A 72,089-nucleotide genomic window follows, 5' to 3' on the forward strand; every position below is an offset into this window, starting at 1 on the left:
AGAAAACTTGGCCCACAGCAGCGCCGGCATGTCTAACTTTGAGGAACTATGTGGCTGCTTTAGATAGCACCTTGCGGTGGTATGCGTTCTTGTGGGTCCAGGCTCGTTGCAGACAACCATGAGGTTGCAGGGGTGGCCATTGGATCAACGGCTGTGGGCAGGCAACGTAGCTCTGCCCCTGAGATTCGAATATGCAGGGCTTGTACATCATCTAATCCCAGAAGAAAGGACTCACTGCACGTGACAAAAAAGTGGTACGACGGCTAATGGGGCCTAGTGCGACAACCATGCTCAAACGGGCCAAGCACTGGAATCGTCTGGCGCGAAAAATCAAGAAGCGTTACCCTGGAGCTCCTAAGTTGTACCTTGTCTTGAAGAAGGCTTCGAAAGTGGCCTTCCCCGATGATTGACACAGCCGTGCCCGTGCCAACCAGAAGCGTAACTTTGCGCATGTAACTTCGAATCAATCGCCGTCACGTCGGTGTCAACATAAAGTAATCTGTGCCTGTTGGTACGGACAGTCGAATTGCTAACTGCGCTTGCAGTGTCATTGTCGTGGATGAGTTCAAGGACTAGGGTCAGCCTTCGTTGTTGGCCATCATGAGAGCTTCGACAAACTCGTAGGAAGCGTCCGCAACTAAAACAGGTGCGACAGAGCGTGGGGCAGCGCGATCATTCGCATCGTGTTGAGCTACAGTTATCGCATGTATCGGCACATACGGCATGCAGCGTGTCGGAAGCGGCAATTTTCGGCGACGAGCTGCGTTGGTGCTGACAAGGGGGACGGGACCTGTTGAAGCCAAAACGGCGACTATCTTGCCTAGCGAGGTTGCGTCCACGTAGTTGTTGCTGGGCATTTCGGGGAACCGGGTTCGAGAGAGCTTCAGATTCTTTACAGGTTTGCTTGCAAATTTGAGCTATTTCTACTGCATGGTCATATGTAAATGCGCCACCTTCGAGCAGAGGTCTTGCTTTCAATTGCGGTAGCACAGCTCCAGCGACGAACTGCTCACTCAAGTTATCATCGGCGGTACCGGCGAAGTTACAAGGGGCTGCCAGTTCACGGAGCGCCACAGCAAAGTTGGCAACTGACTCACCGGGTAGCCAACAAAGCTTACGGAAATATGGTAGACGTGAACGTTGGCGGTGGCAGTGAAGGGGCTTGCCAGTTTGTCAACCGCAATGTCGTACAAGTGCGAAGTGCTTGCGACCGCAGCGTCTGCTTCGGCCCTTGCGACCGCGTGATTTCGGTGGGTCCTGAACTCAGCGGCAGCTGCTGGGGAGGCGGTGCCGGCATGACATCAAAAATCCATCCATTCTCGGGGGCCAGACAGTGAAGATTGAGCGCGCGATGGTGAGTTGCTGACCACTCGTCGGTGACCGATGCGAGCAGGAAGTTTTGGAACAAGCGAAACTAGTGGTACCAAGGCTGGCGTGCCCGGAGTCTCGATGAACGGTGGTGCAAGCGACATTCCGAAGGCCATCCTGGTCGCCAATGTCGTGTCGCAGCGCGGATCGCCGGTAGACCGATAGTCACAAACTCGCGACACGTGAACGCCGCCGTGGGCTACCGACCACTGACTCTTCATTGCACAATGCTTTTATATACATGACGTCATAAGCTACAGATCACAGCGCCATCTCTGATGGCATCGCACCGCCAATACCAACATACAATGGTCACCAAAGACTTCATCGTTATTTTAAGACCTACCAAATAACAATTGTGATTCCTGCTTAAGCGCTAAGGATTGAGAGATATGGGACGCTGATGTGCATGGCGCACGCATCCACATCCTCTCAGCTTCCGTGATGGAATAACTAAATACCAGCGCGTGAAGCTGCCGTTACTGTGTGGAGTAACCTGTGCATGAGGCCGCCGTTGGGGAGGAAAGTGCAACCGTTACGGGGACAGATAAAAAAATAACAGAAATAAAAAAACAGGTGCATTGGGGGTCAGCTGAGACAAGAGTTGCGCCTACGAGGATGTGTCTGCAATTAGCAGCCGTAGTTTTATATGTATATATATATATATATATATATATATATATAAACTTAATGGTACTGGTCAGGAAAAGAGCAGAACAAAGGAACACAGGACTCTGCAGATAAAGCTCAACCAAAGGAGTGTTGTGATTGGCCAGTACATTGATCTCATGACTCATATTGGCCTTTCTGTGTCAATGCGGTTGCCAACGCTCTGTGAATATAATAATACAAACAAAAGGGCCTGGAATTTAAGAATCGTGCAACACGCTTATAAACCAAACAAATGAATTTGAACTCTCTAAGAAACACACATTGCACTTTACAAAAACGTCGGGTGCCACCAATATAAATATAAAAGAAAATTAAATTATGGGGTTTTAAGTGCCAAAATCACTTTCTGATTATGAGGCACGCCGTAGTGGAGAGGACTCCGGAAATTTTGACCACCTGGGTTTGCACCTTGAACATGCACCTAAATCTAAGTACATGGGTGTTTTCGCCCCCATCGAAATGCGGCCGCCGTGGCCGGGATTCGATACCGTGATCTCGTGCTCAGCAGCCCGACACTATAGCCACTGAGCAACCACGGCGGGTACCAATATAGAAATAGTATAGTAAGGTTTATGACTACGTCTACAAGTACACATTACAAACAGATCATGAGCCATTCCACTCTGTGAAGGTAGATGACCAGCGAAGATGTGCACAGAATGAACATATTTATTGTCTTGATTGGTGGCCATTGTCACCAATGGTGACCATTGTCACCATTGGCACGCACACTTGTTTATATACATCCCCGTTCATTCGTGTTATGCGTTCGTTATATACACTCTTGATTTAATTTCACAATATCTTGAGACAATGAACTTGAGACCAAAATCACCGCACCGACTAGAAGTGGGCCAGTGCCGCCAGCGCCTTCGCTTGGGGAGGGGCAGCATGGGAACGCTGGTATGATGGGCGGCAACGGATCGAGCTATGTAAGGAGGAGACGGCGACAAACGCGCGAGCAGGGGCACGAGCGCGTTCGCGTGGTTACGCCGAGAGGTGCCAACTAGCCAGTTGTGGTAGAAGACGACGACGAACGGGCGTGCAGTGGTATGAGCCATTACCAATGGCGATGGTTTTCGGTCACACATATTCATTTATTAAATTATGGGGTTTTACGTGCCAAAACCACTTTCTGATTATGAGGCACGCCGTAGTGGGGGACTCCGGAAATTTGGACCACCTGGGGTTCTTTAACGTGCACCTAAATCTAAGTACACGGGCGTTTTCACATTTCGCCCCCATCGAAATGCGGCCGCCGTAGCCGGGATTCGATCCCGCGACCTCGTGCTCAGCAGCCCAACACCATAGATATTAATTTATCGAAGGATACCAAATTGCACGGAACCTTGACATAAACAGCTTTACTGTAAAACTAGAGTTGTGTTGCATTCACGGCAACCTCGAAGTATTAGGCTTATTGCGGTTGCAAATGTGTGGACGTTACACGTACAACTAATTGACTGTGAACTAGCTAAACCTGTAATTTATTAGAGACATATATTAACGGCGCAGTGTCATGGGTGTCATGCTGAAAGACAAGCATCTTGGCTTGTATTCACAAAAAGTTTTTACGCTTGAGTTCTTCGTGAGCGAAAATTTCTGTAAAGCTTGATGCTCAACATACAATTAGCAAATATTAGTGGAGATAGATTATTAGCGAAGATTGCAAAAATTACTTATGAACGAAAAGCTTTCTTTATTTTGCCTCTTATTCCCTCACTGTCCCTAAAAGCATATTTAGTGAGAGTAACTTTGTATAGCATTATCAAACAACGCCGAGCCTAAGGCAGTCAAGCTGTCATCATCGCCATCATCATCAGCCTATTTCCATGTCCACTGCAAGAGAAAGGCCTCTCACAGTAATCTCTAATTACTCCAGTCTTATGCTAGCCAATTCCAACTTGCGTCTGCTGATTGGTGTTACGTCTCAAGACGGCAATGATCATTATTTGGGTGCTTCCCACGAAGTGACCTCATTACTGATGCCTGTCTTGACGATGAAGGACCCAAGCGTTGGTGATTGACCGACAAAGAAATTTTCTTTAAAATGACAGGAACCACCGCATTCAGTGCAAGCAGTAAGCACCGTCAAGACCAGGCTCCTCATCTGGCTACAAGCTGACCGTCACTGATAGTCCACGAATTGATGCAATGGGCCAACATCGATTATTTCCCTGGAACTAGGGTCGACTTCATATTACCAATTGCCTCGTAGATGCCTTGTGTGCGGGGCAATTGCGCAATATTACACGCGAAGCCGAGGGGTTGTTGCGACGTCCTGGGCATAATGCTGTAAACGCTTCAACCCGTCTGGTTGGCATGGACAGAACAATTGAATTTCCTCTTCTAGCGACCTAGGGTAAACGACTGCTTCATAAGTAGACCTCTGGTGCCGTCTAGATTGTGCTCAGACTTGTAAAGTGCTTCGTAATGGAGTGCGCACTCATATCCATGGAGCATGCTATGAGTTGTAAAAAAATGCAGAATAAACCAATTCGCTTCTTTCAACCTTCCGACGTCACCTCCTCACCAACAAGCACCTCTCAGTGATAGAGAGCGACGAATGCGCGTGTCCGCGACAGCCACCTGAGGAACACTCGGAACACAGACAGCGGAATGTGACACGTGCCACGGGAGACACAATACTCTAAAAACGATATCAACGGCAGTGCAAATAGATACAACTGTAACAGACAATAGAAAATCTACTACCCAAGTGTTCACACAAACACCCACGCGACCGCCTGCACACACACAGAGTCAAACGGAAACCGAGCTGCAATTAAGTGAGACATGCGGGACGAAACCTGCCAAACAAGAACACGCCTCACGCAGATACACCAGCAAAAAGACAACTAAACCATTGCCATCGCAAGTTATTAACTTGTCTCTGCCCCGAAGCACCAAAATCCTGCAGGCTAGAAAACTCGCCAAGAAAACGTGCCAGCTACACTCCCCGTCTGAAAACGTACACGTTCTGCACCTAGAACAATACAATCCCTAAAGAACTAACACTAAAGGCTATACAAGCTCTAGGAACACTCCCACCGCACCACCGTGCAAATTTACAAAAAACATTCAACAATGCCCCCCCCCCTCTCACTTTTGAATCCTGAAGGAACACTGCGAAGAACAACTGGAAATGTTTAGCCACAAACTTCAGGACATAGCTCTGACACCCGATGAAAAGAAAGACTTAGAGCGTTATCACGGAAAACTGTCTAGACAATAGGTTCATAAAGAAAGGAAAAGTAAACTTTAATTATAAAAACAACCTTCCAGGAAAACAGTCACCTCACGCCAACAAGAGGGACCTCGAATCTAGAAATACCAGGCTTGGCGGAAGCCTACACAAAATTAAGCAAGTCTAAAGTTGCACACATTTCATAAAAATTAACTAAGGAAGACATCGGCGAGCTCCTAAACTTTGTCCCACGAACAACATAATAAATGAATTCGACCTTCACAAGGACCTTTTAGAATTTTTCCGACGAATGCTTATCAGACACTTTATCCCAGCCAACGCTCCAGACATCGGGACGACACCCCTTTGAGCCCAATCCAATTGGACTCCCTAACCAGTACAAGCCATAGGCCTTTACACACGCTCGTATATCTTAACACTGTCAGTAAAGCAATTATACGCCAATACAAGACATCTGAGCCACCTAAAGACACAACTGCGTCAGAGATGTCGTATCATTTCAAATATTACTTGCCGGATTAGCATTGTTATTAAGGAAGCAGATAAGGGCGGAAGTATATTTATTTAGCTAGTAAAAAAAGTACAAGCACGAGACTTACAGACAACTAAACAACCCAGAACATTACCATAAGCTAGATCACGATTCTATTTTATCCTCCACACTGACAATTATCAGCACGCTGAAATCACTTCTGCCAGATGGATTCACAATACCGTCAGAATACAAATTTCTTAAACCAAGCAACGAAAGTGCCGGGGGCTTCTAGCTCCATCCAAAAATTCATAAAATTGCATTCAACTGAAATACACAACGCTAATATCCGAGGGCATCCTGATAGTATCAAACAACATACCCCGACAAAGAGTATCTCCCCATTCATTACCCATTTCCTTAGTGACTCTCCAAAATACTTTCGATTTCCCCAAACACCATTGTACAAAATGCGCAACATCTACGGAGAATTCTGGAGGGAATCAATACTAAAGGCACCCCCAAACATAATGCTCGCAAGACTAGACGCCAGGGCCCTGTACACCAACATTACAATCCCCGAAGGTTTATCTTCGATAAAACAAGCACTGTCTAAACACAATGCTCAACACTCTATTGAAGTCTACTTGCCTCTCCTTGAATTAGTTCCAACGTATCACTTCGAATCTGAGGAGTGCTACTACATACAAATACATCTTACAAGTATGGGTAGGCCTTTTGTACCAAGCTACGCGAGCGTACTTATGTGGACCCTAGAAACAGATTTCTAGAAATTCTCTAAAGCCCCACACATACCTATGATACACGGAGGACATATTCATAATATGGGGACATGGCCAAGACAGTCTAGATGAATATGTAGAATTTCTAAATTCTTTTCACGCAACAATAAAATTTACATCAGAATCTTCCACGGAGCGCATAAACTTTATAGACTCAAAATATGCATCGACAATGGGACACTAAAGACAACGCTGTATAGCAAACCTTTCTACAAACAACATTACCTAGAATATACGAGCCACCAACCCAGACATTGCAAACAAGGCATCTTCAAAGGCCAAGCCACACGACTACGTCGCATTTGCGTTGAAGACCAAGACTACATAGATAGACTCGATCACCTTAAAGAAACCCTATCAAACAGGAACAACCCAAACAGTGTCATTCAAAGAGCCTACACCTATGCAACCAAACTTGATCTAACCGAGGCCCTCAAGCGCCGCCCTAGGTTCACAAGGACAACAACGCCTCTGTTTACTACTAAACTCCCAACGCACTCCTAAACGTGAACAACATCCTCCGTAAATACTACTGAATTCTCACCAGCAACCGGAAACTTAAAAAGATTTTTCCCGACCCGCCCAGTGTAGCCTACAAACGCAGCACTAATTTTAAGGATATTCTAGTACACGCCAAACTAATGACAAAGACGAAGTTAGCATATTGTTTCTGTTGCCGCCTGTAGTGCTCTACCAGCAAACATATTCGATCTACTACTGCAGTAAAAAGCACAGCGCCGAATTACTCACACAAGCGAGTTGCACCTGCACGTCAAGCAACGTAGTCTATTGTCTAGAATGTGCCGCTTGTGTGGACAAGAAATTCATTAAAGACTCAACGGTAACAGCGCAGTTGGAAATCACACTTTACCTAAAGCAGTAGCCAGCTACTTTAATGAGCGGGGTCATATATTCGACAATGGAAGGCTCTACATACTAAAAATTTCTGTTCAGCTCGCGGAAGGAAATATACGGAATCATACCTCATAATGAAGTTTATTTATTTATTTATTTATTTATTTATTTATTTATTTATTCATTTATTTGTTTATTTATTTATTTATTTATTTATTTACTATACCCTCAGGGCCAAAGGCATTACAGAGGGTAGTGGGTAATATAGGTTACAAAGACAATCAATACAATACGGTGAATTTTCTGAGAACATCATTTCAACATTCTCTAAAATAAACAGAGGTTGTTATAGTGCATCGCGGAATTCTGAATTATCCTCAAAGGCTGCAATATCGGGAGGGAGGCGGTTCCATTCGACAGATGCCTGGGGAAGGTGTGAGTAAAAGAAAGCTTTAGTATTCCATTTTTTGATGCCAACCTTGTGCCGATGACCAATGCTATGGGAGATGTATTCCAGTGGTGAAATATACTCCTCGTGTAGCGTGAGGTGATGATATGTCTTGTGGAGTAGGGTGAGGCGACTGATTTTTGCCGACATTTTGAAGGTGTCAGAGAAAGCTTAGTTTTCATGGATGTGATACTTGCGGCACGGTTGTAATTTGAATGCATGAAGCGAACGGAGTTACTTTGGAGAAGTTCGAGAGATGAGACAAGACATTCATGCGCAGGGTCCCTAATAGATGACGCGTATTGAAGTTTAGTTCGTATTAGTGATTTATAAAGTAGGAGTTTTAAGGGTGACTAAGTTTTAAGGAAGTTGCAGAGAAGTTGCGACCTAAATACCGTAACATGCGATTAACGTTATTAGTAACGTACTCAGTATGGGCATTCCATGTTAGGTTTTGAGATATATGTATGGCTAGATATTTATGTGATGCGACGGAATCAAGAGGAATGCCATTAAGACAACCAGAAGGGGAAGTGAACGCGCATTAACTTACGTTTGTTAATAGTTAATTCCATTTTCCACGTTTTGCAGCACTTAGAGACCAAATTAACATCGGTCTGGAGAGTATTAATGTCGTTGAGGTTACGTATTTCTAGGAAAATTACACAGCCGTCAGCAAAAAGTTCTATGGTAGAAAATAGGGTGGACGGATGGTCATTATTATAAATTAAATATAGGAGTGGTCCGAGGACGGATCCTTGTGGTACACCAGATAGCACGTTAGTAAGCGGTGCGGTTGTGGCGTTAGTGACAACAAACTGCCAGCGGTTAAGAAAAAAAGATTAAATCCATCTAAAAACATGTGGATCAAGATTAAGGTGCCTAAATTTATAAAGCTACAATTGATGGCACACTTTATCAAAAGCTTTCGATAAGACTAAGAAGATGCAATCGGCGCAAGATGACTTGCCAAGAATGCAATGTAATTTATCGGTGAATGACAGTAACTGTGTTTCGCAGGAATATGTTTAATGGAAACCATGTTGTGCAGAGGAAAAAAAAAGTTATCATCAAAAAAGGTATCGACAATTTTAAAAACTGTATGTTCTATTAATTGGCAGCACGTGCTAGTGAGTGAAACGGGGTGATAATTTTTAGGCAAGTGGTTATTATCGGATTTGTGAAGTGGAACCACCTTCCCGATTTTACAGTCGCTAAGGAGGCTTGATGAATCGAGCGACTGCTGAAAAAGTTTTGTTAGTATAATTGAACTATAAGCCGAAGTACTTTTTAGGAACTTAGAACTAAGTTCATCAAAGCCCGGAGATTAATCGTGATTTAGCAACGCCAGGATCACCAATAGTTATTGATGACCCAATGGAAAATCCGTGGGGCGACATATCTGGAATATCAACTGTCGTGCTCGAGGAAAAGCTTTCAATGAATGTTCTATTCAGTATGGTAGCACAAAGATTATATGGGATTATGTTGCCGCAGGTATCTGGCATGTATATAAAGGATCGTGTGCAGGGTCTATATATAATGCGCCAGAACATTTCAACATTTGTTTCCAAAATAGCTGGTAAAGTAGAAGGAAAAAAGTTGTTCTTTGCAAGTTTCAGGTTTTTCGCGTATGTATCGGATGCAGTCTTGTATGTCGACCATCGCTCCATAGAAAGTGAAAGTTTGGCAAGACGGAACAAACGTTTCTTTTTGTTAGTCGCCTGATGTATGGATTCTACCAGGGTGCTTGAGGGTTAGAGGTGACGACGCGCTTAGAAATATATTTGTCTGATAGTTGGTGTACCTTCGTTTTGAACAGTAGCCAATTTTCTTCAACAGAGCGAGTATCGAAATTAACAAGAAAATGACCAATAAATGCAGATAGTTCATTATTATTAGCGGCAAAGTTAGCCCGTTTGCAATCTAAAATGTATTTTTTTTTACTTTATTCGCTTTAAGACGTGGCGTATTAATGACGAATTTGAGCACAAGATGATCACTGATACGTCGCAGATATGTTAGATCTCTAGCTAGCTCTGGGGTAGTGTTTAGGATTAAATCTAGCGCATTTGCAGTACTTGTTACAATCCTAGTGGTCCTTGCGTTACTGAGTTAGCGAAAACAATGTACATAGGCCTATGAATGCTATAGCTTATGACAAAGGCGGCGATGAATAAGGCGGTTGAGCAGTCCACAAGATACTTAGAAAGTTAGTCTCAGAGTATAAAAAGCGGTGACGAAGGATAGCGTGCGCGAGCCAAGTTTATAGCACCATGGAGTTCCCTAGTAAATGTGGACGAATAGGATGGACGGCAGTAGCAGACACCAATAATTATTTTCAGATGATCGATGACTACCGAAGCAAAAACTAGTTCCAACTCGCTGCAAATTTGAATGCATGGACAAGGAATATCTTTTGAAATGGCATACAGACATTTGATAGGTCTTGCCGACCTATCGCAACGATACACCGAGTAACGATGAGCGTCGTGAAAGATTTCAAACTCAGACACATGCGTCGGAGCCAGGTTTCTGTTAGCGGAACAATATGAGGTGTGCATGTATCAATGGCGGAAGAAAAGTTAGCATGTATATTAAGAACGCTTCTGACGTTGGTAAAAAGGACAGACATAGGAGTTAACTTCCCACTTCAAACAGGGGCTCCCCTATTTTATTATATGTAAATGTTCATTTATGTTGTCTTTGAACATTTCTTTTATTTTTGTCCCTCTTTAACGTATGCCTGCGCCCAACGGAAGATAATTTGGCAAGTGCCAAGCTAGAATCGCTAAAACCTTTAACTTAAACCTGAAATTCTAGTACCATCAACCAAGGTACAAAACACATTAGGCTGCCAGCTAACCTTAACTCTTAACTTCACCTGTTGCTACATTTACAATATTTCCCTGCCTACCACTCAATTTACCATACTCTTCCCCGTTTTTACGTATATGTCAACTGTACGACTCATTTTCCCATATACACCTGCACCCTCTCGCTTTTACTCATGTCACCGTCATTTCTATTTTTCCCGTTTCGGTCCCCAGTCCCCCTTTTTTTAGTCTTTCTATATAGTTTTTTCGTAGCGCACTCACTAACACAGACCGAACTCCAAGACGCCAGGGTACTTTATCGGGGCCTCAACCGCACAGGGTGTGCCCACTTCTGCATACCGCCGTGACGACAACTGGATTGCGCTATTAAGGCTCATGTGCCTTGAAAGACAAAGTCGCTGTCGTCCAGCTACCCCACGAATTGCATCCCAGACTCCTTGTGGCGATCTTAACTCCTTCAAAATTACCCGACGCAGTGCTGCTACGCTACTCAAGTCATTCTTTCAAGTGACGTCATTTTTGAACCTTTTTGTTACTCGCGCCACTTACCAGCTGACCGGCTCTTCTAAAGCCACAAAGGCACGCCGCCAACGACAGCCCTGCATACTCATTAACCTCTCTCTCCCCAAACACCCTCTGATGCGCCTTCTCTTTCTTTTGTTGAGTCTTTATTTTTCCCTTCTTGGTCTTTTTCTTTCTTTCCATCTTTTACTTTTTTTTCCCCGCCTTCCCACCCTCCCGCTTCTGTCCCCTCGTCTTAGAAACCACGCTTGGAGACGTCAGACGACACCGTTGATTTGATTTGCAGTCCCTCCCTTTACAACCAGCCGCCACAGACAGCAACTACACGTGATGTCACACTACTAACTTGTTAAAACTAACACCCCGAGGATGGCGAGACCCCTTTTGATGAATATAGGTCCTCCTATGGAAGCATTGGCCAGCCTTTCTGAGGCACACTTATCCCTGTTTACAACCTTTATGTGCTACAATGTGCTACTCCATCTGTCAGCCCCGTTATTAAGAAGGTAAAATAATGAGTCGTGACCGTCGTAGTATTACAGCAGGAAATTCGTGGCTTGGATTGAGGGCGCACTTCTGTCCCTGAGTCCTAGGAAAGATTTGTGTGTATGTCGTCGCATGACAAGTCGTTGCTGCTAAACCTAACAGCTAGAAAATATGAATTCAATCAATTCAAGTTTTTTTTCTGTTTGTGCACAAATAGGAACAAGTCGAAGACGTGTGTGTCAAACAGCAGCTGGTGACGCTATTTTTGGTAGTATCTTTCCACGCATACATTTATGAGCACCGCCAAAAAATGGAGTCTGTGTTCTTCCGACAGATTTCGAGCCAAGTACACACAGAGTAACTCCTGTTTATTGTAGTTTTTTATTCGTTCTGAACGACCTCCATAACGGACTTGTTATCCAATTACAAAGAACATTGTAATTTGCGGTGCCAGGGGTGGGCTGACGTGCAATTCTTTGTTTGCGGAAATGTCAGACAATAACGATAAGTCTAACAACAAGGAGGAAGCTGTGCTGCCATGCATCTAACAACAAGGAGGAAGCGGTACTGCCATGCAACGCTATTCGGGAACGTCAAGTGTTGTTTTCGATAGAAAGATAGGATAAACTCGTTTAGGAGTGGCAGAAGTCTTTTCTTAACAAAGCACATCTTCCAGTTCTCCCAGAATTACACTATAAGCCGTGAGTCCCAAAAATAAGAACAAATCTCCGTTGAGAAACCTTTGGGTGGGAAGGCTCAAGCCGAAATTTTTCGTTAGCCAGTGTTTATGGTGAGTACAAAATAAACATACACAATCAACCTGAAGCAAAGGTTTCGTGTTGTTGAGTAACGCCGCACCTGAAATTGAAGTTGCGCAGATGTCGGGAGCAGCAGTCGGTTTTATTAAGTGCAGTTCTTGGCTTGATAAGCGCTAAGCAACAGCTCGGGTACGCTCCTGCCAAACATCGAGGATACCGTCGCAATTTATATGCAAAGTGGCTGTCGGAAGAAACAAGCTTAATCTACGGGGTTTGTTTATCACTGTGAAAGATAAAGTTGCATTTATTCTGGTAATATATTCTCGGTGATAAATGTAGCAAAAATGCAATAGCGCTTTCCTGAATAAGCTTAGCGGTTTAATGACGTTTTCCATAGAAAGTGAAGGCGCGACTATAATTTTTTCAACGCGTCGCAGTACGACCATCGTAGCGTTTTCGACAAAAACTAGCCTCTCTTCAGTTTTGCGTACGTAGGCATAAGTTCAATATAAGCAGTGCTTTATGAAGGGTTATCCAGGAACGACTGGGAATAAATACCTATTTGAAATTATTCAAAGTCGTTGAATACATCTCGCATCCACCGCGAATCTACTTACAATACCTAAAAAAAAAGCAGCGCTATCTCTCAAACATAATTAGTAATGTGACTCCATAGGAGGCGCATAAATGATAGCGAGACAATAAAAACTGGCGGAAATCGCACTACAGTGCTTGGTAAGAGTTCAGCGAGTGGTATGAAAAGCATAAAACATTCTAGAATTGAGCTAAACCTTCATGCATAGCGACGGATACCTTTGTATGAAATAAGTAGAGCAGGAATAGCAGGCCTAGCGCTGAAAAAACCTGCGGGAAATTTGCGGACAGTCCTTTCCGCAATAACAATGACGGATTTAAGGTAATTTCACAGAAGCAATTTTAGCGCTCCCTGCTCCCGCATAGCGTCGTTATTTGTGCGGTGAATGGTGTGTGAAATCGGGCAACATGAGGTTGACCAGAAATTGACTGTAGTGACCGCTCCCCTTACTTTGAACGTCGGTTATAGGGGAAAAAACTGTAATTTTTAGCTTCACTTGGAGGAATGCAGAATACGCTTTTGTAGCACACAGCCTGCTTGACGACGGTCTTACAACGAGTGCTACAAATACTACAAAAAATTCGAATTAAAATGGTTGGAGTCCATATCCCAAAACCGTAGTCTGACTAGGATGCACGCAGTATTGGGCTACACCAAGTTTACGTTGACCACCTGGGTTTCTCTAATGTGCACCCCATGAACGGCACGCTAGTGTTTTTTTTTTATAGTCGTTTGGAATGCGACCACCGCATCCGCGAGAGGATCCGCGAGCTCGAGGCCAGCAGCACATCGCCGTAGCCACCGGGTTACAATGGGGTGGGGGGGGGGGGGGGGGGGTACAGCTACATATGGTTGCGCATGTTCGACACATAAGGAACTGACTTTGCAGCAGCTTTTGATATGACGTTGCAGCAGTGTTTTCGTTCTGCTACTGGCAGGAATATTCTAGCTGAAATTTTCGAACACTCGACGCCGCTGGGAGGTCACTAGATTTTCTGCAGCCGCCGATAAAGCCCCGTCACGACCGTCATATAGAACGCTGCTAGCAATTACGCGAAAGCATTACCCATGATCTGAGTTACTAAGACTACAGTGTCTTATGCACGTGTATTTGTTAGCGATGACGAAGACAAGACCGAAGAAATGCCGAAAATCAGGAAATATTCCTACGCCCACGTTGTGTCGGCAATGGCACATAAAATTAGATAAATATTTTTTGTAAGCTTTGAGATACCTTTAACACTTTAGAAATCTAAAATAATGGCGCTCATGGAAAGTCTTGTTTACGAAATTTTTTACCTCTGACTAAACTGAATGAGGCACAAAATTGCGCACTCAGTGTTTCGGGAATATGTCGGAACATAAATGTTGCTGCTGTCGCTTTTCTGCTAGCTCTTGTAAGTTAATCGTTCTAAAAATACCATACGTACGTAACTCTTCAGAAAACAAATTACGACGTAACTCAACTCACGATGACCCTCGACGGTAGTGCGACTGACATTCAAATAGTAGATGGAGGCATCATACTCCCGAAGTCACATTTTCCTAACTAGTACAGCAGCTATTATGAGAAATTCGTTGCTTCGGCTTTATTTTGCGTCCTCCGCTGCTGTTCCACTTTTCTGTGGCACTCGCTCGCCAAGGTCACCCATGAGCATGCCGACATGACGACGACTGTATATCTGCGACGCTTTGAGGACGATGGAATCACGCAGAAGGGATGACGCTGATCGAACCACAAACGCGGTTTAACGACGACGTCATGACGGTATTAAATGTCAATTGCTAAATGATGAACACGGTGTTACAAAGGCAGCTTGACGATGCCGTTCCCAGGATATTGAGCTCACAACGAGTACATAATGACGATGGCGTGGCAAGGACACTATGACGTCAATCGGATAACGAAGTTAGTATGAAGTCGCCGCCGTAAATGACGGCGACGTTATGACAACGGATGAATGATGGTGCCTGTGGTACGTGAACGCAATGGAGATTACGGCATGGCAATGATAGCAACAAACACGACTGAATGAAGACAGCATAATTCTGATAAAATGACGAACAGGAATCACGTCGACGTATTTACGCAGGCTGTCCGACGGCATGACGGCTATGGAAGGACGTTAGTGGAGTGATGGCGATAATAAAACGGCAGAGCTACAGCGTCGACATCACATCAATGCTGTGATAAGGACGGCTGACGACGCCGGCATGACGAGAATCGAACTTGAAATAACGTTGACGGAACGGCTGTGTGAGTATGTTATGGAAACGAATGCATGACGGCGACTGTATGATGGCGGAATGACGATGATGACATGACAACGATACGATGACAATAGGGTAAGGACGAATATATTATTAAACACGCATGATTACAATGACCTAACAACGACGATATGCCGGAAGTCGTATGACGAAGTTGGAGTGCCGACGGTGCCACGAGAACCCAGACATGTCGGTGATGGTCTGAACAAGTGCGTTTAACTAGTGGTTCAACAAATACTAAGTCGTTCAAATTAGTAGACAACTTAGGCCATTGGGTCGGTGTAAGAAGCGAGGGAGAGACAAGGACCGCTTGTCTAGAGTCCAATGACGAAGCAGGCATGAAGACAATGCATGGACCGATGCAGTATTACAGCGACGAGTGCATACCTAGTGACCCAAGCTAGTGGACAACTTCGGCCACTGGTTCGGCGTCTGACCCAAGTAGATAAATAAATAGGCCCAAAAGGTCTAGAATAGGCAACGAATCCTAGTAGCAATAACAATATAACGATGGTATTCGCTATCGAGGAATATAAGGCGCGCAGCTGGTATACAAGACAAAAACACGACGAGTTTTTTCTTCGCTAGCCACTGCTACGTTCCGTGTGTAGTAGGCGACTGCAGAGCTGCAAGACGTTATATTCTAAACTTGACTACCGCTGTCCGACCAATAATTTCAAGTTACTGACGGCTATTGCCCCCTTTGAGTGAATATTTCGGGCTAATATTGCATATAAGTGCAGCAGACTGATATATGTGTTGAATAATTTCAATAGGTGTTGAGCCCAGAGAGCTTCAGCGTCAGCATGAAACCTTGCCTGGTGAAATTGGCAATTATGAGAAATCTGTATTGAAGCTCTTATTTACTTTATTTCTGTGTTATTGAAACGTTCAAGAATTAATAAAACATACTCGCTATCCAGGGTGGGATGGCTTCCAATGGCGTTTTCCAATTTTTAGTCCAAGAATTGCTCTTAAATATAAATACCAATATATACTGCATGCACTGTCTATGCGAATGTTGCTTCTGTTCATTGTATGCGTAGTTGAATAGAAAATAAAACGAAGCGCTGGACAACAGAGAATGTAAGGCATTTCTGAAATAAGTAAATTTACGCATTTTAACTATAATGAGAAGAAAAGTAATGAGACGACAAGATTTCGTTCTGCTATGTGAGTAATCAGTGCTCATATGAAAATTACTTAGAACACCAACCTCCCAAGTGTACCTGAAACATCATCAATCGGCATCACTCTCCCGTCAGAATTCCATAGCCTGCTAGGCGCACGTAGAAATTTCCTCCGGCTGGACACGCCTGCTCTATATTCCTCAGTCCGTCTGATCCCTCCCTCATCATGTAACTAGCGCGTACGAAGTTATGCTTAGTAGGCTACCGTGGCCCCGTACACAGACCGCAGATGTACTTGGAAGTGGGCCTATATTATAATCGCTGTAACAGATCCACGCTGACTCATTCCAGTGCCGGAAGTACATGTGCGGCATTTAATCTGAACTTTACAGCCTTAGAACCCGAGAAGTCCCGTCTTCTATTACATGGCCTGTGTTCAGTCAAAGAAGTATGACACAATGCTGCTTTAAAGATTCAGACGCAGACATAATTGCACACAGATAATGCATATGACCGGCAATAATCAGTCGGAAATAAAGAATGTTAGATATAAATAAAGAGCAGGAGCAAACCTTCTGTAAGCTTCCTTGACGTGTGTCAGAGAGCTGCGTTAACTGATAGCGAGAAAAGACGAGACACATGCTTGACGTTCTAGCGTTAAACGTTGCCAGGTTCATATTCCAATGGTGGCCTGTCCGGAGGCTAGTGAGGCGAGCCTAGCAGTGCTATTGGAGGAATTAGAGGGCACAGTAAATGGGATATAATAGGGCTCACTGAAGTTAGGAGGCCAAAAGAAGCATATGCAGTGTTAAAAAGCGGGCACGTCCTGTGCTACCGGGACTTAGCGGAGAGATGAGATCTAGGAGTCGGGTTCCTGATTAATAACAATATAGCTGGTAACATACAGGAATTCTATAGCATTAACGAGAGGTACAATAAGAGGTACAAAATGAAAGTTGTACAGGTCTACGCCCCTACATCCACTCATGATGACCAGGAAGTCGAAAGCTACTATGAAGACGTGGAATCGGCGATGGGTAGAGTGAAAACAAAATACACTATACTGATGGGCGGCTTAAATGCCAAGCTAGGCAAGAAGCAGGCTGCAGACAAGGCAGTGGGGGAATATGGCATAGGCAATAGGAATAGCAGGGGAGAGTTATTGGTAGAGTTTGCGGATCAAAATAATATGCGGATAATGAATACCTTCTTCCGCAAGCGGGATAGCCGAAAGTGGACGTGGAGGAGCCCGAACGGCGAGACTAGAAATGAAATAGACCTCATACTCTGCGATAACCCTGGCATCATACAATATGTTGACGTGCTCAGCAGGGTGCGCTGCAGTGACCATAGGATGGTAAGAACTCGACTTAGCCTAGACCTAAGGAGGGAACGGAAGAAACTGGTACATAAGAAGCCGATCAATGAGTTAGCGGTAAGAGAGAACATGGAGGAATTCCAGATCAAGCTACAGAGCAGGTATTCGGCTTTAACGCAGGAGGAGGACCTTAGTGTTGAAGCGGTGAACGACAATCTTTTGGGCATCATTAAAGAGTGTGCAATAGAAGTCGGTGGTAACTCCTTTAGAAAGGATACCAGTAAGCTATCGCAGGAGACGAAAGATCTGATCAAGAAACGCCAATGTATGAAAGCCTCTAACCCTACAGCAAGAATAGAACTGGCCGAACTTTCTAAGTTAATCAACAAGCGTAAGACAGCTGACATAAGGAAGTATAATATGGATAGAATTGAACACGCTCTCAGGAACGGAGGAAGCCTAAAGTCAGTGAAGAAGAAACTAGGAATTGGCAAGAATCAGATGTATGCGTTAAGAGACAAAGCCGGCAATATCATTACTAATATAGATGAGATAGTTCGAATGGCTGAAGAGTTTCATAGAGATTTATACAGCACCAGTGGCACCCATGACGATAATGGAAGAGAGAATAGTCTAGAGGAATTCGAAATCACACAGGTAACGCCGGAAGAAGTAAAGAAAGCCTTGGGAGCTTTGCAAAGGGGGAAGGCAGCCGGGGTGGATCAGGTAACAGCAGATTTGTTGAAGGATGGTGGGCAGATTGTTCTAGAGAAACTGGCCACCCTGTATACGCAATGCCTCATGACCTCGAGCGTACCGGAATCTTGGAAGAACGCTAACATATTCCTAATCCATAGGAAAGGGGACGCCAAAGACTTGAAAAATTATACACCGATAAGCTTACTGTCAGTTGCCTACAAACTGTTTACTAAGGTAATCGCAAATAGAATCAGGAACACCTTAGACTTCTGTCAAGCAAAGGACCAGGCAGGATTCCGTAAAGGCTACTCAACAATAGACCATATTCACACTATCAATCAGGTGATAGAGAAATGTGCGGAATATAACCGACCCTTATATATAGCTTTCATTGATTACAAGAAAGCGTTTGAATCTATCGAAACCTCAGCAGTCATGGAGGCATTACGGAATCAGGGTGTAGATGAGCCATATGTAAAGATACTGGAAGCTATCTATAGCGGTTCCACAGCCACCGTAGTCCTCCATAAAGAAAGCAACAAAATCCCATTAAAGAAAGGCGTCAGGCAGGGAGATACGATCTCTCCAATGATATTCACAGTGTGTTTACAGGAGATATTCAGAGACCTGGATTGGGAAGAATTGGGGATAAATGTTAATGGAGAATACCTTAGTAACTTGCAATTCGCTGATGATATTGCTTTGCTTAGTAACTCAGGGGAAAAATTGCAATGCATGCTCACTGACCTGGAGAGGCAAAGCAGAAAAGTGTGTCTAAATATTAATCTGCAGAAAACTAATTAATCTTTAACAGTATCGGAGGAGAACAGCAATTTACAATAGGTAGCGAGGCACTGGAAGTGGTAAGGGAATACATCTACTTAGGGCAGGTAGTGACGGCGGATCCGGATCATAAGACGGAAATGATCAGGAGAATGAGAATGGGCTGGGGTGCGTATGACAGGCATCCTCAGATCATGAAGAGCAGGTTGCCATTATCCCTCAAGAGAAAAGTGTATAATAACTGTGTCTTACCAGTACTCACCTACGGGACAGAAACATGGAGGCTTACGAAAAGGGTCTACTTAAATTTAGGACGACGAAACTAGCTATGGAAAGAAGAATGATGGGTGTAACGTTAAGGGATAAGAAAAGAGCAGATTGTGTGAGGGAACAAACGCGAGTTAATGATATCTTGATTGAAATCAAGAAAAAGAAATGGGCATGGGCAGGACATGTAATTAGGAGGGAAGATAACCGATGGTCATTAAGGGCTACGGACTGGATTCCAAGCGAAGGGAAGCGTAGCAGGGGGCGGCAGAAAGTTAGGTGAGCGGATGACATTAAGTAGTTTGCAGGGACGACATGGCCACAATTAGTACATGACCGGGGTTGTTGAAGAAGTATGGGAGAGGCCTTTGCCCTGCAGCGGGCGTAACCAGGCTGATGATGATGATGACCTGCTTGACAGGAACATTAAGAAAGGAAACTGAGGGGTCCAATCTAAGTTAGTCACAACATTAGGAAGTCAACAGACAATTATGAAGCGCGGTATAAATTAGTTTTACATTTAACCTAAATGTGTAAATGGAAGCTTAAGTGAAATGAAAGAACGAAAACACGACTGGCCGCTCCTGGGAGCACGCACAACCACTGTACTATGCGTGCTTTGCACTACGAATTGTGCTAGGGAGGCAGCTGTCCTCACGTCTACTTTCTTGGGTATTTGTCTTACTGTAACTTTGGTAGTGCTCGCCAGTTCTATTGAGGACATCGCAGCAGAGGTGGAATACCATTTTGACCTTTGGAGCTAGACAATACGAGCACTTTTAGGATCAGGCAGCTGACTAATAAAACGTCGGATCCTATCTGAAGATACCACACTTGACGGCGTCGAGGCCCATGCTATGCAACGCACACGTAATTGGCAGGCTGTGTGTTTGGTCCCACTGCCACCAAGTCCAATTTACATTTTGCAGCTTTTTCATTCCTAAACTTCAGATAAACACTACAAATAACTTCCTGTATACTATCTTCTGCTTCGCTGTCTGTTTGCTGTCACATTTGATTGATAGGGAGTGACAAGGGTCTTAAAGGCACGACCTGACCCCTGAAGCACTCGAAAGGAACATTCAAGATTGCTGACAGAGAGTGGGACACTTAGCAAATTTCTAGGGGTATCCTTAAGATCGTCCATAATGTCTACTTCCCATGAGTTATGACGACCTTTCATGGTAGTGGAACAAAAAATGAACTACGCCTTAAGTGTAGATCGTGCTGAAATAACTGTTTTTGTCGACAGTCAGACAGAGAGAGAGAGAGAGTTACAACTTTCAGACAGCCTGCTGACAACAGTCACGTTAGGCCCTGTGTAAACTGTTATCGTATGTCCCATTTTTTGGCCCGTACAGATCTTCAACAACTCGTATGCTAGCGGTTCCGTCATAGTTGTGCATTGTTATCCCCTAAAAAGGACCAGCTCTATTTTCTTTTAATGAATCGAGCATTGAAAGTCTACCGTATGCACGGAAGTTGGATTGGTTTCGACATATCAAGGAAAAAAAAATTGTAAAACAAAGGTTAGAAACATCGGACGTATGAATGATGTCGTCACCTGCTATAATTTATGTTTTTATGGAGTCTTTCAACTGGGTGCAGACCATGATTAGTATAAAGTTGAAGAATCAGTGGGAGTCCCTCTTGTGGCGAAGATAGAAAGAAATGCGCGTAGTGAAATTCAGCCGCTGCTCCTATGAGCGCCGGATAAAACGAGCCTTCAGGTCGAGGACACGTATTGAATCTACGAGCTTCCGGTTTGCTCAACGAGAAGTTTCACGCAGCTCAAGAAGTGGGTGAGATTGTGTAGGCTCAGGGATCGTTGATCTGTGTTTGCTCAAAAGCAAACCCTCATTGATGCGTGCATCCGCGGTGGGCACACTGAGGTATGCTTCGGCACGGCATCGTCGCTCATCGACCATTCTGTGCTGCACGGCAAGCTACGAGTCACTATGTTTTACTGTTGTCTACGTGAGGAAATGCGACCAATTCATCTTTCTTGGATGTTTTTGCCAGTACCGAGGTCTGGGGCTGAAGTCAACGTGCTTAAACAAGTAATGCTGGTGTGTGTGTCATGCGAAAGAACGCGTAACTCATGCCTCAACATGTGGAGTTGGTATGTATGGAGCCTGTGCATTTGTCGTCTCAGCGGCCTTCTTCAGTGCGCTACGAAGAACAAAGTAGGGGTCTCAACGTAAGCCGCAGGCTGTATGTCAGCAGGCGGCTTAAGAATTTCCCAACTTAGCCTTATGTTTTGCAGCCTTTATTGATTTCCGGCAGTGCTGGTTAGTCCTCCAAGTCCTGCTTTTTTAGTTTAGCTTTATTTCTTCGCATTTATTTTTCTTTCACATAATGAAGAATACGGACTGGCGGGATATAACTAATATCTTCGTTCTACTCTTGCTTAACTCTTTCTCACGTTTGCCGGTCTACTGAAAGCAAAGTTGGTACGTCAATCGACAACGCTGTATAAGTTAAAAATCTCAAGATCGTTAGGTATTGTTTTTACTGTGGCTATGCGGGCATTAAATTATGCTTGTTGGCATGCTAAACTAAACTGGCTGCAGAAAGATAATAGACATATCACTTCCAATTGATGTTTGGGATGATGTGAGCTTTCGGACATTTATGCTTGGGGAGATGTTTCTGAGACAAAATTTCGTACAAATAATTCTACTATCGTATTTTCTTCAATGTGACGGTTTGCGAAACTACAAATAACTTCCTCTATGCTACCTTGAGCTTCACGGTCTCTTTTCTGTCACATATGCTTGATAGATACAGACGCGGGTTTCAAAGACACTACATGACCTCTAAAAGACTCGCTGAAGTACAAGTAATGGTTAATGTGATTTTGTCACGGCTCTTTGATATACCCTGTACAGAAAGAGTGCACTCAGAACAACGTACTTCAGCGACACATCTATAAAAGCAACGCCAATTTTACACATGCGCCTTGGAGGTATTCTAACATGCATTTATTGGGAGCGACGTGAGCACTACTCCTTATTCTAAATGGATTACCTGCAAATGTATTCTACGTTGTTGTTTATAACCAATGCACAATTTCTGGAAGAAGGAGGAAGGTAATGAAAGTAGCCCTACACAACAACTACTCACGAACTTTCCTACTCAGTGCGCCTTCAACGATAAAAAGAAGTTGGGCGTAGCTATAATAAGTAATTGTTCTATAGGTGTTCATTTCTATTTCATTCTTTTCTGTTTTGAAGTTTAGCAGCCACATGTATATTTTTGCCTTAGATGCAGAGTTTTCAGTCCAAGGCCTCTCTGTAAAATCAGGTGCAAGTCAGAGCTTGTCTAAAATTACTGCACGCGTTTCGGTCCTTCGCACGCTCTTTAGTTCTCTGCAAGAGACACCACCGCCATCTTTCTAAATTTCTACTGTTTTGTAGAATACAACGCGACATTTTTAATTTTGAATGTTCAGAGGCTTTGCTAGATTCTTCACAATGTGAACGCAAAATAATTTCAATTCATATCATTGCCCTACAGTGCCATTCTAGTCTCTAGAAAACAGCTGGAAATGTGTTGAGAGACACCGCCTAAAATAGCACACAGTGACTTGGAGAATATGAAAATCCGCTTTTGCCGGTATGACATCAACGCCTCGCAACAATGGGATGGCCATAAGTATCGACAAGAGCGCCTTCTGAAACTCGACGCTGGTTTGCTATTCTGGCTTCCACTTCGGCCGGGGAGAGGCCAGCAAATTTTACTCCATCGATTATGGCTCGGTGTGTCAGTCGCTGATGCCTTTATAGGATCAGTCGGTAACAGAACCCTCAGTGCAGCATCTGTCACACACCCGAAACAATACACCGCATACTTTGCGTGTGCGCATAATAATGGGTCGAGCGAAGGCCAGTGAAGTTTCTTGCTGAACATTTTACTTCTATCCCTTTTCAGAGGGGAAGCTGTTGGGCGCATTTACATGGTTTGACCACGGAAACGGCCCCATAAACTCCCTGGTGAACTTTCTATGTGAGACGGTCTTGCACGATCGTCTCTAAAATATGTCTAAAGGGAAGTCTGCAAAATTGGTTTCTGCGAAAACGCTTTATACAGACACATTACTCTTAAGCTTTGTGTGTCGATATGAACATTCGCGTACTGAGCAACGTGTATATAGCAGTTGCTAGTAATATAGCATAGTCCCGGCTATCCTCTTTCCTTGTATATTCGAATATCACTTATACCGGTGAAATGTAGCCGGCTAGAGACACGCTTCTCCAGGCTGCATTTTCATCCCCTGTCTTTGTTATACTCTCCCCCATCTCCTGTTACATACTCTTATTTTCTGTTTTTGCGGGCATTTTTAAAAACGAAGGCTGCTTTGTTTACAGATCCGCAAAAGTACACCGTCTACGCACATTATGACGTTTTACTGTCTCTAAAACTGCAATCATACGTAGTATATTGGTGACATATACACAGTGGTTCATCCGTGCCACGTAGGAAACTTGGAGGCTCCTTTGAGGCGATAAGCGTCGCTTTGTGTGTATCGCTTCATCGTCTATCACAGTTTGATCCTATTGTTTGCAACTCATACTTAAAGCGCAACAAACGAGGACACAAGAAGAAAAACCAGACAGGACGAGCGCTACTTCAAGCAAAAGTGTAGTTTCAGAAAAACACGCGCATTTGTCAGTTCAGACAGATAAAGGAGAAGTATATCATTTCGCAAGGATGTCCGAAACCTTCCTCCTAACCTCGCCGAAAGGTTAAGAAATTTCAAAATGTTAATCGTGACACGGCTATGAGCATAGAAACGCGCCCTAAACGAAAAGCTCTGAATGCGTAGGACATATAGAAACGAACTCCAAAGGAGACCTTTATTACGTGGGAACTGACAGTTATTCTGGCGAAAAAAACAAGCCCACAGCTCCCTCAAGGGTGACGATATTCCCCTCGTGCCTTAGAAGGCCGACAATGCGGATGCGAACCAGTTTTCCGTACCACATGGGTACTTTTCTACCACTGAGATAGGACCGCCATGAAGGTTATAGAGGCTTTCTACATAATAAAAATTGTATCCATTGTGTCAGCCAGCCCTCGCTAAACCTTTACACAAGTGAAATAGCATATCTCGACATGTCGTTTTTTCGATGGCAATCAAACGCTATCAATGCCCACATAATAATGGCCTGACTGCGAGCTGCTTTCTCTAAGTCTTACACTTTCGGAGCATGCGACTTTTTTCTTTGTCACGAGGTCGCGGCATCGAATCCCGGCTGAGGTGGCCGCATTGCGATGGGAGTGAAATACAAAAACGCCTTCGTGACGTCGATTGGGGGCACGTAAAAGCACCCCTGGTGGTCTAAAATATCCCGCAGTCCTTCTCTACGGCGTGCCTCACAATCACGTTGTGGTTTTGGCGCGTAAACTCCAGAATTCATTCATTCATTCATATGTTTTTTTTTATGGAGATAGCCATGTGATGATTAGCTTTTAGAACTTGCTTACGCTTGTTCGAGAGTTTAGGGGCACGCTAGCGCCATCATGTACTTTGCTTTTGATCTATGTCCACTTATATATAGGCGTATGTTTCCGAGAATAAACTTTAGTTTGAAGTTGCGCTCCTCGTGTCCTGTTTTTCATCTCTTGTCCTCGTTTTTTACACATTTAGTCACGTAGACGTTGGTGAAAATTATATTACCCAGGGTTGCTAGTGGTAATATCACAGTTACTATCACAGTTAGCCTGCATATGTACTTTGAAGTAGTTTTATTCAACGAACTCTATTGTGAACACGTGACCTGGCATTCGCAAAGCTATACATGAGCAGGGGCTATTTTCGTGAATGTAGCCCACTGCATGATCGCACTCCTCACAAATCAACAGTTTTCTAAATACTCGCTTGTTCGTTTAACAGATTCGTATCACTCCTAACACCTCATTGTAGAAATAAAAGACACAGCCATCCCTGTTTCTCGCACAAAGTGAAGGGCCAGTTTGACGCACCGAATGAGAGACTATTCTGCCGCATACGCTAAACCCCACAGATAAAGCCGAAAATCTCGGCCAGAAAAGCTGTTATTGTAACATAATCTCTTTAGTCAATGAAAGCTGTACTCTGGCCAGGTTCGGTGCCAGGCACGGCACAATGCAACAACAGCGCGAAAATTCTTTCCATTTTAGCGCGTCTTTAGCAGTTCGAGCAGCGGCCCTCGTACGTTTTCAGTGTAGGGTGGGCAGGTGACGACGCATAGGCCAAATTTCAGCAATGGAAATTTAAGAAAAGCACTGATTAAATTTAACCAGAAGAGCCCTTGATCGTTTAGGTGGGGAGCACCGCTGCCACCAAACTCTTACGGCAAATTCGTGGTACAAAAAAAAATTACCTATGCGCTCGTTTTTCAGCAATATGCACAATCTTTTGTACTGATGCTGCTTCGCATGTGCGGAATTCTACAAATCTCAGTTCATATTCACAAAGAAAGTTCCTGTTTCCGTAATCGAGACTAGATATAATGATGAAATGGCAACCGGCAAAGCAGAGTGGTTGGAGATGATAGTAGCCATAACCTTAAGATTGGTGTGGTCTATGTAGTCCATGTTTACAATGGCACACCTGCCACACCACTCCGCACCACACCATATTGTGCACTGGTCCATATGGACACTGTCTAGCTAGAAGAAGAAAAGCGGCTAAACGCGGCACTACAGTCAGCAAAACACACCAGGGAGACCAAGCGCACTGCCCATATAGACGAAGAAAAAAGCCTGAAGGAGGCTTCATGCGGCACGGCGCCATCTCTCAAGGCCATGCAAAACCCGCGTCGAGTAACTCACGGACCATTGGCGTTCAAACGAGCACAGCCAACACCGTCTCAGCGCCCAAAGTTGACAGCGAAGTGTATCGTGCCCTGCCTGCCTTTTGAACGTCGCTATTGTAAATGACAAATAATATTTCAGCGTAGTGGAAGTTACAGCTTGAAAGATATTGTGATCAAACATTACGAAGAACCCGGATGCACTTTATTTTGTAACTTGTTTGGGCAGTAACTAGCGAATGTAATGTGGTCTCGTACAAATGATTTTCTGAAGTTTTGGCTGGTTGCGCGGGTGAACTCGTTTTGTTCTCCCAACTTGCACGGATGCTCTCGTTTGAGGGCCCGGATAAGGGCTCTGGCTTTCGACTGACGGCCATTTGAGAGACACCGACAACGAGAGCTAACAACATTTTATGCTTAAAACACATGCCGGCTAATCCTGACAGGGCGAATCCCGTTGAAGGCACCAGGACAATGGCAGAGATCCCCTAAGACGAAGACCATGGCAAATTCGGTCCCGGAATCATTGTATGGCACCTGTGTAATGTTCTTTTTCTTGTGAAGTGACGCTTTCTTTGTCTCTTCCTTTGACTTTCTCACTGCTGCTGCTGCTCCCTGGCACACCGCGTTGGGATGGTTCAGACCATGTGTATGCATGACAGAACTCCAGCAGAGAGGAAAGGCGACGCGAGAAACTTGTTTAGTCCTTAGCGCCGTGTCGAATGTGCACAATCACCTTTGGAGCTTTCTGGGCATCGCCACATTAGCCTCTTGACAGCTGTAATTATCCGTGAGTGACGCCCCGCAAAAGCATGGAAAAAATCGCAGCGCTTACCTTTGTACTAAAGTTCAAGTCCAGACGGAACCTTGACGTAACGGTAAAAAGGAGGGGGGAGAAGAGGCACAAAATGGGTAGAACTGATGCAGTCACGAAATGAGCGAATGACAACAGTGCTACTCTTTGTTAGCAGTGCCCATACAAGAGGTGGGGGGATAGGGAAAAGGTGACGTGAGAAGACAAGGAAGCGCTACTACTGTAGACACTACACTAGTTGCAGGCTGACGGCATAAATTTAAATGAAAGGCAAGGTATGGTTAGGTTCTGCTATTTCTGAAAAATAAACATCATGCAAATTTGTGAAGCGGGCAACTTACGCAGGGCGTGCAGAATCAAAGCCACATTCACGCTCACCATAGGGTCTAGGCAACACCACGGAAACGGTCGCACGACAATTCAACGTTTCTTGCCTGCCGTGCTAACTTTGTGGCTATGGTATTGCTGGTGGTCGTGGGCTGGATGCCGACCGTGGAAGACTCAGTTCGACGGAGACAAGATAAAAAAAAAGAACGCTCGTACTGTTAGATTGAGGGACACTGTAAAGAATACCGCGGTGTCATAATTAATCTGCAGTCCGCCACTAGGGCGTGCCTCATATTCCGATTGTGGTTTTGGCGCGTGCAGCCCCAGAATTGAAATGATGTTTAATACTTCCGCCGCGATACGATGTCCCATGTGAGGCAATAAGCATGCTCAACGCTCACAGAGGTTATGAAGTATGGCGCACGACAAACCCTCAAGCAAACACCTCCTCCTGCGTGTTCTGTGTACTACGGAGACAAACAGCAGTGGTACCCGCCGTGGTTGCTCAGTGGCTATGGTGTTAGGCTGCTGCGCACAAGGTCGCAGGATCGAATCCCGGCCACGGCGGCCGCATTTCGATGGGGGGCGAAATGCGAAAACGCCCGTGTACTTAGATTTAGGTGCACGTTAAAGAACCTCAGGTGGTCGAAATTTCCGGAGTCCTCCACTACGGCGTGCCTCATAATCAGAAAGTGGTTTTGGCACGTAAAGCCCCCTAATTTTTTTTTAAACAGCAGTGGTGCACGCAAGGTAACGCTTAACGTCCTCACCACTCTCGTGTTGAAGTGAACGTGGAAGAACTTAAACATTCGCCCTCAACATCATCGCTAATGATCGTCAGTCAAAGCTGACAGCACAAAAACATTCGCTTACATTGATTCCCACAGTGCGTGGGATCTGCAAATTTTTTGTCTTCGTGATTCCGTTTAAAGATGGGCAATAATAAATATTTGTTGTTGGGTACGTCAGTAGGTCGTTATATTGTAAAAGTTTGACCCAACCAAATTATTTCTTTGTAACAAGGAAACAATCGCCATCAAAAAATATTACGACTCTGGTTAGGTAGGAGTGATAATGCTAATGTGACATGTATCTTTGCATTTCTGTGCCATCTATTGCAATTTTGTTTGGCTTTACTAATATTATCTTTGCTCTAATATGGTAGCGCTCACCATGGACGAGAGCGTTATGGTACCCGACGTCTTGAAAAGGAAAGCTAACATGTTCGAGACCGATGCTGCCTAAAGAAGTAAGTAAACGTTGCCCTTTAAGCCATGCCATTTATTCCGGCTTTATAAGCACTGTCGTTTCAAAAGATTGCGACGGAACAATGCTTCCCGTCCGTGTACATGTCAGCCCGGAAGCACGATCGAAAGCAACTAATCGCGGTCTCTGTCAGCAGAGTAATTAGCTAATTAGTCAAACAACGTAAGTGTCAGTGCGCGCGCTGTCCTTCCACGTCACTGTGTCAATCCAAGAGTCGATGCATGCGGAAAAGCTCGCGGGAACTTCTACAATAGAACACTCTGTTTTGTCGCGTGCTCTATTTTTTCATTGCATCATATTTGCCAACTGAAGCTAACAGAAAACTGAAGACGCGCTCCTGCAGTTCCTGTTTATCACCGGCATTTTGAAAGCTATTGAGTGTTTTTGTATTGCCTACCTTGATGACATACCATCTTGCGTAAATATTGAGAAGGACACTTCACGGCGTTGCACCCTATGCTACAAAATTTATTTCACCACTTCATGAAATCATCGCTAAACATAAGTAGCAACTTGTGTGTAAGATCTGCATGTTCTTTTTTTTTTTCTTTACCGCACATACGAAGGCTAATGCATAATTGGGATTGCGTAGATCAGTTCAGAATTCCATTTTATGCATTGTAGCTCGTCAACATTGAAATACTAATCAAGGTAGTCTGCGCTTTTGAAATAAAATAGAAAATATTATATAAAAAGTTGTTTTGTGGGGCAACATTTCTTATACACGTACAACAATTGCTGTTTTCTTACTACCACTTAAGTTGATTGCGAGTAAGACTTGATTTCACTGATATGACGTGGCGTAAATGGAATTAATTCCGCGACGAAGCTTTACACTACTGCAGTGCGTTGCGTACACAAAACATGAACACTGCGTTAAATGCTAACGATGGTACAATTTAAAAGGTGCGGTGCTCTGCGCGCAGACACCCGAACAACCTGATATACGCGTCTTGCGTATAGCAGTACATATGAAAACACGAAAAAGATTTACTCGCCGCAAGACGTAAGTCACAAGGCGCCAGCAAATATCTCCTCTCGTGAAACGGCGATCATTTTAGTCCAAAAACCCAACCTTTATTGTTGAAAGATTCTTATTATGAACGGCTACTGTGTAAATAGCCTAATCTAAACTTTCAGCGAAATGCACTTTGTGAAGCATATAACATGGTAAACTGAGAAAACGTGACGGCTGCTTTCCTTTGCCATGCGCACGAAACCAACACGAAATAATCGTGACCTCTCGAGCAAGGTGGTAATCGTCTCAACCCAGTACGAAAGACATCTCTTGTGTTTTCTTTATTTTTTTTTTACTACTGGCACTCAAACATGCATTCGCTATGTCGAATAACAGGATCTGCAGTCGTGAAGCAAGTATCAGGGTCAATTAGGGAATACGATATCAAAAATGAACGTGAGGCTCGAAGCAAAAAAAAAAAAAAAGAAGAGTACCACGGAAGGAAGCGGGATGGGGGGGTGCCAACTAAAGAAATACACAGTCTAACGCATTAACAGCCAATTCTTCCATAACGAAATGACCACTATGATGACTGGTTTCTTTTATTCGGGTGAAAAATTCTATCTACCACGTGACTAGTGAACATCACTACAGTTAAACGTGCCTTTCCAAGTTATCAATTGATGCTTTGCAATGAACGCACGTTGCTGCACTGGAACGAACAACCCTCCACAGACTGCACGTGCAGAGACTACGCTCAACCAAGTGGCAAGTTCTTGGTGCTGCAGTAGCTGTGCTGACCTCCTGCTTTCAACCGTCGCGACGATGTTACCAGAGCAGAGGGAAAGTTCCATCTGAAAGTCGACAAGAGGCAACGGAAGCTGCAAAATAAACCGAGAACTTTTACGAGGCATCCAATAGCGGCATTACACGCTTGGCAGCTGCCCCTATTTCGCTCCCACACTTCACCGATTAGCATGCCACAAACCCTTGGCCATAGAGTAGGCTGCAGTCACGCATTCCACCAAAGTGCTCAGCAAAAAAATAAAGATTGCTACCTAATTCCGTAAGCAGGTCGAGAATTCAAGCTAAATTATTATTTTAATTTGTCGGACGTGCTTACAGCATGCTTCATATATCTAGCGTTATAGTGCGCGATATTTATACCAATGTGGCCTGTATAACAAAGAATATTAGAAGGCCGAAGTGTACGTTACACAGGCAAACGCCTGTGTAACGGCTGTATTCAAACATTTGGCTGTATTTGGCTGTATTCAAAAACAAAATTTGGAATAAGAAAATAATGAATCCCGATATTCTAACTTCAAAATTCAAAAAGTGGAACCCAATATATCGTTCAAGCTAGTAGACAGTCATCAGCCACACATAAGACGGCTTTTCATTTCTAAGAAGAATTTCTCAAGAACTTACAGTGGTTTCATCTGCAGAAACCATTCAGAAAGACATAAATGACGACGCTTTTGGACATCAACCAACCTCGAACGGGCTTCTCTGAAATATTCACAGAATACAGGCCACGCATCCCAATCGTAATAACATCATGGCGCCGACGAACTGTATATTCAGTGAAATCCTAATAAATTAATCAGGTCAAGGAACCTCCATCGTCACTATTCATAAATATGTAGCTTATCATACGGGGTATTAACGGAAATTCAGTTTTTTTAGGACCATCTACACCCTTCACAAAAGATTTAAAGAAACGCGTTATTACAGCATTGGTTAGCGTCGCGCACACGCAGACTGCAGATAAATAAATATTCAGAGCAACATAAATATTAATAAAAGTTTGACCACCAGAATAATGTTATCACGTCATGTCTTAAAGAAACAATTATTGATGCTAAGCTTTATTATTCTCAGCCGGTATGTCCTTAAGTAACAGCTGAGGTTTTCCTGGCTACACAATGGTATAGAAAACGCAAGACATTTAAAGAAGTGAGTTCTATCGGCGCAGTATAAGATACCCAGAAATAGAACTCTGGCCTTGCTTTGAAACTGCAACAAGCGTCGCTATACCCACCTTATTTACAACAACCAGCATGCTCCGCGAGAGATGTGGAAAGTAGTGAACTAAGCAAATAAAATTCCTGGCAGGGATTATGTATTACCAGGAATTATTTCACCACTGAGAACCACAGAAAGCCTTGCTTAAGAATTTATTCAAGAATTTCGTAATATAGTGCCCTCTCTTGCAAAACAGCTGAGAACGTATTATATCCCTAAGCTCCCAGCTCCTTTACTTCATTCATTTGTGTATGGTGACATTATTAATGGCGAAATCATTTCTACTGTTAAAACAATGATGGAAGGAGGATAACCGTGTAGACATAAAATCCCCCTTTTTGCCGTTAAGCACACATTGAGGAACGGAGTGAGGATATGAAAAAAAAATTATTTTGTATAGCCTTTTATACCGCTACATATATGGACACCTCCAAAATCGCTCGTCACTTCTACATACAAGTCTGGAAGTAAAGGTGACATTCAAAACTGCCGGCCCATATCAATACTTAGTCTCCGTAACACCGTACTTGAAAAATTATTGATTAAACCTTTTGATCGATTTCTAGATAAAGATTAAATCCTAGTAGATAACCAGCAAGGGTTTCGTAAATACAGATCAACATCCATGGCTGCACAGCGTTAGAGTGAATTTATTAACAAAGCCTTAAATAACAACGAATATGTAGTCGGCACTTTTATTATGAGATTAAAAAAGAATTTGGTACTGTAAACCATGACATACTATTATCGTAGCTTGAGCGGTACACAGTTAGAGACCCAACTAAGCAGCTTTTCGCCAGCTATTCCTCTCACCGAAAACAGCTTGTTAAAATCGGTGGATCTGCATCTAATGCTTATTCAATCCTGTGTGGCGTGCCTCAGGGCTCAGGGTAGGGACCTTTACTTTCTTTATATATATATATATAAATGATCTGCTCAGAATTACGAACTTGGTAATACGTAAGCGGATGACAGCTCTTTTCTTTTCCAGGCAGCAAATTCAAGTGGTTGAAAGTCACGCCAATAGGGACATTTGTAAATTATACCAATAGTTCTTACAGAATAAATTGACAGTAAATAGGTCAAAATCTGAGCACATTGTTTTCTCTAGTCTCTATAAAATCTCGAAAAGTTTAACTCCCCTACGAATTGGCACAAAACTCTTAGAACAACTCAATGAACAGGTAAATCTCGGTATAACTCTCGATTCAACTTTTAACATTATTCCTCATATCACTCGAGTAAACAGTAAATTAAGGTGAGCTTATTTTGTCGTCATAAATGCTTCAAATTTCTGTCTAGATCGTAGACTAAAAACTCTAAATCGTTGCTTTTTTATAGCCACATGATTTACTGTATAGAGCCCCGTGGAGTTGCATATTACACATATTTAAACAAAATATTCGTGCCAGAGAAGCGCCCTTCGTTTATTTGCACATAGTAAATTCATAGATAGATCCAGTCCACTCATTGCTGATCTAAATATTGCGCCTTTTTTGCTATGAGGGATTAGAAACTGGCCTGTGTGGTCATACACATACTAAGTTACAACATACGACTGCCGTCATGGGCTTTTGTCTATCCATCTCGTGGAAGAAGAAACTTTTTTCAATTGTCGATCTAGCCTGCCCGTTGTTAACAATGTTTACGGTAAAAGAACTGTTCACTATGGTGCTGTCATAATACGGAACAGAGTACCTACAAACTTAAATATATGTCATATTTTAATTGCCGATGACAAGAAGTTCTTCAGAAATGATTAACACGTGAATCAAAGGTAAACTAACGTTTTGTTTTCTACATTTTGGGTAACTCTTTTATAAGTTCGCGTGTTTCTTAATTTTTGTTTTTGTGTGCAACACGCAATTTGCCACCGTCCTCGATAGAGCACACCGGCTGTCGCTATCGGCCGTGTTGGCACGCCTTGATTACCGGCCACCTTCAGAACAGGCACTCTTGGAAAACAGACGTGAACTGTCGTCGCACCGAAAGTCGGTCAAGGCTTTGTTGACCTTTCTACGTGGCAGTGGTTTATTAGAAAGGGAATAATAATCCCGTCCTTCTTTTTTCACGCCTTTCTTTTTGTCCTCGCTCTTCTTTCCGTCTTTACTTCCCCTTTCAGTTCTCCTTGTGCAGGGTAGCAAACCGGAAGCTTTAGCTATGGTTAACCTCCCTGCCTTTCTCTCATTTGCACCTCTCTCTCCGTATCTAACCAGTGTGTAACTTTGATGTGCACAAAATTGATGCAAAATATCGAGTTGCCTCGCTAACCTATCTTGCACTTCCTGTGTAGGCCTACGTTTAGCCGAAAAGGCTAAGCGCCCAGGTGACTTACATGCACATTTTACCGTTGGTGCAAATAAACTGAATTGATTTGATATTTGGGCTTTCGGTATAGCCAAATCACAAAAATATATCCCAACAAACGTGATCAATTCTCTCTTTTCAAGCAAATAGGGCACTGCAAAATCCATGGCACTAGTAAGTTTATTTTTACTAGAATTGTCTTTACTGTTTGAGTTCGAGTGCGCAGCTTAAAGAAAGACATGCTGCCACTGAATGTGCATTTTTAAAAAACACAGCAGCCCAAATCTAGACCTGAGCCTTTAGCGTACAAAGCTAAGTAGAGAGGCGGAAGTAATACATTGAGACGCTCATCATCGCGTAATCTCCTGTCTTTAATTAAAAAGGCATACTAACTATAAACGTAAATTGTAGAGTCCCTAACATTTCTTTAATATAACCAACCAATTTGCGCAATAATCTGTGCTTACATCTAGTTCACTTATAGCTAGATTGGCACACAGAGAATCAAACTGACTGTTTCAGTTGCGAAACACAAAACAAGAGATACTATAACCTTTCACTGGCTGAAATACGAAAATGTATATAAGGCCTACGCCTCCGTCCTTTAAATGTTTGAGTAAGCTCGCTTGGCCGAAATTTCGAGACTGAGGCGAGCCAACAAGTACAGCAAAACATACATCAACAGTTTGTGTTCCTTTCAGCCACGAAGAGTATAGAACTTACAATATGCACCACAGTTTGCGAATGGAATAAATGTAAAAAAAAACACTGCAAGCTCGCACCTTGGGTAATGGAAGTTCATTATACTTTCCACCTATCCAGCTTGTCAAGTTTGCCAGAGATTTTCTTTCTTTTACTAGCACGGTTATTTTTCTCCTGCTAACGCCAAGCAGTTCTTTGAGGATACTGACGAGTGCATCACGGAGTCTACAACGTGTGCGCTAGGCAGACCATACTGCTCGAAAAAAAAAAAAACGTGTAGTTAAAAGCAGATGCGTGTACCTCTGTTTCCATTGGGGCACAAACGCCTGGATGACACCTGCGAATAACCAGCTTCGCTCCGCATAAACCTCTCCTCACCGTCTCACCAGTTTTGTGACGAAAAGCACCAAACCTTCTACCTCGTAACACAATAGCGCTGACATATCACTGGGTTCATTTGCATGAGGACTGTCATTTGCATTAGGGCACACAGCTTCTAAACGACGCCGTGCGTCCACATAAACATTGGCTGGCATTGAAGTTCAGACCTGTGCGGCGCATAAACACAGACGCGGGATGTCAAACCATGTAGCATAGAACTTTGACAAAAATAACTTGTCGACATCGCATTTAGTTTTGCGGCATTTACTTGAGAATTTCATGAAAGCCACGTGTCCACGTGGCTTTCACGCGTCTGTTGTATCTGCATATCATTTGTCTCCGTTACCACACTCATGGTCGGTGCAACTTAAATGATATTACGTAGCTTAGTTGGAAATAGAATGTTATTTGCAGCTCGTGAAGAATAAAATATTAGGAAAAGTATTGGGCCCTTTTTTTAAAGAAAATAGATGGTATCTTATACGAAAATTTCGGCCAAGCAAATTCAAGCAACAGAGGCTCCTTCATGGTCGATTCGTCTTCGATATGCCGTTGCTCCGGAAAATCTTTTAGGTACTTTGATATACGTACAGTGAGATACAAGAATAGTTGAGTACTTAACTTCTGTCTTCGAAGATTGTTAGAGCAGATGTGCCACCGATTCACGTACAGTGGAAAAGAACGTACGTTATTTGAAGGACGGCTGTGTTCAATGTTCTACGACAAACAGGTCGTGCGTTCGCGTCAGAATGAATATATATTAAGAAATATGTATTTTTGTTTGTGATGCATGTGAAGTTTTTTATGATTTCATTTCATGTTCGTCATGTTCAATTTAATTTGCGGACTTTTTATTTCCTTTTAACGTTTCTTGCCTTGTTCTGAAGTCAGAACCATAAGCATTTATGGCAAAAAGCTGGCGCGATGAAATAAACTGTCTTGCGCAGAAAATTGTGCTCATGATATTGTGACAGAAGATTGAACGGATGTCCCGGCAGTTTTTGTTTCACTTACTGTTGGCAAACCATTATTCGACGTTATACGATGGGAATTCCACAACTTCACCGCAATACGATTTACCGAAAGCCGGTAATCACTCGACGTTCTTCCGGAAATAGAGGAAAACATGGCGGGGCACGCACAATTTAATCATCCTGTTTCTGAACGACAAAAAGGCGGTTTTTGTTCTACTGTTCTCATTCGGAACTTATTCCGCACGATAAAAAATCCTGTTATTCTTCCACTTGCCGTCATGCGGTCCAACTATAGCGTTAAAAGGCCCGAAGGCAAGCACTTCCACGAACGTACAGTCCTCCCAGAAGGTTTTTAATCTCGTTCTCAAGCCCTTTTTAGGAAAGCTGCTTTACACGAATGGCCATGAAGGCTGCGTGCCGCGGCACTCTTGTGTGCGTCTCGTAAGCTTGTCAGACATAATGGCTCTGGCGTACTTTAGAATAAATGAGTGGTTCCGATGGAGTACACAATATTTCTGCGTGCGGTTTTTACGAAGAAGCGGCGGCAGCACTTTGAATATCTGCTGAGCGTGGCACATTCGCTCGCACGCGTCTGGCGATCGTTCAAATGCAACTCAATATTGGGGTAGACATGCTGGTGACAGCCGATACGAGTACGAGGCTCTGAGAGGGTATTCGACAAGTTGCAATTACAAGTACATAACGATGACTCACTTGAAAAGATTTCATTTTGTATGAGCCATTTTAGTAATTTTACGTGTTTTAGTACTCAGTGGTGTCAATACATTTTATTGATTTAGACAACAAATAAAATCGAGGTATTGCAAAAGGCGGCAGTACAGAGAAGGAAAGTTGGGTGAAACTGAGAGAACTTCGAATTATAGCTACAGTATGCCACAACAGTATGCAGAAACACACACAAAAAAGACACTAATCTCTTTTGTAGCGTGCTCTGATGAATGGAGGAAGCGCAAGCTGCTATGCGATTTCATTTAATATATGCTTTAGTAGAGCTGTGAACTGCACATACTTTTGCTGGCACTTGATTTTTGCAGAACACGCGAGCAGCACTTCAATGCGAGGCAATCGACAACGTTACTTGTTTGCTCTTTCCAAATTTGGATTGAAAAATACTATTGTTATTGAGAATGCATCGCAGTCTTGAGCTCTCAACTCACGTTTATTGTGGACGTTTCATGCTTCTTGGGTGGGGAGCAGAGGGGAGAATTTCTTCTACCAAGAATCATGCATTTATCGTAAATTACTTAGCAATTGTACTGGAATCATTTTACGCGACTGTGCTGCGATAATTATGAAAGGGTGTTGGTACTTTATGCCATTAGCTCGTGTATTTGTCCATATTATTATTGATGGTATTGGCGTAATTGTAGTGTAATGGTGGGGCCATAAACTTAAATGGCATGTGTACATTATGTAGTCACCTCGCATATTCTAAATGTACAATAAGAAACCCTGCTGTAGTTGTTGTCTTACTTTCAGCTAGCGATCACAAGGCATACGTTGGATTTTGTGTTACTGTATAGTGCTCATGCCACTGCGATAGTAATCACATGGACAATCCCAGTGAATATTGTTCGGTGCAGTGGCCCGTGTCGTGTTTATCCAAGTGAGATGATTTCAAATCCCACCCTATAGATTGCTGGCCATGGCTCCGAAGGGAGGTCAAGCTGACAAGGGTGGTGCATTGATGTGCATCGTCTTCCTGCGCACAGCATGGAGGCGGCGGGAATTTGGGGCGAAGCGCGTGGTAACATGGTCAAGCGCGCACCAATAGACAAGGAAAAAGGGGTGCGATAGGCGCTTGCTCTCCTAGAGCAGCCATGCACGGCCACACATGGCTGGGAGGTCATATTTCGCAGGGGCGATTACAGGGCGAGCCGAGATGGCTTGTGGCTGCATGTGAACTGTCTTGACGAGTGCCTATACGCTATAAAACGTGACTGTTTCTTTTCTTTCACACTTTTCTGCCTGCAAAAACTACGGTACTATGCCTTTAATGGGACAAAACGGCAAGATTCCTTTCATCAAGCCACGCTAGTGCGCATAGCTTGCAAAGGGCGAAACAAAGGACGGAGCAAGAAGGGTCAGTGTGCAACGCCTGAAACAGAAAAGTGCCAGCTCGCCCGACGCGCGCGCGCAGTTTTTCCGCTGCCTACCCCGACAAGTCTGGGCTACTACAAGTCTGGGCTCTTGAGTGAAAATGTGAGTGAGCGAGCGTGGAAGCAATGACGGAACTTATTCGCATTGTTTGTATTGATTCGCCGCTTGACTGGATCTTGAATTATTTCTTCCGGGTCTGCAGAGAAGGTGTGCTTCGGTGAGTGCGCTTTGCGTTCGGTAGTGTTTTGAGAATTGCGATGACTTAAAAACGTCGGCACAAAAAGCAATACTTTTACTTGTCGTGCAACACACCGTGCTAGTCGGACAAGGCGTTGGGGTTGCGTGCGTTGGGCATATCGCTGACAGTGAATGAGGCGTTATCCGACCGCAATGCTGTGTTATTAGACAGTTTTAGTTACACGTACGTAGAGGCTTCACGTACGCAAACGGGAAAAGCCTACGTACCTTACGTGCCCGCCATCTGAAGCGCTTTTAGCTACATGTACGCGACGCACGCCAAGAGGCACCCCGTAGCTCCATCTATCGGGAAATGTGAACACGGCGGTAGCCAATTCAATGCTGTCGCCGTGTTTCGATGCGAGCCGTCTGCGCGCACGCGGCCCGCTATCGCTTGTTCGTGGTCGTGCGGAACTCCCGCACGAAGCAAGAATTGAATCTCACGTAGTACGTCCGTGAGACGCGCGCGCGCGCCCTACGTTCTACGCATGCGCACTGCTTACGCGTAGAAGCTCTACGTACGCAAAGCCTCTAAGTACGTGTAACTAAAACTGTCTATCGATTGTTCGCGTGAGTGGCGCAAATGTTCTACGTTGCGTTTTATTGTTTTACTTGTTTATTTTTTTAGTTGTGTTGAATGTAAACTGTGACATCTTGTGTGCTTGCTGCAGTATCTTCGCTTTATGTGCTAATGTGAGTACATAAAAGATTCCTCCTACTTGTAGTTCGTGTGAGCAGGGGGAACATCATGAGAACTTGCCAGTATGAGGTAGACAAAATTGTACCCTATACTCATTAGTTCATTAAAGAGAGCGTTTCTAAAAAATAACTTGCCCTTCTTCCTTATTTCGTAAAATTGTGGCTTCTCCTGCAATTTACCATGATGATCGTCATCATCGTCGTCATCTTCATCATCATTGTTATCGGTTCATTTCTGTCCACCGCAGTACGAAGGGCTCTCCCTGTGATCTCCAATTACCCCTGTCTGGCGCCAACCGTTACCAACTTGCCCCTGCAAATTTAATAGTTTCATCCCCCCAGCTAGTTTTCTGGCTTCCTCGACTGCGCTTCGGTTCTCTTTGCATCTATTCTTTAATTCTAGTGGTCCACCGCACATACCCTACGTATTACATGGCTCGCCCAGCTGCATTTTTGTCTTTTAATGTGAATTAGTATATCGGATATCCCCAAGTTCTGCCCGATATGTTACCACGAGTAGAACTCAGTCATTGTACACCTTTAATTTCAATGAGAGTGGTAAGCTGCCAGTAAGGATAAGTGCCGAATGCACTTAAGTCCATTGTTATTATGTAAGTTTCCTGCTCATGATGAGGGTCCCCGGTAAGTAAATCACCTTGATAAACCTACTCATTCACAGTCTCTACAGGATGACTGGTGATCCTGAGCTCCTGTTCCCCAGCCAGGCTATTGATTATTACCTTTGTCTTCTCTCTCCACGGTTGTACTTTCTCTGTTAAGGCACTCTGTCCTTTGTTGTAGTTCGTACCCCGTGTTACTGAACAGGACAGTGTTGTCTGCAAATCGACGGTTGCTGAGATATTCAGTCAAGAAGGCAGCTCTCTGGCTTGAATTTGCCTGGCTGAAATTATCATATAGAATTGGATCTATATTTTTTTAAAGAAAGGGCACAGTACGTTGGGGGCCTAATATTTTTTTCTTGGCGAACTACGAAGAAAAATTTAACGCCCAATTACTCCGTACAAATGGTTAACGAGTGAAGCAGAAACGTGCGGCTCCGTTGTTTATCACTGGCTTAAACCGGACGGTTCATTCAATTCTTTCGGAATTATTGGTTACGTCTTTATATTTCATAATGATGTTGTGCAAACATTCGGCTGAGACGTAGATAACAACGACAGTGACGGTATGCCCGCAGTCTGCCGTTGTCGCTAGCGTTCGATGTCTCGAGTTTGCTCGGTGGCGTTGTTTCAACAGCAAACCTGACCGTCGCATAAGGCAATGAATGGGTCATACCCCCTTCGCCATTGGCTCATAGCGCCCTAAACGCGGCCTCCCCTTTACCACGACAGAAGAGAAGTGAAATTCTACGCTGGAGTGACGAGTGGCAGCGGAGCCAGCTGTCGAAGAAGACGACGACGCTCCTCCTTAAAAGTATCGCTTTTAAATTACGCTCGCAACTAAGCTACGCAAGAGCATTTAAGTAGCGCCGGCCATCAGTGCAATAAAGAATACTAATAATATGCAGATCCGATGGAGATGTTGCATTCTATATAAAGCTACCATTTTGTGAAGCGTTCAAATAAACGGCATAAACCTAAATGCTATACCGACAAGTGTCTCTATCGACATCATATATATATATATATATATATATATATATATATATATATATATATATATTTTAGTCATACCATACGACGCCAACCAAAAAGCTTTGTGTCCTTGGTGTCAGTGTTTGTTGGCTTCTTAAGGTATGAGTACATATATATATATATATATATATATATATATATATATATATATATATATATATACATATATATATATATATACATATATATATATATATATATATATATATATATATATGACTGTGACTGATATATGGTATGTCATAACTTTTACGTTTTTACAAAAAGGGACAATACTCAGACAAGAAATGAAACGAATCAAGACAAGAAACGTTACGAAAAGAGGCAAGAAGCAGAAGTACGACGCGGACACTGCGCTAGCGCTGTGTCTGCATCGTAATTTTGTCTCTTCGCTTTTCGTGCGCTGAAAACTTAAAAATTATGGCTTATCGACATGGCCACACTTACGCTCTTTCATGGTCTGTCAACCTGTGTCTATGTTTATGCGCAGCACAAGTCTGCGCTTCAATGCCATCAATGTTTTGTGCGGACGCACTTCATCGTTTAGAAGCTGCGTGCTATGATGAAAATGGCTGTTCTCATGCAAATGAGCGCTGTGAGACATGAACGCAGTTGACGCAGTTGATGCTTGTCGAGACATAAATGGTGAGATGGTGAGGAGAGCTTTATGCAGAGAGAAGTAGGTTATTCGCACGTGTCATTCAGGCGTTTGTGCTCCAAAGGAAACTGAGGCACGTGCACTTGCCTTTAGCTACACGTGTTTTTTTCGTGCAATCTGATCTGCCTCGCGCACATGTTGTAGACGGCGTGATGCACACGTCAGTAGTGGCAAAGAACTGTTTGGCGTTAGTACGAGTAACGTAAGTGTGCAAGTAAAAGAAAGAAAATGTGGCACACGGGACAAGGTGGATAGATGGAAAATATAATGAACTTCATTTACCCAAGGTGCAATCTTTGCAGTGTTTTTTTTTACCTTTACTCCATTCGCGAACTGTGGTACATAATGTAAGTTCTACAGTATTTGCGGCGAAAATGAACATAAACTGCTGATATGTGTTGCTTTACTTGTTTGCTCGTCTCAGACTCAAAATTTCGGCCACGCGAGTTTGTTCAAAAAGTTTAAGTTGGGCGGCATGCACCTTATATATCTTTTCGTACTTCAACCAGTGAATAATTAAAGTTGCTTGGTTTCTTTTTCTCAGAAAGCGTCATTTTGATTCTCTAAGTGGCAATCAAGGCATAAGTGAACTAGATATAAACACAGATTGTTGCGCAAACTTTGTTGGTTATAATAGAGAAATAATCGCGACTTTAAGATTTATGTTTATAATTAGTATCTTCTTTCTATTAAAGATAGGAAATTGTACGATGGTGAGCTTCACAACGTACTCCCTCGGTATCTCAACTGAACAGTATATGCTGGAGATCCTGGTCCAGATTTGTGCTAACGTCTTTTTAAAAAATGCCCCTCACAGTGGCAGCAAGTCTTTTTTTAAGCTGCATACAGGATCTCAACCTGTAAAAATAATTCTAGTAAAAATTTGCCTACTAGTGCGATGGGTCTTACAGTGCTTTATTTGGTTGAAAAGAGACAATTATTCACGTTTGTTCAGATGTATTTTTGTGATCTCCAATGGCACAAGTTTAAACACATTTTTCGTTAACATCCCATGTGATAAGGTACCTATCCATGGATAGTGGTGATGAAGATTCGTTCACGTGATTATTTTATTAGGATCAAACTGAATGTGACATTGTTCTGTGGCTTGATGTTATCACAATTCAGATGCATGATGTGCATTCTGTGTCTAGTCAAAGATGCCCTTTCGAGGTTTGTTGATATCATCATTGTTGGTCACCATTTATGTCTTTCTGAGTGTTTTCTACAGATGCGAACGCTGGCATTCCTTAAGAACTTCTCTTTGAAATAGAAAAGCCATCTTAAGTATGGCTGACGACTATCTACTAGGCTGAGCAATGTACCAGGTACAGCACTGTGAGTTTTCATATTCTTAAATCTAGATGCATTTTTTCTTATTCCTAGTTTTGTTTTGTGAATATAGCAAAATGATATTCTAACAAATTTAGTTGGTCTTCTAAGGTCTTTCGGGATACAGGCCACTTTGTCGTAAAGATCGTGTACCGTAACGCTCGCTATGAAGCAGGCTAAAGGCACGTTCGAGAAATTGAATGCTTATTTAGCATGAATTCAGGACATACTTAGTGAATTAGGTAGCGCATTTTTGCTGAATACTTTGAAAGAATGTGCGACTGCAGCCTATTGTTTGACCATGAGTGTTGTGGCATAATCATCTGTGAAATGTGGTAGTTAAATAATATGCAGGCCCCGAGTGCTGTTGGAGGCCTCGCAAAAAACTATTGGTTATCTAGCGGGCTCTAGCTGCTGCCTCGGTTGACCTGCACATCCAACTTGCCCTCAGTACTGGAGAGATTATCGCGATGGCTGAAAGCAGAAGGTTACCACAGGTACTGTTGCACCAGTTCCCTCTTGGTGGGGCTTAGTGTGCGAACGGCAAATCACTGGGAAACGCCTAAAAGGTGTCGTTCTACAGGCATATTGAACTGTAGTTGTGTTCGTTAACACACGTGGCAGATAGAATGCTTGACCCTGACATAAGAAACGGTTCCTCAAGCAGGTTATTTCGTTGTAGAAGAATTGCCTGTAAAAGCATAAGACTATATATACATATATATATATATATATATATATATATATATATATATATATATATATTCATTTTTTTTTGTTGGCATATAGCACTTCCAGTCGTGGGATTTTTGTTTTTTTGTGCTGTGAGCGCTCCATTTATTTTTGATTCCCGGTTCACTAATTCACCCTGATACTTGTTTGATGGCTGCACATCCTGCTCCTCGACATAACAAATAAATGTTTTTGGGTGCCAGCAGTAAAAAACTGGAGATGTTATTCACTCTGGGTTTACACTATTGCCTTGCTCGAGCGGCCATGATGATTTCCTGTTCTCTTCGTGCGCATGACAAAGGAAAGCAGACGTCACGTTCTCGCAGGTTTACCATGTTATGTGTTTCGCAAAATGCCGCAGGCTGAAAGTTTAGAGCAGGTTATTTAGACCGGTGGCATTCATACTAAGAATGTTCCAAGAATAAAGATTCGGTTTTTGAACTAAAATAAGGGCGCAAAAACTCCCTGTACCTCCTTTGGGACACTCGGCCCCATGCCGATACGCGGCGTTAGCGCCGCTTCTACGACTGGCGGTTGCCGGATATCCAACTAGAAATAATTTACAAATAAACAATGCCTCCATGACATCACTGATGTGGTCAGATGGTAGAGGGAGAGGGCACGCTGCCGGGAGGAGGAGACTTGCCGCGAAGCCTTGCTTTCCAACTACGTTTTTTTTTATTTATTGCCTGTTTTGTACTACTACATCAAATAGCAAACGATATTTGACAAAACAAGATGAATTAGTAAATTTTCAGCACCAAAGTTAGCCTTACTCGGCTGACTATCCTAGAATTCTTTGGGCGCGGTGAAGGGTTAGATTGGCCTTCGACGCCGGTCACTTTCGCCAAAGTCAAGTGGCTCACCACACCGGTAAAGTACCTAGGCGTCCCGCTGGAATACTACAAAAATAACGATGAGTAATGGCAAGAGCAAACTAGAGAAAGACAGATACAAGCGAACAACTGAAGAGGTGGGCATCTGCCAATGTTTGCAAGCGCTACCTTTTGCAACCTATTTTTCGACGCAAAACTCCGTCATGAAATGGAGGTATTGCACTGTTCAACGGTTAATATACAGAAGCTGCACCGAGTCTTCGCAGCATTTGTGTGGGCTTCGAACTGGGAACGATGCAGTCGAACGAATTTGTTCAGACGAGTTAAAGACGGAGGTTTGGAAATGACGCACCTATTTACACGACAGGCCATCAAGCGGTTTTTATTTTTCCGTGACTTAAGCGATCCTTTCTTGCGCACAGTGTTCTAAGTGAGGCTAAGGAGCGCGTTACCTGGCTTTGCAGTCTGTACAGAGAATACGACCGGTCCTGTTTGTGGATTTCTTAAAGTTACTTTAAGTGTACGGTTCTTGTCTGTTAGATTTTCAAATGAGTACATTTTTTCAGTGAAACATAAAACTGTACAAAGATGTATGCGATGTTGTTCTCCCTGTTCCAATGTACAGGGCCATACACAGTGGAGGCCAAGGGCAAGATGTGCTTAAGCGGGTGAAAAGAATGCAAGTAACTCCTTTCCAACTTCGCATGCAAGTGGGCTGTGCTCGTGCTCTCTTGTAGGTCCGCTGGCCGCGCGGCGACATTGGCCACATCGCGCAGCAGAACCAGCTGAAGAGTGCCGTGTTTACGAAATGCTTTTTTTTTCTGCCGCGTTTACCTTGCAAGCTTCTATTGATTTTGTTAAAGCGCTGGGACTGTGCTCGTAGACATCGGTGCCAGTCAATTTTAATCAAAACTTTTTATATAGCTAACCGTCAATAGCTACCTATATTCGCAGGTGATATATAACACTTAGTTATATCGTGAAAGCAGTCGCTTTCAAATTATTAACTTGTGGTGGTGTTTAGGGCGACATTTCAACTAGTCCACAGATCTAGTGGGGTGTAGTATGAAGAAAATAATTTCCTGCCACCATCAATCATTAATTTTCTTCGTATGTGGTGAAGTCGATCAAATAAAGCTGGCCTATTCCTCAGTCAGCCAAAACTCAACACAAATAAAAATTGAACGTTTCGCTTTTATTCAGATTCCATACTAGAAACAGACTGACCTCCGGGCAGTGCGAAAATGTCAGTCTGCAGAAGCAATTTTCATTCACATCCGAAATTTACACGTAATAAGTGAACATAGATTCCAGAAGATCCAAACCAAGCGAAAATTAAGCATCGTGGGCTGCAGCCACACAAAACTTGACTATCACGTGTGTTATGGCGGCGACAGATCTTGTGGCTTAAAGAAAGAAGGTAGAGCACAATACGTGTATTTCATTGGCAGTATGAGAAGTAGGGACCCACAAAATTTTGATCTGGCTACATGCGTTTTCATGAATAGGAAGTAGCCTATAATTGCTCTCAATATTTGAACTACATGACGAATGAGGGTCCATATTTCTGCAGCTCTTACAAGCGCCTATAATCTCCTTGTCGTCATACTTTGCGTCATATTCATATAGAGGGATAAGCACGGCGAGTATTAGGACACTATTTTGACAAAACAGCAACGCAAGCAACCAACCATTCACACCAAAAAAAAAAACATTTGATAGCACTTTTCACCTCAAGGTGGATTGCCAGTTTTTACTTCATCATCAGCCTAGTTACGCCCACTGCAGGGCAAAGGCCTCTCCCATACTTCTCCAACTACCCCGGTCATGTACTAATTGTGGCCATGTGGTCCCTGCAAACGTCTTAATGTCATCAGCCAACCTAACTTTCTGCCGTCCCCTACTACGCTTCCCTTCCCTTGGAATCCAGTCCATAACCCTTAGTGACCATCGGTTATCTTCCCTCCTCATTACATGTCCGGCCCATGCCCATTTCTTTTTCTTGATTTCAACTAAGATGTCATTTATCCGCGTTTGTTCCCTCACCCCATCTGCTCTTTTCTTATCCCTTAACGTTACACCTATCATTCTTCTTTCCATAGCTCGTTGCGTCGTCCTCAATTTCAGCAGAACCCTTTTCGTAAGCCTCCAGGTTTCTGCCCCGTAGATGAGTACTGGTAAGACACAGCTATTATACACTTTTCTCTTGAGAGATAATGGCAACCTGCTGTTCATGATCTGAGAATGCCTGCCAAACGCACCCCAGCCCAATCTTATTCTTCTGATTATTCCCGTCTCATGATCCGGATCCGTGGTCACTACCTGCCCTAAGTAGATGTATTCCCTTACCACTTCCAGTGCCTCGCTACCTATCGTAAACTGCTGTTCTCTTCCGAGACTGTTAAACATTACTTTAGTTTTCTGTAGAATAATTTCCAGACCCACCCTTCTGCTTTGCCTCTCCAGGTCAGTGAGCATGCATTGCAATTGGTCTCCTGAGTTACTAAGCAAGGCAATATCATCAGCGAATCGCAAGTTGCTAAGGTATTCTCCATCAACCTTTATCCCCAATTCTTCCCACTCCAGGTCTCTGAATATCTCCTGTAAACATGCTGTGAATAGCTTTGGAGATATCGTATCTCCCTGTCTGACGCCTTTCTTTATTGGGATTTTGTTGCTTTCTTTGTGGAGGGTTACGTTGGCTGTGGAACCGCTATAGATATCTTCCAGTATCTTTACATATGGCTCATCTACACCCTGATTCCGTAGTGCCTTCATGACTGCTGAGGTTTCGACTGAATCAAATGCTTTTTCATAATCAATGAAGGCTATATATAAGGGTTGTTTATATTCCGCACATTTCTCTATCACCTGATTGATAGTGTGAATATGGTCTATTGTTGAGTAGCCTTTACGGAATCCTGCCTGGTCCTTTGGTTGACCGAAATCTAAGGTATTCGTATTGTGTTTGCGATTACCTTAGTAAATACTTTGTAGGCAACGGACAGAAAGCTGAGCGGTCTATAATTTTTCAAGTCTTTGGCGTCCCCTTTCTTATGGACTAGGATTATGTTAGCGTTCTTCCAAGATTCCGGTACGTTCGAGGTCATGAGGAATTGTGTATATATGGCGGCCAATCTTTCTAGGACAGTGTTCCCACCATCCTTCAACAAATCTGCCGTTACCTGATCCTCCCCAGCTGCCTTCCCCCTTTGCATAGCTCCCAAGGCGTTCTTTACCTCTTCCGGTGTTACTTGTGGGATTTGAAGTTGCTCTAGCCTATTCCCTCTCACCTTATCGTCGTGGGTGTTACTGGTACTGAATAAATCTCCATAAAACTCTTCAGCCACTTGAACTATCTCATCCATATTAGTAACGATATTGCCAGCTTTGTCTCTTAACGCACACATCTGATTCTTGCCTATTCCTAGTATCCTCTTCACTGCTTTTAGGCTTCCTCCGTTCCTGAGAGCCTGTTCAATTCTATCCATATTATAGTTCCTTATGTCCGCTGTCTTACGCTTGTTGATTAACTTAGAAAGTTCTGCCACTTCTATTCTAGCTGTAGGGTTAGAGGCTTTCATACATTGGCGTTTCTTGATCAGATCTTTCTGGTTTCTAGCTTACTGGTTTCCTGTTTAACGGCGTTACCAGCGACTTCTATTGTGCGCTCCTTAATGATGCCCATAAGATTGTCGTTCATTGCTTAAACACTATGGTCCTCTTCCTGGGTTAAAGCCGAATACCTGTTCTGTAGCTTGATCTGGAATTCCTCTAGTTTCCCTCTTACCGCTAACTCATTGATTGGCTTCTTATGTACCAGTTTCTTCCGTTCCCTCCTCAAGTCAAGGCTAATTCGAGTTCTTACCATCCTATGGTCACTGCAGCGCACCTTGCCGAGCACGTCTACATCTTGTATGATGCCAGGGTTCGCGCAGAGTATGAAGTCGATTTCATTTCTAGTCTCACCATTCGGGCTCCTCCACGTCCACTTTCGGCCAACCCGCTTGCGGAAAAAAGTATTCATTAGCCGCATATTATTCTGTTCTGCAAACTCTACTAATAACTCTCCTCTGCTATTCCTAGAGGCTATGCCATATTCCCCCACTGACTTGTCTCCGGCCTGCTTCTTGCCTACCCTGGCATTGAAATCGCCCATCAGTATACTGTATTTTGTTTTGACTTTACCCATCGCCGATTCCACGTCTTCATAGAAGCTTTCGACTTCCTAGTCACCATGACTAGATGTAGGGGCGTAGACCTGTACAACCTTCATTTTGTACCTCTTATTAAGTTTCACAACGAGACATGCCACCCTCTCGTTGATGCTATAGAATTCCTGTATGTTACCAGCTATGTTCTTATTAATCAGGAATCCGACTCCTAGTTCTCGTCTCTCTGCTAAGCCCCGGTAGCACAGGACGTGCCCGCTTTTTAGCACTGTATATGCTTCTTTTTGCCTCCTAACTTCACTGAGCCCTGTTATATCCCATTTACTGCCCTCTAATTCCTCCAATAGCACTGCTAGACTCGCCTCACTAGATAACGTTCTAGCGTTAAACGTTGCCAGGTTCATATTCCAATGGCGGCCTGTCCGGAGCCAGGAATTCTTAGCACCCTCTGCAGCGTCGCAGGTCTGACCGCCGCCGTGGTCAGTTGCTTCGCAGCTGCTGGGGACTGAGGGTCGGGGTTTGATTGCTGTGTTCATATAGGAGGTTGTGGCCAAGTACTGCACCAGGGTGGCCAATCCTGCTCTGGTGAGAGAGTGCGTTACCGGTTCTTGTCACCCGTATCAGGCCGCACTCCAGGCCTGTTTGTGCAATTTTCTCAACACACGCCTGTTTTTTTGTATTTTCCAGTGGAGAATTGTGCGGCACCGGGAATTGAATCACGGTCCTGTTGCACGGGAGGCGGATACTCTACCGTCCCCGCAGGAGTTAAATTAAAAATTAAATTATGGGGTTTTACGTGACAAAACCACTTTCTGATCATGAGGCACGCCGTAGTGGACGACTACGGAAATTTCGACCACCTGGAGTTCTTTAACGTGCACCTAAATCTAAGTACACGGGTGTTCTCGCATTTCGCCCCTATCGAAATGCGGCCGCCGTGGCCGGGATCCGATCCCGCGACCTCGTGCTCAGCAGTCTAACACCATAGCTACTGAGTAACCACGGCGGGTCCCGCAGGAGTTGTACTTAACTAGCATTAAATACGCTATAGTTGTAATACTGGTATTATTAAATTCATTTTCCAGGCAAAACAAATAACATTGCACCTCGTCTTTAATAGAAGTGCTAGAAAAGTCGCACACACCAAGAGAGAGAGAGAAAACAAGGGTAGGAAAGGCAGGGAGGTCAACCAGAACAGCATCCGGTTTGCTACCCTACACTGGGGGTGGGGGAAAGGGGAATAGAAAGAGGAAGAAAGGGAGAGAGGAAGCACTGAGTACGTGTGGGAGCGACACCATACGCAAGGACACTATAAACGGTCTGTTAAGCCCGTGCACTTCAAGTACCGCACTAGTGCACGAATCGCTTTTCGAGCCAGTGACGGGTGTGGCCACGGTCAGAGTATCTTTGACTCGGTGAAAGATCTCGAGTCCAGTCTGCGTAAAGTTGCCCGCAGAGAGAGGCGTTGGACATCGTAGCGAGGGCAGGTACACAATAGGTGCTCGATGGTCTCCTCGCACCCAAAACTGAGGCTAAAGCAAGGTAAATAAACATATGGTACCTTCTACGCTCCAAAATAAGATAAAATAGACAGATTCAACCTTCTTCAGTACGATGTCTTAGTAATGGCGTATCGAAACACGAAATTACCTGCGTGCAACCTGTTGCCGTCATTGCTCTTGAAATTTTATAAAACATCACGGCTGTTTCTTTATTTCTTTACTTTAGCCATGGCTGTATGTGTCGACAAAGTAAGGAGTGCACAGAATGTAGAGCCCCCCCAAAAAAAAACACGCGCCCATGCCTTTCAGTACAAGTATTTCACCGACAGCAAATGGGTTGCCTTCATGACGAATGGGTCGACTGAAACTGCGCTTATGTCAGTCCACTCAGGCTTGCACACAACTGGTTTTCGCATGCGAAGGGCTCAGAAAATAAAGTGAAGTACTTGCACTTACCTGCTGTCATTAGTAAACCTGCAAAACTTCGCAGAACTAAAATTATCGGTGTTAGAACACCACAGAGCCGCTCAACACATATGGTGCCCCGATTCAGCCACCTTCGTGTAATGCTTGGTTGACCTGGTTTCCTGGGTCTTTCGTTCGTCGCCCACCTAATCAAGCTTCTCTGTCTTATCTTTCCCATCTTCATACTTCGTACGACAACCAAAGTAGATGACGAACTGCGATTCGACATGTGATATTGCGGAGCAAGTGGCAAGGTTGACGGAGCTAAGCTCGACGGACGCATGAAGACAACCACTTCCCGCGCTTCATCTGATTTGGGATTTAAAAAAATAAAAATAAAAATAAAAAAATAACTTGGTATGGCCGGCAACCGTTTGGAGGGCGCATATTCGCTGAAACCGAAACTAGCACTCCCTTTCCGGAGGTTGCTAAAGTTATAACCGTTTCACAAGAGCAGATATTTGATTGTGCCATGAAACTTGCGTTTTGCAGCAAATAAAAATAATACAGTATCGTGGCTACTCAAAAGGTTCTTTATAGCACGTACTTTCACCTGCCACCTAAATCCTCGGGTGGGCATGATGAGGTTGCGTGCCCACTAACGTGCGCAATGAACTATGGATGGAACACCCAGCGAAGCATAGACGAAATGCGCGGAGTGACAACTTTTCTTGAGTGAACCTCTTGCGTAGCTTCCAAAGCGTTGACCGCTAGTTATGAAACTGACCATAGAGGTCTCCCTCCGAACGCTTTCCCCTGCAAGAAAACTTGCTGAGTCTTAATGTTTGCCCTAATCGCTTAATGTTTTGAATTCACGCGACGTGCATCTTCGTTGTTGTCCTCTTTCAAATTATTTCTTCGGCGCAATCGCGCAAGCACTGCAGCGTCTCGTCGCCATCTTTGCATGGCTTACCTTCTCCGATCACGGCACCCGCGCACTTGACACATGTCAAAAGGGAAGTTCACCATGAAACACAGAAAACGTGTACTCGTGAACATCTGAGCACAAGTCCACGCGAAAGGCACCGCGCTACATGTAGCCTAGAGGAATACTTTCTCCCAAGAGCGCATTCGCGCCTTACATTCGCTGCAGTTGTCAACGTCACGCAGTTGAATTGGCAGATACGAAGCAACTGAGTGAAAGTGCCGGCTGGTGTGGCCACTATTGCGCATTTTCTTGTCTGCAATTTCAAGGCAATGAACGTTTAGAAGCCGCGTGTGCTTCTCAGTAGGACCAGGTACACTTCAGCCACTACCCTTTTGTGATCAAAGGAATATAATGGTTTGTAATTTGCAAAAGTCATGTACACGTACTTTTAACCTAAGATATTTTGCTAAAAGATGAGATTTTCAGCACTACATTATTTGGTTTAGTAGACACAGAACCTTTACAACCAATATTTGCTTAAGTATATGCTTCCCAAGTAGACAAAGTGAACGCTACTGCAAAGAGACCATATTGTGATGAGCGTAGGAAACAATGATCAGTTCGGGACATGAAGTGTTTCACTGTAAGGCCACCAGCGCATTGCTGAAGCAAAAAAAAGCGGTGTCCACATTTTCGATCCTTCTTCGAACCTTCGGGCAGGAATTGATTTTGTCAGAGCCGTGAGATTTCACAATCACTGCTGGAGGTTCTTTCCTTCTTGCGTGTCACATAACTAAGGAGTTTTCTTTCGTGCCAGTGGAACACTAAAACGTCGATCCTGTCTTGCAAAGTTGTGCACAGGTGGATGCAGAAAAAGGAACTTTCGGAAGCGTTATTCACCCCCGCCATCCCCGGCGTCGGCTTGCGGGCGCTTATACAGCTGCAGCCCAGAACAACATGGGAAATGCAGAAATTGCCGCAACCGCCAGAGGCAACAGACTGGCTAGCACGCGCGAGCATAGAGAGCGCTTCGATCAATGCGTGCAAGCTGTTATCAAGCGCAGTTGCAACAACTTTTTCTTTAGCGGTGAACTTATTGACTGGCATAATGTCACCGAGTTCTACGCCATCTTGCCTTCCTTTAAAAGAAGATACTCTGCTGATGCGTACTGAAATGCACTTTACCCTAACTTGTGTGGGTGCGCAGTTTCCTTCGCCGGTACACCATTATGCACGATATCATGGCCAACACCATGGGTTCTTACACAAAAGCGCCTGATGTCTGTACCGTTTCAGTGTTGTTCTTCTGCAGCTTTGTTTATTCTTGATTAAGGGCGATCAGCACAGGAAGGAAAATTGTTCGTGCAGTGATGGATTACAGTGGAGATTCCCTTTCGTCTCGGAATACAGTCAATATGAGAAATTGCGATACAACACTGTGTACCCCCAGTTTTAACACATTCAGTATTATCCCGCACACTCATTGGAGATCTGATGAAGTAAGGGGCGTTAGATAGAGTATTGTTCATACACGTCACCACTCTTTTCCTAAGAAGATTAACTTTCGCGATACCCACTTTGGAATCATGCCCGGGAAGACCAGACGGCAGTAATGCATGCCTATTATTGATATTACCAGATACGAAATGCCGTAAAAAAATATTGAGGCGACCAGTTGTAGTAGTGGAGGCGAGTAAAACTTGTGGAAACTCACTCATGTGGTACAAATTGTTAATTTTTATCTAATTTACTTCTAAGTGAGAACGAACATATTGTTACGGGGAAGTTGGGAGTATAGGAAGACGCTATTTAGAATATATAGACAAGATGAGTCAGAGTAGTTAAGATGGCTGACCACCAACAATACGCAGCAGCAAGTGTCTCGCGATCTTCTCGTTCCTCTCCAATCTTTCTTCCTTCCGTAACAGGACCCACGGGTGGTAAAGCGCCGTTTCAGTGCATGGTAGGCGAAGAATTACAACCGAAGTATGGCTTCAGCCGCGAAACATGCACGACGTCAACATGTGTTGGACTTGTGGACGCATCAAACTGCCGCGGCAAAATCACGTAATTTACTTCGTGAACTTGACGTAGGAATTCATGAGGCCCTGTTTAGCGAGAGAGAAGCTTTTGGGAGAGGCCAACCCGACGACATGGGGATGAAAGGAGCACCCAAGCACCTGGTGCGGACGTCGCGATGGCACCGGTCAACAGAAATCTACCACTAGCCGGATCGACGGTCGATGGACAAGACGTCTTTAGCTCCGTGCAAGCAGTCCAAGGCGTCATCAATGCGTGGTAGTGGGTAGACATCTTTTTGTTATGCTTAAAGGCGAATAAAGAAGATCAGGCGACTTGACGTGCCATGTGAGCACGAGCGATGACTTCACGAGTGTACTCAGTTGCAACACGTAGCACAGAAGGCAGAGTGGTGTCAAACGGCAATGTGGCGTCGCGACCATATAAAATATATATATATAGAGAGAGAGAGAAAATGATAAATGAAAGGTAGGGAGGTTAACCAGGACTGAGCCCGGTTGGCTACCCTACACTGGGGAAAGGGAAAGGGGGACGGAAAGATTAAAAAAAAGAAAAGAGAAAGTCCACTGGAGATATCAGTCGGTCACTCAGTCCGGATCACAGACGCTGACTCAATCCGGTCGCTTTCAAATATCGCAGCAGCGCTTTTGTGGCCTTTTGTAGCTGTGATATGCGAGGCCATGATCCCAAGATCTTGTTCAAGGTGAACGGCTTTCCATCTAGCTGATTGAGAGCTGTGCAGAGGTCTTGCCTTTCATTTTCATAAGATGGGCAGTAGCACAGTAGGTGTTCTATGGTTTCCTCGACACCGCAGGCATTGCCCTCGGCGCTATCAGCCATTCCAATCAGAAATGCATAAGCATTTGTGAATGCGACGCCCAAACGTAAGCGGCACAGCACTGTTTCCTCATTTCGCGGAAGACCTGGTAACAGCCGCAGTTGCATATAGGGATCGAGGGAATGCAAGCGATGGTGAGTGAATTCAGGTGTGCGCCACTTCTCCAATGTCAAAGAGTGCGCTAGCTTGCCTAAGTGTTGGGCTGCGTCGGTCCGCGATAAAGGTATTGAAACAAGGGTTGCTCCCTCGTGAGCTTTTCTAGCAGCTTCGTCAGCGAGGTCGTTGCCGGAGATACCGCAATGACTAGGCAGCCACTGAAACACGACGTCGTGTCCTTTCGCGATCATGTGATGGTGCATTTCTCGTATCTCCGACACGAGTTGTTCACATGACCCGCGACGAAGAGATGCCAGAAGACTTTGTAAGGCCGCCTTCGAATCGCAGAATATAGCTCACCGATTAGCCGGTTGGTTATTAATATAATCAACGGCACCTCGGAGGGCAACAAGCTCCGAACTAGTCGATGTTGTCAAGTGAGAAATATTGTATTGGTTGCTTAGTGAACGGGATGGTATAACCACTGCGCTGATGGAGCTGGTCTGAGTGGAAGAGCCATCCGTATATATATGTACTGGATCAAAGTAGAAAGTGTGCAAGCAATCCAGAGCTGCTTGCTTCAAGGCCAGGGTAGGCAGGTCGGTCTTCTTTCTTATCCCTGGAACCGTAAGACGCACTTGAGGTTGTTTTAAACACCACAAAGCTGAGGTTGAACGTGCAGAGGGTGTGAAACCCGATGGTAAGGAGGCACGATGGATGTTGACCTTGTTGGAGAAGGACGCCTGTGGTCGTCGTTCTGGCAGGCACGCAAGAAAGCTTGACTGCATCCGTGAAACATGACCAACATGGGCTCTAAGCGTTTCGGTGCTAATGTAAGTTGTGATCGGATGGTCTTGAGCGATTATAATGGTTCCAGCTGTCGAGGCGCTGCGCGAAAGGCCTAGGCAAACACGTAGTGCCTGTGCCTTCACGCTCTGAAGTTCTCGAAGATTTGACTTGCAAGTTTTAGCAAGCACGGGGGAGCTATAGCGTAGGAATCCGATGAACAGTGCTCGATATAACTGTAGCATGGAGCCCACTGACGATCCCCATGTTTTGCCGGCGATTTAAGTGGGCAACATGAGGGCTCCAAGTGAGGTCCCGGTCTACACTGACCCCCAAAAACCGGTGATTTCTCTTGTAGGAGATAGGCTGACCATTGATGCATACTGGATAAGGAGTCATCGTTTTTCGCGTAAAAGCGACTAGTGCACATTTTTCTGTTGAGATGGTAAGGCCTTGTGTGTGAAGGTAGTCAGATGCCTGTGTTGCTGCTTTCTGTAGCCGTGCGCGAACCTGCAGGCGAGTGACCGCTGATGTCCAGATGCAGATGTCGTCGGCGTAGATTGAAACACTCACTGTTTGCGGTAGGGATTCGGCCAGCCCAAGAAGCGCGAGTTTGAAAAGAATAGGACTTAGAACACCGCCTTGGGGAACGCCTCGGCATGTGTAGTGGTCGGTAGTCGGACCATCTTCCGTTCGTACGAACAAGGACCTTTGTGTCAAGTAGTTACTGACCCATCGATAGACTCGCCCTCCTAGTTCAATTGTCAGATGTGCGTCTAGAATGGTTTGATGGGAAACGTTGTCGTAAGCGCCTTTCACGTCAAGAAAGAGCGCTACTGATAATCGCTTCCGAGATTTTTGTTGTTCCACAGATGATACTAGATCGATGACACTGTCAATCGATGAACGACCGCGTCGAAATCCCGCCATAGAGTCAGGGTAAATTTTATGATGTTCAAGGTACCATTCGAGACGCATGAGGATCATACGTTCCATAAGCTTCCCGACGCAGCTGGCAAGAGCTATAGGCCGATAGGATGCCAATTCGAGCGGTGACTTTCCTGCTTTTAGAAGCGGCACCAGGTGGCTGCGTTTCCATTCCTGTGGGACGACACCATCTTGCCATGAAGTATTAAAAAGGCTGAGGAGTTCTCTTCGTGCTTCTCTGCCTAGGTGGCGCAAAGTAGTATATGTTATGCCATCGGGTCCTGGTGAAGACGAACACCTACATAGCGCCATAGCAGCTTCTAACTCTTCCATAGAGAATGGAGCGTCCATACTTGCATCTCGTGGGCCGGGGATGTTGCCTAGAGCCATGTCAGGGACTAAAACTGTGCTGCCAGCGACGTTCGCACAATATTCCTCTGCGACGTCTATCTCGCGGCGGTTTTGATAGAGAGCAAGGGCGTTGAATGGGTGTCGTTGCTGGGGACTTGAGCAAAGACCCCGTAGGGTAGGCAACACACAGGACAATGGCTTGCGGGGGTCTAGTGAGTCGCAAAAACATTTCCATCTTTGATCCGCTAGCTTATCCATTCGGCGTTTGATCTTCTTTTGCATGCGCCGAGCTTCTCTGAGGTCAAGAATTGACTTCGTGCGCCTGTACCTCCTTTCAGCTCGGCGACGTAGTGCACGAAGCCTTTCCAATTCATTGTCATTCTCTGTACGCTTTGATGGATGTGTGAAGCAGCGTGTACAATCTTGCATAGCGTCAGCAATTATGTCTTCTAATCTGCGTGCAATATGTGTCTTGCATGTGTCTTCTACGCGATCTTGAAAGACTGACCAGTCGATTTGGCGAGAGACAACCGGTAATGCGGCGTCTAGTCCATCGATTCTTACATAGGTCGGAATATGATCACTTCCATGGGTTTCAACATCAGTGAACCACTGCACGCTCAAAGTCAGGCAACGTGACACCAAAGTCAAGTCAAGGCAGCTACTGTATGTAGTTCCTCGCAGAAATGTCGGGCTTCCGTCATTTAGAAGACACAGGTTGTGGCCTGATGCAAAGGATACTAGTGACCTGCCCCTCGAATTTATCCTGGAGCTTCCCCATATATGGTGGTGAGCGTTGAAGTCCCCTGTTATTATCCAAGGACCGGGAGTATCAGCCATAATATCTTCCAGTCTTTTTCTATCAAACTGACTTGTTGGGGAAAGGTAGACGCCAATAAGAGTAAAAGACAGCTTCTTCTTTTTCACAGTAACACAGACGTATTGGTTACCGTCGTGTGGCGCTACGTGTTGGGAAAAATACGTAAGGTCCTTGCGAATGTAAACCAGAACCTTACTACTACGGACACACGTGTTTGAAAGAAAAGATTCATATCCCGATAGTCTTATGCAGGCTGATAAGTTCGGTTCACAGATGACCAGTATAGGAAAATGGTTTGCAAATACAAACTGTCGGAAATCCGAAATACGAGACCTCAGGCCTCTCGCATTCCATTGGAATATGGAGGCACTTCTCACATCATCCCGGAACGATCTTTGTTGTTGTCGATGAGCCATGGTTCTGCTGTAGAAGTTCTCAAGCACTGCACTTCTCAAGGCTCGCCAGAACCGGACTGATGGCATCCAGCGCTTGCAATGCACTTCGAGCTGTTGGTGTCTGTAGCTTGTCCAGTAGAACACGAATAGCACTCACCAGAGAGCTGATCATAACAACAATTTGTTGATCTTGGTCCGCCAATTTATCAGGAACAGACGAAGTGTCCCCTACTGTAGAAGTATCATTTCGCTCAGTAGGGGCATGTAGCTTCGGGAGTGCAGGCCACGCGTCAGCAGCCGTGCTGTTCGATGCACCCTTGTCCTTTGAGCTGACTGCGTTTGGCCTGGGCGGCAGAGTGGGTGGTAATATACGTGTGTGACGTTCTGCAGAGGCTTTGGAGGCTCTTGATCGACGTCGGCGACGTGATCGTCGTCGCTTAATAGATGCTGCTGCTTCTCGGTGAGACGAGTGGTCTCTAACCATTTTCTTCAATATTTGCATTTCCTTTCGAATCAAAGGACATTCCTTCGAAGATGCATTGTGAGGGCCGCTGCAGTTTGTGCACTTCAGCACACTGGCCTCGCACGTGTTTGTGGTGTGGGGCCCAGTGCAGCGAGAACAGACGGTAGTGTTATTGCACACACTACTCACATGGCCAAGCTTCTTGCAATTCCAGCACTGCAGCGGTTTTGGTATAAAGGGGCGAACTGCGTGTCGGAAGTGGCCCACTTTTACGTGCGATGGGAGGGATTCACCCTTAAATATGATCTTCACACACCGTGACGTGCCGAGACGAAACGCGTTTGTGATGATGGTGTTTTCCGTAGCTGGCTTGATTAAGATTGACAGATCGGAGTCGACGATTGTCTCGTCAACATCGTAAATTACGCCAGTACGGACTTGTTTGCCGAGCGGAATATAAGGGCGGACTTTCATCCCGCCAAGTTCCGTGACCTTGCGCAAGGAATCCAACGACGCCGCGTGTTCTACGTCTATAGCTAGCACGTTCTTACGGGTGTTCACCCTGATGTCTTTGATTTCGTTTGGAACCAGCGCCTCTAGATGAGAAGACACGGCTTGCCTGTTGAGGCGTCTCAGGTTGTCACTGGCGAGAACTGGCGAGAACAGGATGGTGAGCTCCTCGGTATCCCGCGAAGATCTCACGGTGGACTCACTCGAATTCGATGATGCGCTGAGAAATCTTCGCTTTGCTTTACGACTCCGCACCAGCTCGAAGGTGTCGTCGCAAGAATCTTCACCGCTGACATAGTACTGCATGGTGTCGTCGCTGTCAGTGTCGCTCTCGGTGCCGTTGCGCTTCCTGGAGGCAGCCGCCGCGGGCACTGCCGAGCCCGGCGGACGCGCGTGAGGCTCCATCTCCATCGCAGTTTAGGAGGAAATAGCAGTCCACTAGCAAAGTCTAAGAAATTCACAAAATGAGTAGAGCTGGAAGAGCATGCGATCTGCCTGATAGACACTTCGTCTTCTCCATATAAAATATAAAAGAGTGAATATCCTATGGTGTGATGTCGGGATGAGATATATGCGAACGTCACGTACGCCAGCGTGGCGTCCCACTCGCGGTGGTCGTTGGAAAGATTGATCGACAGCATCTCTGTGATTGCTTGGTTGAGACGTTCAGTAAGACCGTTCGTTTGTGAGTGGTCGGTGGTGGGTAGCTTGGGCTCAGTGGCAGAAGAGCGGAGGAGGTCGCAGACAGCTCGAGACAAGAACGAGCGGCCGCGGTTTGTAAGTAACTGTCGATGTGCACCATGGTGGAGAATGACGTCGTGGAGGAGAAAATCGGCGACGGCTGTTGCGCAAATAGTTGGCAATGATTTTGTTATCGCCTAGCGTGTCGCGTACTCAGTAGTTATGGCTATCTACTTATTACCTCTTGTCGTCGTTAGAAAAGGGCCAAGCAGGTCAAGGCCTACGCGAAAGAACGGTTCCGAGGGAACTTAAATTAATGAAGTGGTCCGACCGGTGGCAATGGAGGTTTCCTCTGGCGAAGGCACAATTTGCAAGTTGCTACATAACGACGTACAGAGCCGTATAGACCTGGCCAGAAGAACCGGCGTTATACGCGGTTCTAAGCAAAACTCCAAGCTGTCTCGCCGTCGGTGGACCGTGAAGTTTTTCGAGAGCGATGGATTGCAGATTGTGAGGAAGGACAAGGAGCAAGTCAGGGCCGTTAGGGTTGATATTGCGGCATTAGAAGATGCCGTCGTGGAGCACGAACATGCCACACGTGCCGTCAGTGCTGCCAGGTTGCACTCCGTGATGATGGACTGTAAGGATTGGTCGCGTTGTTATTCAGCGCGCATGTTGGTAATGTCGGCAAAAGGCATCACTCAAGTCACCTGATCATGCACAGCAAGATCAGGGGGATCCACGGGGTGACGAGAGAGAGGCAGTCAGCGTCCTTGTGGAGGCGTCCAGTCTTGTAACTGACAATAAATGAAAATTCCTGGAGCCGCAAAGCCCAGCGACCAAGCCGTCCTCTCGGGTCCCGGAGGGAAGACAGCCAGCAGAGTGCGTGGTGGTCTTGCCAAGGTCGCACATGAGCGACTTTGGCAAGCGAGTTCCAAAAGTCGGACAATGTCGGAGTATGTAGCCTTGAGCAGAATCAACGAAAGTCTCAGAATTACCACTGCGTGTTGTTCATAACCGGACGTCAAGAGTACTGTCAATTGCTACATTGCTCACTTGCCATTGTTTACCGTCGACAGACATCGTGCGATGAGTTCTGCTGAAGCATTCCTCTCTCATTTTATCTCCTTAGACAAAATTATAGCATGAAAATACCTGCGGCAACCCTTGCGCCTAGGAGAAGATTAGCCGGGCTAGGTTTGGATATTTTTGGGCCTGACCAATGAAGAAAGGAAATCGGAAAATGTAGCATCTGTAAGTCTAAGAAAGAGCAGCATGAAATGGGCAGGATGTAACACTCCTTTCAATAAGCATCTTCTAGTTCAGGTTTCTATTTTTTAATCTCAGGAATTTCCACGCATGACAATTTTTCAGTTATTGTCTAGTGATACTCAGTGCCTCAATCTGTGAAGGTCTCAGATGCGTAATTCTTTATGAGCTCGTGGTCTCTAATTGTAATTGTCGAATGGTAACTTTAAAGGTTTAAGCCATTTGAAATCATGCCTGGTTATACTGTTCTTGCTATGAGCCCTTCGTTCTAGCTCCGGACTGTTATCTGTTTCATAAGCTGCGGACAATATTGTCCACTAATCTAGGCATAGATTTGTACATCACTTCTCGCGCCATGTGCTAGCCTTATGTTACTGCATGAAATTCGCTCAAGAACATCTCGATGCGCCAATTATGCGTTTACATTTTATTAGGGGCTTTGTTAGCTGCAGAACACGCTTAAGATGAGCCATCTAATGTAGCTACAGAAGGAACGCAAAAGCAGTGGCGCGCAAAGAAAAATAAATAGCGATTGAAAAATCGACCATCGCTTATATATATATATATATATATATATATATATATATATATATATATATATATATATATATATATATATATATGTTATTGTGTGTGTGTATATTGAGCGAAGTTCCCCTTCGATTTGTTGAGTTAACAGTTTGGGCATTTTCAACTGATATCGACAATGACCAAATGCAGCTCCTTCGCTCCATGGTTTCTATCCTCTTTACGCTTTCTAGGAATAGTGTGTACATCCAATCAAGTTTCACTCGTAAAAAATAGCAATTCGGAAATCCCGCGGGCCTGGGCCTTCATCCTCCGCGCCGTAGTGCGTTTGGAGTAATGTTCGCAAAAATTTACTGAAAAATCAATAAATAGATGTCAGCTCTTCACCGATGGCAACCCAGCCTTCTTCGTATGCTTGCCCTCCTGGGAAGCGCTAGGCCTACTTTAAGCAGAAAATACAAATGCCTTAAGAAAGCACAGCTCGTAACGCAAGAGAATCACTCGAGGGAATCCTTGAAAATGTGACACCGAAAACAGCTTTCGCGAAACTGAATCTCGCGTTTTTCCTGACCTATTGCACTTAGCGCGTCCGTGCCGATGGACCGTTGACTAAGCGCGCTCTTACAGAGCACGAACATTCAAGCCGGAAGTTCCCTGAAAACAATCCTACCATTGATCAATTCACGGCGCACTCGACGAAGGTGCCAAGCGCCTTTTTTTTTTCTCTTTGGTTCTGCTTTCGCAAAGTCAGCTTTGCCCACTTTGTGGCATCGCTTTCTTCAATAAAGGGAAGACTCGCATGCCCGCTCCCGCGGTGCAAGAGGCTGCTGTTATCTTGCCGTGTACTAGTAGATGGTACTCACACAGAAACAGTTGCGCAGTAGAAGAAATACGTGGTCGGTAGGGGTATTTGAGCAAAGGTACCCCACCACAATAGCGGCGAGGGCCAGTTTGCCGCATTCGCGCATGGCACAATCGGCTCCATCCACACATCTGGCGAACTGCGTCGCGACGCCCTCCACAGATCGAGCCGAGCCTTGTTTGGTGTCGCCTTTCTGCGCAACGTGTCTAGATTCATCCAAACGGAAAACAGAGCATTTATTGGCGCTTCCAGTCACTTGCAGTAACCCCTTATACGTATTTTGTCCGGCGACCAACGTGAACGCTGCCTAACGAATGCCTGAAGCAACATGCTTGCTTTCCCAAATTAGCAGAGCGGGAGCAACTCTATCACCCCCTATCGCATTAGAAGCAACACAGCCAAACTAAAGTGCTACCGAGCTTACTAAGCCTAAAAGGATGATTGTAGACAGGAATTTTTCTTAAACGTTGGCAAATAAAAAAAAAAAAGACCTGACATGCTCAATCTCCCTTTTCTGCATGAAACGCAAGTTTCCTTTCTAGCTAGGTCGAGTGCCAAATAGCTATTTCCATACTTACGCGTTCCGGATTTTAGTGCTCATTTTACTTTTCGCTTGACGACTATTCTGATAACCATTGTTTCGCATAAGCTAATTATGACGCCGTGCATCATGCCGCAAAGAAACAATGAAGTGGTGCATAAGGAATGAAAACGAAAGAGTATAGTTGCTTGGGCTCCCGTATGAGAGCATTTCTCTCTCAAAAAAAAGGTGAATGCTCATGGAAATCTATCAAATAGATAAGTAGCACATAGACAGTAGTGGCATACGGCATAATAAAGCGTGGCGTGTTTTCGTGGCGACCCGGCGGAAGAATCCAGCTAGTGGCCTGATGACGTGCAAACTATGAGTGAAGTCGTCGCGCAGAGTGAGTTTTGGGAAATTAACCAAGAAATCGGTTTCTTCTCTTTTCTACAAGCTCTGGCGACTTTAACTTCACGAACCTACTTCACGAATTTGTTTCACGAACCTCGGCTTCACGAAGCTCCTATGCACGTACATTGCTTTCTATGAACCAGGGGTGTATATGTCGTATATACAAGGTGTACCAAGTAATTTTAGCCAGATAAATATATGCGAATGCCACGTAGCTGGAGAGAACCAAGCTAACTTGGTTTGCCGCCGTTAAGACATAGTAAAATTATATTTTTCATTCCTCCTAATTAGATAATTAGTCTTAAATAGTTATTCAACCTCTCAAATGTTATAGGTAGGTGAAAAGTGTCAATGAGAAAATTGTAAAGCAACATGAAAAACTTCCGATACAGCTTTCTGTTCCTCAATGTGCACTACATAAAAGCCTTTTTCTGAGCGTATATTACGAAAGCGTATATTACAATATTTACAGGCTGCTCCTACAGCAAAATGACTGACAGCATCTCACGCGGCATGTCCCGTCGGTCCTTTAACGGTCCTTTAACTGCATACTCATACGCAATGCCTCCTAACAATACACATATATAGCATGTGGGAGAGTATATGGATTACACTGTATAATTTTGTTCCTATTTCTTTTGTTTGACTGGCAATGTTGTAGCAAATCATGTGTCGCTCATTTCCCACCCTACCACGATCCCAACGAAGTATTGCAGTACTTTAATCAATTAAATAATTATTTATTTCGGTGTACTATGGCTGAAAAAACGATAAAGAGTGCGTGCATCTTTCTTTACTTAGAAACGCAAGCATCGCAAATTAGGCGTATGCTTCTTAATGCTTAGCGATTTGTCTTGAATTGCTTTCAATGCTGTCATGGTAAACCTGAAGTACTTGTTTAGTATCACCACGCACGTTTAGGGAGAGAAAATTCAAAAAAAGATTTATTATGTTTGGCGATCAAACAAATGTCGCTAGCTTTTCAAGGCGTGTCATTACGAAACGAATACTCAGGAGCCAATATATTACTTCGTTTACCAAGTGATGGTGTTAATTATTACCATAACCTTCAGTTAAAGAATAAACCGATTCAGTGTCCCGAACTGCTGCTTGTTGTAGCGCGGCCGATGTTTTACAATTTTCCGGTGTGCAACTTGCCGGCTCAACCTGTTGGTTGCTGTCTGTGACGGGGCCGTTGACTTTCGGCGGCAACCCTAATACTTCGTACATCAAACTGTTTTGAGATCGCTTGCAAAAAATACGCAGGTAGATTCATGTGAATTGATGTTTTTATCGACTTGTGGTGATTTTATCTCGCTGGCAGGTGGTCTTCATTGCTCGTACTGTGGTGCCCTAGCTAGAATATCTTTTTAACAGTACACACTGCTTTACGGATTCAGAGCAACCCTGTTACACTTTTATTGTGTAGCAACGCGAGTATCGCCTCCAAAGAAGGCGAAGAATATGATGGGCTCACGTGCAGGTAGCGCGAGAATAGTGAGTGAGTGAGCGAATAAACTTTTATTGGGTCCCGCAAAACGCGATAAAATGCGAACCGGCTAATCCCACGACGGGACTGACAGAATAGTACACGCTACCGCACTCGACACGAGCGGCCACGATGTCGGCCACTCCCGAGATCCCGCTGCACCACGGCTGGCCGGCATAAATAAACCGTGGCTACGGCGGCTACCTCTCCGCGTCACTTCCCATAATTTGGTGACCCGGACGAACGAGCCTACCCATGCCAGCGCCAGCACACCATTCCAGCTGGCACGGGTCTAGTGCGCTCAAACCCTAGCGTTCCTGGTGAGTAGCCTTTCGCATAACATACCACAGCCCCGCATGGCCGTTACCCCCCCCCCCCCCCCCGTGGTTTGTCCAGCTCTTTCAGTGGGATACCCGGTAACAATCATGTACCTAGTCGTTTAGTGTTAGAGCCGGCTACACCAATTAAAACGATACTGTCTTCATTTGGTATTCATGGCCGCTGTTTACAGTGGTGGGGAGTAGGAAAAACCGTTTCCTCCTACGGCGTCGGGTAATAAACGTCCGTGTGTGCCCTGAGAAACGTACTACGTGAGAAGTAAGGCGATGATGTCGAAGAAATTGGCATCCTGAATGAGTGCGTCAACGGCACAGAAAAAGGAGCGAGAGAGATTGCGTAGCGGTAATTGCCTAGTATAAGGTTATTAGCACTGCATTCTCTGAGAGCGAAGTGGTAAGACCCCCATAACCAGCTGCATTGCGTCGCCGCCGTCAAAGTGGAGCCCTTTTTCTAGTGCAGTAACGTACTGAAAAAATTCGGCACGATTACAACAGCATGTTACCAGTAGTTTCAGGACTTATATCAAGTGCAGCATTGAGCACAGTTATATAGCGCTTCCCATAATCTAAGCTGTGCATACCTTATCGCCGACACATGCATCCCGTCGACGGCGGGAGCTTCGGAGCTTTATTTTTTAAATCGTATATTCTCCATGCTTTAACTTGATAATTACGTTATTTGAGACAATGCCCCTGTAAAAGATCGTCGCAAATGTTTACCGTACTAGTGGCGGAGTTAAGACGCGGAGCCACTGAACGCAACATATTTCTTTTATTATTAACATAACAAAAGTAGATGCTGTACAAATACGGCGCTGGCCACTCGTCGGCCATTGTGCAGGTTTTGCAGTTACCCATGTAGCTTAGCATGATTATGAACCGTGTTCTGTAGGAGAAGCAGCATGCGAATAGGTATTGCAGACAACCCAGTTATTAAATATCAGTGGTGGAAATATTTAAGGCCAACTGCAGTGAAATACCACTTTGGATAAATTGTTTATGAATGCGTTGTACACATGATATAATAAATTTGAACAAAGCAGTATCGCTGATAATTGTGTAATTTACTTATGCGAAGCTTTTTAATACCACCTAAGAAGACGAAACGTGCACCATGTTGTGAGCGAATACAACGTAATTCCCAAAACGCCGCCTCCGAGATTTCTCAGCATGCCATTACCACGGCCGTCGGAAAATTTTTTTTTTATCCACCGGTCCTGCAGCCGCCATATATTCATATCGTGCGGACTCTTGGACATGATTACTTTGAGGGGAACATAGCGGCTGATGCTGCAGCCCGAGGTCATACCAAACAGATATCCCCGACTGGCCATCATGCTCCGATGCCCGTCCCAAAACGATACAGAGATAATTTAGAAAATTAGAGAACAGAAGAAAACGTCCGCTACTTCACCCACGTTTAGTAGGGAGGAAGCCTTGCACATACGAAGACCCCAAGGAAATTCATTGCCACATTACTTCACAAGATACATCTCACACTATACGAATACAACTGTCAGTTCTGCGGAAAGCCCAATACGCTCTATTATATTGCTTGGCAGTGCAGTGGTGTCACGGAGGTGTCAGCAAACAGCGCCATATGAAGGGCAGTGGGATTACCCGCTGAACAGCGCTGACCCGGAGCACCAGAGATGACTGGTGGACCGAGCAAGGCGAGAAGCCGAGGGCCTGGCACCCTGGACTAAGGAAACCGCCCACTTGAGGGCGACATGGTGAAAATCGCCGGCTCCATTGTTTAAAATCAACTTTACATGATCATCATCACCATCATCATCATCATAACCATCATAATTGTCCTCGTCGTCATCGTCATCATCACCAGTGGCCGTACAACTACAACCGCAGCTGCCACATTGTCCCAAAGAAGCCAAGGAGCCGAGAGCTCTAGATGCCTTCGAAGTCATGCGTCGCTTTCGGCGAGCTGTAATGCACACGTTTTTTTATGTTTTAGTATCAGAAAGGGAATGGTTTTAAGATTCTTAGGGCCCACCTTACCGTACTCAAAACGCAATAATGCCGCACGACAGCTCGTTTATTTCTGCGCTATGTGAAATAAGTCTTTTTGCGAGGCTCTAAATTTTGTTTACACAGGTCTTAAAGTACTCTAGAAATTCAATTAAGAAACATAGGGCGGTGGTGACGTGAACGAGGCTTCAGAAAACAAAAGAAAACCTAAGTGTATGTTAAGAGACAGGGAGGTGAAAAAAAATAAGAACTCGATGAAGGAAGCTTGAGCTGGAGAGTTTTTTCTTTGCGGCCGTTTTTTTTTCTTTACACCCAGGAAGCATGACAGACCGCGAAAAGGCCCGTTTCGCCTGAAGAGGTATAACAGTGAAATATGGACTGCTGTTGTTTTCCGCTTCAGAGTCGTTTCTCATAAAAGCGATCTGAGAGGCCATTTCGAAAGCACATTTCTTCCCGCGGACGTAGGCCGTTTCAGACGCTCGTTTCTTGGTCACTCGAAAAGGGGCTGCGGAACTCATATCAAGTAACCACTACCTCACTAATGTGTGTAAAATGTTAGTCTCACTAACGCAAACTGTTTTGGGCCGAGTGTATTGCTTAGCGAATAACACTGCTTCAAATGAAGTCCAGACAAGTGTTTATGGCGTTATTTTATTTGTTTATTTTTTATTCCTAACTCAGACTTCGTTTACAATGACGGCAATAACCGTAAACTCCTAGTTGCTGTCTTTCGTCTTCTTTGACTGCTTTTTCCTCGTAAAACGTCCACTACACTTTTATAACATCACTTTAATATCTATGGTATTGTTTTCTACGATGAAACCCTCCTGTACAAAAGTATAGTGTAGTTCTTTTGCATGTCATCGCTGAAGTCGTGTTGAGTATGTACAGAACCGCCATGCGAGCGTTCTGGTGTTCAATATGTTCTTCACGCATTGCCCTGCATTACTGCACGTAAGGTCTTCAGTTAATGAGTGAAAGCCATTGACCACTTATCTTTCATAATAGAACTCGTCATTGCATAGGCATAGAATAATTCAAATTATTGTTTCGTGGTAGCGCAGCATTCACAGAGTAGTGTCAGCCTATCGAGAAACAAAATAATTGCTGCCTACCAAATATAGCCGCTAATACACGAGGACTAGGAAGTAGCTCATGCAGAACAATGTTTGCGACAACGTTGTTGAACAGTCTGGCAGCCATGACAACTCCCTCGCCCTTACATATAGAAACATTGCAAAGTAGTATGGTTCGTTCTTTTTTATTTTAGCTTACAATCAGTTTAGTACTTATAAAGATTCCTCCGTATTTGATTTCTCTTTTCGAATGTCCTCGCTGTGCAGAACGAAAACTTCTTGAACATCAACTGATACGCATCTGCCATGTGCATTTGTCAAACCATGAGTAGAACACAAAGTGGAGGTCCAGTTTAGATTTTCTTTCGTGAACGTTTGGCCTTGTGTCTCTAACCCCCACTACCCGACCTACCCCCCAATTTTTTTAGATATTCTTTATTTCATTTTCCTACCCGGGCTTTCTCAACACCTCTTGAAATTGGTATTATTGTGTCTTGTTGTTCGTGCATTAAGAGGCGTTACATAACGAGATTGGTGAAGCCCAATTTTCCCATTTATGATCCTATGTGAAAACTGGAGACAGCCTAACCTTAACTAAGTTAGACTACATCTTTCACTTTTGCCGTTTTTCTTAGTACCTTTTTAGCTGTACTAAACAGAGATACACGACTGCCATCTGTCTTATTTATTTCTGCACTAAATTTAATTTCATAACATACATTGTTTAGCTTTTCAAAAGCGACTAATGCCAAGTACATTTATTTTTTATCAAGTTACCGATGATCCTACGTCAGGCGCCTGTACACGTTATTTTCATACTTGGTTCAACTTCGCAAACATTACCACAGTATCACATACAAGAATATAGCTGTGTTTCAACCTTTTTGATAGTACTCGACAAAAATTTCGATTAATCAATTATTCGATAAAAAACCGTCCATCGAAAGAAATTATCATTTAAAGACTATAATGATGAATTATTAATCGTTAATCGAATAAAAAACTTAATCGACCATCTCTAATATGCAGGGTGGTGAGGTTTAGGGAAGAATGCGGGAGGTGCTCGGCGTGCGCTGTGCCCCTAACGGCTCAAGTAGCGGGTGAGTAAACACCGTACGACGGCTTCTCTAAAGAGATTATATTATGCTAATGGCAGTGCTTTGTATAGGTATCTGTAAAATATTGTAAAAACACGACAAGTATACCCTTCATCAACGAGATCAGCATCGATTGATGAGAGAATTCTGATGCAGGAATCGGGAACCAATTACTGAGGACCATAGACCAGACCCCAGCTATGAAGCTGCAAGACAGCCGTGGACATTGCCGATGAAGGAACGAAGATTGCACCACATTCAAGCAACGCGCATCACGAAAGAATCCGAAGAAATCCTGTCAAGAGAACGAACATCTGACGTCGCTGCGGTAAGAGCTCTCACTGGGCGTTTGCTTCTTGTTCAAATACAGCTGAGTAAAGGGACCGCTGGCATTCAACTGTGCATCTCAGACGAAGATACCGTTTTGAGTTCAAACAGGCGATCGAATATGATGGCAAATCGCCAGCTATGTCGGCACATTGATATGCTAAACTAAAATTTTGACTGATGTCAGAGATCTCCCTCGCAACCAGCCTACGGCAGTGGCTCATGTTCCATCGCAACAAACTAGGTTTTGCAAAATAGAATTACTGAACTTTGATGACAACAGGGAAAGAAATAATCAGCTATTTCACAGAAACTGTTCGTAACACGAAAGTCACCCGTTTATTCTAAGAAGGAGTGGCAGCTTCGGTGCACATTCGCAAATACAAGCCCATAAATATGCGCGCTATTTTAGTATTTAGAGTTTCGCTGGAAGAGAAAAGCCAGCCCACGACGCCTGTGCTGCTGGGCAGAGTACACAGCGCCGCTGAGGCTACCAGGCGTCATCAAATTTCTGACAGTGAGTGATGTGGCAAAACTGCGTCCGCTAGGATCCCGGTGGCATCGGGCGCGAGCACCCATAAATTGGTTAAAAGATGACCAGAAACGCAAAAGTGGCGTGAGCTGCCACGCCACCACCGTTGGCAAAAATACTTGCAACACCATTGCCTGTGAACGGCGTCTGAGGTACACCGCAGGACCACAAACTTTAGTTCCACTACCAAGCACTGCCATCTTTACTACTTCTGTATGTGTCGAGGCGGTCGCCCATGAAGCTACAAAATTATTCAGTGGCGAAACAAGTGGTACATAAATATCTAAATTTTTTAGAGATATAGGTTACCAAGAGGAAAATTATTTTATTCGAGCAAGCATTCTTATTCTGCCGGTGCGTGCTTCGCAGCAATTAGGTAGACACAAAGGAGCAAAATATCATAATATTGGGTACATGACTAATGGCGATGGTGGGACGTACCGGCATCAGACAGTATAAGAGATTTTCTTGTTAAAATTGGCAGCCACTCAGTACACAGTCCACGGTAGCCATTCCACGGAAGCCGCAAATATCAGGAGAATCTCAGGGAGCCACAGCAGGACTGCAGTCGACGTGCGAATGCTACCCGGGTGCCATTGCAGTCTTGGCGCAACTCTTCTGCAATCTCACAACAATTATTCAGGATCGCACGTGATGCTGCTGGATCTCAGCTCCCTGACAACTGCTACAAAGGTTCGTTACCAACGGTGGCTCTATGACGATCTGCCAGCCGACATGAGTGGACTTAAGGCATTCTTCGTTGGAGAAGGCAGTTCAAGGTCATGCCGTACGTTGTGCTCATCCGGGCGCTTCACCAAAAAAATTATTCGGAACTACCATTGAGCTAAGGCGGAAGCGCAGCAGAAGACGAATGCTTCGTGCCCGCATGGCAGCTCTTTACCAGTGCCTACTTGAAAGGAGATTCTAACAAACAGTGTTTTTGAAGGACAGCAGAGCTAGAACAGTTGCAGCCGACTTGAAGTACGTCTTCTTTAGAAAGAAGACTCGAAAGACTAGATTTATTGGTCTAGAGGTGTCATCCCTATTCGAGCAAGTCCGTCCTTGCCCCGAAAAGCAAGTAAGAGACATGTCACGGGAAGTGTCCCAACTGATTGGCGATGTTTCAATCGCGCAAGACAAGCGATATTGATGTACTTATATGCTCTGTTAAACTTTGGGAATGCCTGATCAGAAGTATTAGAAGGCTGAAAAGCAAATTAGCGGTTCTTGAAAATGTGTTCAGTTGGACAGCGCTGATGGAAACCGTGCCTAAATTATATTGGTTAACTCCGCCGAGGCGGATGAGCTAGCTCTCGTAACAGAATTGGCTCACAGGTTAACAGCAAACCATCTGACATCGAGCCCGTTGTTGTGAAACGGGCCGACGTGAATGGCACATGCTAAACAGACGTTGGCTATCCAGCAGTAATCGGGAAACTTTACTTCATAGGAGGTCGAACAAAAATTATGATGAAGGCGATGAACGCTACTTGGAAGACAAAGGCAAAATCGAGGACCTTTCCAGGTTTAGGTCATCTAAAATGGACCGTGGGTTCATCTGTGAGTTCAGCGGTTCATTACCAATCTTCGTGGAAACGTCAAGAGATTCGGATCCTTGAGTTTGGCAAAGATTGAGCATGATCGCGTGATTCGCTCACGAAAGCGCGAAGTCAAAACCTTTCATGGAGCTTCAAAGTCCTGCAAGTAGAACTACGTTAGCATGTAACTCGAAAATAAGGGGTTGACGATTTCTACAGACAATGATATTCTTCCTTGCATATTCGATGAACAGAAACGTACCCACTTTTTGTTCATCGAATATGACGGACGACGAACAATGCCCTGTTGTTCTGCTCAAGCAACATCGATGATATGCTGCTTGTACAACGCCTTCACCGATAACTTCACCGAGCTACTCCGCTGTGCGGTGGATGCCAGTTATTGAAAGGTGCTGGGTGGTCACGTGTCGTCATCATCATCATCATCAGCCTGATTACGCCCACTGCAGGGCAAAGGCCTCTCCCATACTTCTCCAACTACCCCGGTCATGTACTAATTGTGGCCATGTTGACCCTCCAAACTTCCTAATCTCATCTGCCCACCTAACTTTCTGTCGCCCCCTGCTACGCTTCCCTTCCCTCGGAATCCAGTCCGTAATCCTTAATGATCATCGGTTATCTTCCCTCCTCATTACATGTCCTGCCCATGCCCATTTCTTTTTCTTGATTTCAACTAAGATGTCATTAACGCGCGTTTGTTCCCTCACCCAATCTGCTCTTTTCTTATCCCTTAACGTTACACCTATCATTCTTCTTTCCATAGCTCGTTGCGTCGTCCTCAATTTAAGTAGAACCCTTTTCGTAAGCCTCCAGGTTTCTGCCCCGTACGTGAGTACTGGTAAGACACAGCTGTTATACA

The sequence above is a fragment of the Dermacentor andersoni genome, chromosome 4 (assembly GCF_023375885.2).
Source record: "Dermacentor andersoni chromosome 4, qqDerAnde1_hic_scaffold, whole genome shotgun sequence".
Lineage (NCBI taxonomy): Eukaryota > Metazoa > Arthropoda > Arachnida > Ixodida > Ixodidae > Dermacentor > Dermacentor andersoni.